The following is a 72089-nucleotide window of genomic DNA, read 5'->3' on the forward strand; positions in this document are numbered from 1 at the left end:
ACACAGAAGTTAAAACAAGAGGGAACTCAAAATGAAACACAGAAGTTAAAACAAGAGGGAACTCAATATGAAACACAGAAGTTAAAACAAGAGGGAACTCAAAATGAAACACAGAAGTTAAAACAAAAGAGAACTCAAAATGAAACACAGAAGTTAAAACAAAAGAGAACTCAAAATGAAACACAGAAGTTAAAACAAGAGGGAACTCAAAATGAAACACAGAAGTTAAAACAAGAGGGAACTCAAAATGAAACACAGAAGTTAAAACAAGAGGGAACTCAAAATGAAACACAGAAGTTAAAACAAGAGGGAACTCAAAATGAAACACAGGAGTTAAAACAAGAGGGAACTCAAAATGAAACAAAGAAATTAAAACAAGAGGGAACTCAAAATGAAACACAGAAGTTAAAACAAGAGGGAACTCAAAATGAAACACAGAAGTTAAAACAAGAGGGAACTCAAAATGAAACACAGAAGTTAAAACAAGAGGGAACTCAAAATGAAACGCAGAAGTTAAAACAAGAGGGAACTCAAAATGAAACACAGTAGTTAAAACAAGAGGGAACTCAAAATGAAACAAAGAAGTTAAAACAAGAGGGAACTCAAAATGAAACACGTAAGTTAAAACAAGAGGGAACTCAAAATGAAACGCAGAAGTTAAAACAAGAGGGAACTCAAAATGAAACACAGAAGTTAAAACAAGAGGGAACTCAAAATGAAACACAGTAGTTAAAACAAGAGGGAACTCAAAATGAAACACAGTAGTTAAAACAAGAGGGAACTCAAAATGAAACACAGTAGTTAAAACAAGAGGGAACTCAAAATGAAACACGTGAGTTAAAACAAGAGGGAACTCAAACTGAAACACAGAAGTTAAAACAAGAGGGAACTCAAAATGAAACACAGTAGTTAAAACAAGAGGGAACTCAAAATGAAACGCAGAAGTTAAAACAAGAGGGAACTCAAAATGAAACACAGTAGTTAAAACAAGAGGGAACTCAAAATGAAACACAGAAGTTAAAACAAGAGGGAACTCAAAATGAAACAAAGAAGTTAAAACAAGAGGGAACTCAAAATGAAACACGTGAGTTAAAACAAGAGGGAACTCAAACTGAAACACAGAAGTTAAAACGAGAGGGAACTCAGAATGAAACGCAAAAGTTAAAACAAGAGGGAACTCAAAATTAAACTCAGAAGTTAAAACAAGAGGGAACACAAAGTGAACGCAGAAGTTAAATAAACAGGTAACTTAAAATGAAACACAGAGTTAAAACAAAAGGGAACTCAAAATGAAACACAGAAGTTAAAACAAGAGGGAACTCAAAATGAAACAAAGAAGTTAAAACAAGAGGGAACTCAAAATGAAACACAGAAGTTAAAACAAAAGGGAACTCAAAATGAAACGCAGAAGTTAAAACAAACAGAGATAGAAGTTAAAACAAGAGGGAACTCAAAATGAAACACAGAAGTTAAAACAAGAGGGAACTCAAAATGAAACACAGAAGTTAAAACAAGAGAGAACTCAATATGAAACACAGAAGTTAAAACAAGAGGGAACTCAAAATGAAACACAGAAGTTAAAACAAAAGAGAACTCAAAATGAAACACAGAAGTTAAAACAAAAGAGAACTCAAAATGAAACACAGAAGTTAAAACAAGAGGGAACTCAAAATGAAACACAGAAGTTAAAACAAGAGGGAACTCAAAATGAAACACAGAAGTTAAAACAAGAGGGAACTCAAAATGAAACACAGAAGTTAAAACAAGAGGGAACTCAAAATGAAACACAGGAGTTAAAACAAGAGGGAACTCAAAATGAAACACAGAAGTTAAAACAAGAGGGAACTCAAAATGAAACACAGAAGTTAAAACAAGAGGGAACTCAAAATGAAACACAGAAGTTAAAACAAGAGGGAACTCAAAATGAAACACAGAAGTTAAAAGAAAAGGGAACTCAAAATGAAACGCAGAAGTTAAAACAAACAGAGATAGAAGTTAAAACAAGAGGGAACTCAAAATGAAACACAGAAGTTAAAACAAGAGGGAACTCAAAATGAAACACAGAAGTTAAAACAAGAGGGAACTCAATATGAAACACAGAAGTTAAAACAAGAGGGAACTCAAAATGAAAACCAGAAGTTAAAACAAAAGAGAACTCAAAATGAAACACAGAAGTTAAAACAAAAGAGAACTCAAAATGAAACACAGAAGTTAAAACAAGAGGGAACTCAAAATGAAACACAGAAGTTAAAACAAGAGGGAACTCAAAATGAAACACAGAAGTTAAAACAAGAGGGAACTCAAAATGAAACACAGAAGTTAAAACAAGAGGGAACTCAAAATGAAACACAGGAGTTAAAACAAGAGGGAACTCAAAATGAAACACAGAAGTTAAAACAAGAGGGAACTCAAAATGAAACACAGAAGTTAAAACAAGAGGGAACTCAAAATGAAACACAGAAGTTAAAACAAGAGGGAACTCAAAATGAAACACAGAAGTTAAAACAAGAGGGAACTCAAAATGAAACAAAGAAGTTAAAACAAGAGTGAACTCAAAATGAAACACAGAAGTTAAAACAAAAGGGAACTCAAAATGAAACGCAGAAGTTAAAACAAACAGAGATAGAAGTTAAAACAAGAGGGAACTCAAAATGAAACACAGAAGTTAAAACAAGAGGGAACTCAAAATGAAACACAGAAGTTAAAACAAGAGGGAACTCAATATGAAACACAGAAGTTAAAACAAGAGGGAACTCAAAATGAAACACAGAAGTTAAAACAAAAGAGAACTCAAAATGAAACACAGAAGTTAAAACAAAAGAGAACTCAAAATGAAACACAGAAGTTAAAACAAGAGGGAACTCAAAATGAAACACAGAAGTTAAAACAAGAGGGAACTCAAAATGAAACACAGAAGTTAAAACAAGAGGGAACTCAAAATGAGACACAGAAGTTAAAACAAGAGGGAACTCAAAATGAAACACAGGAGTTAAAACAAGAGGGAACTCAAAATGAAACACAGAAGTTAAAACAAGAGGGAACTCAAAATGAAACACAGAAGTTAAAACAAGAGGGAACTCAAAATGAAACACAGAAGTTAAAACAAGAGGGAACTCAAAATGAAACACAGAAGTTAAAACAAGAGGGAACTCAAAATGAAACACAGGAGTTAAAACAAGAGGGAACTAAAAATGAAACACAGAAGTTAAAACGAGAGGGAACTCAGAATGAAACGCAAAAGTTAAAACAAGAGGGAACTCAAAATTTAACTCAGAAGTTAAAACAAGAGGGAACACAAAATGAAACGCAGAAGTTAAATAAACAGGTAACTTAAAATGAAACACAGAAGTTAAAACAAGAGGGAACTCAAAATGAAACACAGAAGTTAAAACAAGAGGGAACTCAAAATGAAACACAGAAGTTAAAACAAGAGGGAACTCAAAATGAAACACAGAAGTTAAAACAAGAGGGAACTCAAAATGAAACACAGAAGTTAAAACGAGAGGGAACTCAGAATGAAACGCAAAAGTTAAAACAAGAGGGAACTCAAAATTTAACTCAGAAGTTAAAACAAGAGGGAACACAAAATGAAACGCAGAAGTTAAATAAACAGGTAACTTAAAATGAAACACAGAAGTTAAAACAAAAGGGAACTCAAAATGAAACGATACAGTTAAGACAAGAGGGAACTCAAGATGTCACCCAGGTTTTAGAACTTAGAGGGAACCGTGGTCAATACAAAACGCAGGTGTAAAATTTAGCGGGAACTCAAAATTAGACCCAGGAGATAAAACAAGCGGGAACTCAAAATAACCCCAGCACGTAAAATAAGCGGGAACTTAGTCTGTCATGTAGTTCGTGACAGATCACTGAAACGAAAATTGCGCTTATGGCTTTCTAAAGCACTAGAAAGACAAAAAAGTGACACTAGGTAAGGTTTTAAGTTTTATTATAGCTTTTCAATGTTAGTAAGAGATCTTTTTCTTAACTTTACTCCAAATCCAGACGAAAATTGCGCTTATGGCTTTCTAAAGCACTAGAAAGACAAAAAAGTGACACCAGGTAAGGTTTTAAGTTTTATTATAGCTTTTCAATGTTAGTAAGAGATATTTTTCTTAACTTTACTCCAAATCCAGACAAGTTCTAATAGTACATCCTTACAAACTCTTATAGTACGCTTTGGTTACCTGTGTATAAACGGGGGAATATCTATTTGCTTTCTATTCTACCTTTATCCAAGCAGCTTGCATTTGTTGCAGATTATAATTTAGCGTGTGCTCGCAACTACTGTACAATTCGTTGTTTTATAGCTAGCCATAAAGTTGTGAGACAAAATATTTTTTTTGTTGTGCGCAAGAAAAGATCATTCATCTCTGCAGTGAATTCGCCGATAAACCCATTTATACACCTGGGTGGAGAGAGGTACTACGAGAGTAAAGCTTCTTGCCCCAAAATACAACGTAGTGACCCGGCCAGCCCACTAACCATTATGCCACCGCGCCTCCCGCAGTAAATGAATAAGGTCCATAATTAATGAATTAATCAATTATAATTAGAGAATAAAATTTTTAATTACGATTGTTACAGTTATTTGGCGGCCAATGGCGCATAAGAAAATCGGCTATTTACGAGGAAAAATTTACAGTGAGCGAAGGAGGTTTATTATGTAACTCTTTATTCCAAAAATCCTGACTTTGAACTGAGTTGGGTGGGTCTCCAGGAGTAACTGTGGAATTTTCTAAGCGTTTCGCGCGTTATTCGTACTATAATGGATGCAGTTGGATAATAAAATCATTTACCTGATATCTTTATTTTACAAATCAAAGCCATTAATAAAGCCGAGCTTTAAAATAAGTTGACAAAGTAAACTCTTAAGTTTTGAAGCACTGAAACTCTGTTTTTCGGGCTACGTTTGTTTCGTGATCAATTTCGCTGATTTCAAGACGTAAAGATCTATAAAGCGTTAAAACAATAAATTTTTTGTAGCGCTATTTTGATGCCCCCCTAACAACAGAAAATGTTTCCATAAGACTAGAACTCATTTTTCGAAGAATAGACGTTTGGCTGACGTGACGTCATGTGTAAAAGCTCTTGATGTATGTGCTCCTTATCAGCGTTAATGTAAACAAAAAATAGTAAAGCTGAGTAGATGTTTTTGGTTTCCTAATTGTTACTTTGACAGTGTGGTTTGTGCTCCTTCCAGTGAAGTTTCTGGCATTTCTTACTGCAGTAGAACACTCTCTTACAGCCAGAGCATCTCTTTAGTGTTCCAGTCTTTGAATGGCAAAAGGCACATTCTGGTTCACTTAGAGGAGGTGCCCACTGAGGGGGATCAAAAACGGACGGATAATCCACTTCCGTGTCAAACGGATCCATTTGGAGTTGAAATAAGTCTGCCAAGAACTCAGAAAAGCCATCTGGAGGAAAGTCCTCTTCGGAGTCGCTAGTGTCTGGTGGAAAAAATGGGTTGAATGGAAAGCCTTTCGTTTTCCTGGCAAACCTCCCCGCTGCTCCTGAAACATAAGAGAGAAGGAAGATACGATTAGTATTTGGAATTTTTTAAGTGCGCGCCCGTCAAAACTGAAATGCAAATTTGTTTAGTTTAGCTATTACGTTTTACGGTAAGTTATAATTTGGTAAATAGGAACACGTTAATAATGTTCTTCGTGCGGCTGATATTTTTTTTTTTGGCCTAAAATACGAAGGGTGAATGGTTAAAACAAAGACTTCAATCTGGGGTGTTCTTATTAAATATTATTAACTGCAAGTATTAAGTGCAAGTAAATTTTACTAGATCAAGAAAACAATTTTTTGAAAAATATGAAGTACTTAACTTAGGAAGATATGCTGTTTTGAGAACCCTTGAATTGTCCGACTTATTTTAATAGGATTAATTTTTAAAAAATATATATAGATTTTTAGAAAAAAAAATAATAGAAAACAAACAAAAAATAGGACAAAAATATATAGATTTTTAGAACATTATACTTGTAATTTGAAATTTTTTACCTTTTTAACTTGATTTTTAACCTTGTAATTAGTTTTATTTGAGGACCTCCCTGAAAACCACGTCATGTGACGGGAGCCGCCTCTTGAAAGATTATTTTATTTTATTTTTATTTATTATAAGTCGAAAAATACATATGTATATCGTGCATTTTTAAAGGACCAAGCAAACATACAAAATAAAGGAATATTTCAGCTCTATGTTATAAAAACCCATAAATGACACAAGAAACAATTTAACTGCAGCGCTTATTTTACAAAGGCGGTGCAACATTTTAGTGTGAATACGTTTAAAACCGATAAATAAAAGGCTTGTTAATTGACGTGATAATTGCTCTTACGTTAATTCACTGTTAATTATAAAATAAGCAGTTAAAAATAAAATTGGTAGGTCGCTTACTTAGTTCAGGATTTTGCAGATTTTTATACTAAACAGAGCATTTCAAAAGCATGGTATGAGACTGAAGTCTGACTCCGGTAGCGCATTAATGTTGTTGTCATTGCCATTGTTTTTGTTTTTTGTATTGAAGTTAAATGAATAAATGAAAAAAACAGATAAATAACTTAAAAAGAAGAAGTTGCTTGCTTGATAAGTATACGACTCACCAATTGGGTTGAAGGGTTTTTCTCTTGGAAACAAGAGAGAAATAAATGAATTCTTCCAAACATCAGATTCACTATCTTGAGTAACTCGAGCTGCGTTTGTGTATAACATTTTACGAAACAACCTCTTCTCCTGTTGAAAGGAAGGCAAAGATGATATCATTTTTGCACCAAAAAAAGGAAAAAAAACGAAAAAGTCTTCCGGGAGCGAACACTCTTGGGACCAGAAAAAGTGTCCACTTAAGGTGGCCCGAACCTAGTTATTTACGTGATGGTTGCATTTTTGAATCGCGCTTTTTGGCAGGAAAGATTTCACCGATTTCTACGAATTTTTGCATCCTGAATGAAAAATGTTCGAATTTACGGAAAATGGCGTTCGATTTTCAGTCGGAATAAAAACTTTTGAGATTTGAACATATTTTGAAAATCTAGTTTTTACCAAAAATGTCCATAAATTTAAAACCCGACGACAGATTTCTTCTAAACTTTAGCAAATAAGCCTCAGAGCTCTCAAGTTTTGTATCGGGAAGTTTCTTGACAATCCTGACCATGCAATTTGCTGCACAAAATACTGGTAAACTTTTATCTAAAAATGCTACGCTAATGCATCCATGTCAACTGACGCACAAATAGCGAAACAGTGCAGCCAAACTATCGGTGATCTGCAAGGATAATGATCCCCAAAACCTTATCAAAAAGAAAGTGAGAAATCAGAAACGTACACCAAATACAGACAGCGCAACAAGAAGCACAATTTTATGACGCGTTCAAGGTAAAATTAAATATTTTACATTCATCTCAGCTATCACGTATTCGTTCATTTATTTTCGAAAAAAATCTTAGCAAAGCAAAAATGAACATCTAAGAAAACACCTTCCCAGTTTTCGTCACAGTAAGTTTGCATTCTGAGGAGAAATAAAACCGCCAAGTTGAGAACTTCCCACCATCCGCTTTTCGACTGCCATGAAAACCCTATGCCTGATAATATATTCAAGATAGCTGACTTTGTTTTCGCATTCCTTACGGCCAGTTTGCCACTTGGGGATAACAAGTCTAGGGAAACATTAAAACATCATTTTAGTAAGAAAACCATTTTCATATTTGAACACTCGCTATGCCCAAGTGGCAAACTGCCCGTGAGGAATTCGAAAACAAAGTCAGCTATCATGAATATATTATTGAGCAAAAGGTTCTCGATGCAGTCGAAAAGCGGATAGTTAGAAGTACTGAACTTGGCAGCTTTATTTCTCCCCAGAATAGGAACCCACTGTGATAAAAACTGGTAAGGGGTTTTCGTAGATGTTCTTTTTTGCCATGCTAAGATTTTTTCCGAAAATAAAGGAACGAACACAAGATAGGGGAGTTGAATATAAATTATCTGATTTTAGCTTGAAAGCGTCATAAAATTGTGCTTCTTGTTGCGATGCTTGTGTTTGCTGTAGGTTTCTGATTCCTCACTTTCTTTTTGATAAGGTTTTGGGGATCATTATCCTTGCAAATGACAGGTAGTCCGACTGCACTGTCCAGCTATTTGTGCGTCAGTTGACATGAATGCATAAGCGAAGCATTTTCAGATAAAATTTGACCAGCATTTTGTCCAGCGAGTTGCATGGTCAGGATTGTCATGACACTTCCTGATACAAAACTTGAGAGCTCTGAGGCTTATTTGCTAAAGTTTAGGAGGAATCTGTCGTCGGGTTTTAAATTTATGGACATTTTTGGTAAAAACTAGATTTTGAAAATATGTTCAAATCTCAAAAGATTTTATTCCGCCTGAAAAACGAATGTCATTTTCCGTAAATTCGAACATTTTTTATTCAGGAGGCAAAAATTCGAAGATATCGGTGAAATCTTTCCTGCCAAAAAGCGCGATTCATCTATGAAAAAATTCTAAAATATAAAAATTCGTACAATAACTTTTTCGATATGTTAAAGTAGAGACAACAGTTTTGTACGGTGCGATCCGATTTTATACCCTCCTGAAGAAAAAAATATTAATAATATATATATGTCTGAATTTATCAAAATAGGGTCAGAATTTGACATGGTTTTGTTGTGGTTTTTATGTTAATTTTATCTTTGGTTTAAATTTTTTCAAACCAGTTTGATTTTTAATTTTCATTGTCTTACATTCATTATCACAATGTGAAACAAAGGGAAATAGAAATCAAACTGGTTTGAAAAATATTAAGCCAAAGACAAAGTTAAACCACAACAGTTATATTTTGCTTTTCCTGAGTGGAAAGTTCTTTAATCTGCTATTTAGCAGGAGAGGGAAGAAATACGGTTAGGACTAGCTAACCATCCAAGTGACTACTTTGGTTATCTAAGCAGCCATCTTTTGTCAGTCACAGCTAACTACACCATGAAATTCTACACTGATTTGACGAATTTTGGACTCCGCGAGCCATGCTTGAAGGCCGACGACAGTCGGCCTTCAAGCCAGCCGCACGCGTAAAAATTGAGGGGGGGCTCCGTCACCGGAGCCTGTGCTGGGTAGCTTAGTCAATGACCTAACAGCCCAAGGGAGACCAGGGTCAGTCATTGATTTGTGGGCTTGCTGGGGGGGGGGGGGGGTGGTCCTAGTCAGGGTTTGGTCACTTTCCAAAAGTGGGATTTTGGGGCTGAGTTATCGTCTTTGAACTTTCAGGTGGCGGCTGCGTGCAGGGTTGAGAAGCTGCCATGAGGCTTTGACACACAAGCAAGGTTGGTGTGCATGCTAACAAGTGACAGTTTGTTTTTGATTGATTGATTGACAAGGACGGTGCTTTTGCTGGAAAAAGTGCAGACCAGGCTTTTTGGTCTTGACCCGGTTTTGATAAATCCAGACATATGATTCATAAACTCAGACATATGATGGGGAATAGCAACATTTCCAAGGTATTAGCATGCTCCCTGTGACATTTTCAGAGCAAGTTGGCCATCATATGTCTGAATTTATCAAAATAGGGTCAGAATTTGGCATGGTTTTGTTGTGGTTTTTATGTTAATTTTATCTTTGGTTTAAATTTTTTCAAACCAGTTTGATTTTTAATTTTCATTGTCTTACATTCATTATCACAATGTGAAACAAAGGGAAATAGAAATCAAACTGGTTTGAAAAATATTAAGCCAAAGACAAAGTTAAACCACAACAGTTATATTTTGCTTTTCCTGAGTGGAAAGTTCTTTAATCTGCTATTTAGCAGGAGAGGGAAGAAATACGGTTAGGACTAGCTAACCATCCAAGTGACTACTTTGGTTATCTAAGCAGCCATCTTTTGTCAGTCACAGCTAACTACACCATGAAATTCTACACTGATTTGACGAATTTTGGACTCCGCGAGCCATGCTTGAAGGCCGACGACAGTCGGCCTTCAAGCCAGCCGCACGCGTAAAAATTGAGGGGGGCTCCGTCACCGGAGCCTGTGCTGGGTAGCTTAGTCAATGACCTAACAGCCCAAGGGAGACCAGGGTCAGTCATTGATTTGTGGGCTTGCTGGGGGGGGGGGGGGTGGTCCTAGTCAGGGTTTGGTCACTTTCCAAAAGTGGGATTTTGGGGCAGAGTTATCGTCTTTGAACTTCCAGGTGGCGGCTGCGTGCAGAGTTGAGAAGCTGCCATGAGGCTTTGACACACAAGCAAGGTTGGTGTGCATGCTAACAAGTGACAGTTTGTTTTTGATTGATTGATTGACAAGGACGGTGCTTTTGCTGGAAAAAGTGCAGACCAGGCTTTTTGGTCTTGACCCGGTTTTGATAAATCCAGACATATGATTCATAAACTCAGACATATGATGGGGAATAGCAACATTTCCAAGGTATTAGCATGCTCCCTGTGACATTTTCAGAGCAAGTTGGCCATCATATGTCTGAATTTATCAAAATAGGGTCAGAATTTGGCATGGTTTTGTTGTGGTTTTTATGTTAATTTTATCTTTGGTTTAAATTTTTTCAAACCAGTTTGATTTTTAATTTTCATTGTCTTACATTCATTATCACAATGTGAAACAAAGGGAAATAGAAATCAAACTGGTTTGAAAAATATTAAGCCAAAGACAAAGTTAAACCACAACAGTTATATTTTGCTTTTCCTGAGTGGAAAGTTCTTTAATCTGCTATTTAGCAGGAGAGGGAAGAAATACGGTTAGGACTAGCTAACCATCCAAGTGACTACTTTGGTTATCTAAGCAGCCATCTTTTGTCAGTCACAGCTAACTACACCATGAAATTCTACACTGATTTGACGAATTTTGGACTCCGCGAGCCATGCTTGAAGGCCGACGACAGTCGGCCTTCAAGCCAGCCGCACGCGTAAAAATTGAGGGGGGCTCCGTCACCGGAGCCTGTGCTGGGTAGCTTAGTCAATGACCTAACAGCCCAAGGGAGACCAGGGTCAGTCATTGATTTGTGGGCTTGCTGGGGGGGGGGGTGGTCCTAGTCAGGGTTTGGTCACTTTCCAAAAGTGGGATTTTGGGGCAGAGTTATCGTCTTTGAACTTCCAGGTGGCGGCTGCGTGCAGGGTTGAGAAGCTGCCATGAGGCTTTGACACACAAGCAAGGTTGGTGTGCATGCTAACAAGTGACAGTTTGTTTTTGATTGATTGATTGACAAGGACGGTGCTTTTGCTGGAAAAAGTGCAGACCAGGCTTTTTGGTCTTGACCCGGTTTTGATAAATCCAGACATATGATTCATAAACTCAGACATATGATGGGGAATAGCAACATTTCCAAGGTATTAGCATGCTCCCTGTGACATTTTCAGAGCAAGTTGGCCATCATATGTCTGAATTTATCAAAATAGGGTCAGAATTTGGAATGGTTTTGTTGTGGTTTTTATGTTAATTTTATCTTTGGTTTAAATTTTTTCAAACCAGTTTGATTTTTAATTTTCATTGTCTTACATTCATTATCACAATGTGAAACAAAGGGAAATAGAAATCAAACTGGTTTGAAAAATATTAAGCCAAAGACAAAGTTAAACCACAACAGTTATATTTTGCTTTTCCTGAGTGGAAAGTTCTTTAATCTGCTATTTAGCAGGAGAGGGAAGAAATACGGTTAGGACTAGCTAACCATCCAAGTGACTACTTTGGTTATCTAAGCAGCCATCTTTTGTCAGTCACAGCTAACTACACCATGAAATTCTACACTGATTTGACGAATTTTGGACTCCGCGAGCCATGCTTGAAGGCCGACGACAGTCGGCCTTCAAGCCAGCCGCACGCGTAAAAATTGAGGGGGGCTCCGTCACCGGAGCCTGTGCTGGGTAGCTTAGTCAATGACCTAACAGCCCAAGGGAGACCAGGGTCAGTCATTGATTTGTGGGCTTGCTGGGGGGGGGGGGGGTGGTCCTAGTCAGGGTTTGGTCACTTTCCAAAAGTGGGATTTTGGGGCTGAGTTATCGTCTTTGAACTTTCAGGTGGCGGCTGCGTGCAGGGTTGAGAAGCTGCCATGAGGCTTTGACACACAAGCAAGGTTGGTGTGCATGCTAACAAGTGACAGTTTGTTTTTGATTGATTGATTGACAAGGACGGTGCTTTTGCTGGAAAAAGTGCAGACCAGGCTTTTTGGTCTTGACCCGGTTTTGATAAATCCAGACATATGATTCATAAACTCAGACATATGATGGGGAATAGCAACATTTCCAAGGTATTAGCATGCTCCCTGTGACATTTTCAGAGCAAGTTGGCCATCATATGTCTGAATTTATCAAAATAGGGTCAGAATTTGGCATGGTTTTGTTGTGGTTTTTATGTTAATTTTATCTTTGGTTTAAATTTTTTCAAACCAGTTTGATTTTTAATTTTCATTGTCTTACATTCATTATCACAATGTGAAACAAAGGGAAATAGAAATCAAACTGGTTTGAAAAATATTAAGCCAAAGACAAAGTTAAACCACAACAGTTATATTTTGCTTTTCCTGAGTGGAAAGTTCTTTAATCTGCTATTTAGCAGGAGAGGGAAGAAATACGGTTAGGACTAGCTAACCATCCAAGTGACTACTTTGGTTATCTAAGCAGCCATCTTTTGTCAGTCACAGCTAACTACACCATGAAATTCTACACTGATTTGACGAATTTTGGACTCCGCGAGCCATGCTTGAAGGCCGACGACAGTCGGCCTTCAAGCCAGCCGCACGCGTAAAAATTGAGGGGGGGCTCCGTCACCGGAGCCTGTGCTGGGTAGCTTAGTCAATGACCTAACAGCCCAAGGGAGACCAGGGTCAGTCATTGATTTGTGGGCTTGCTGGGGGGGGGGGGGGTGGTCCTAGTCAGGGTTTGGTCACTTTCCAAAAGTGGGATTTTGGGGCTGAGTTATCGTCTTTGAACTTCCAGGTGGCGGCTGCGTGCAGGGTTGAGAAGCTGCCATGAGGCTTTGACACACAAGCAAGGTTGGTGTGCATGCTAACAAGTGACAGTTTGTTTTTGATTGATTGATTGACAAGGACGGTGCTTTTGCTGGAAAAAGTGCAGACCAGGCTTTTTGGTCTTGACCCGGTTTTGATAAATCCAGACATATGATTCATAAACTCAGACATATGATGGGGAATAGCAACATTTCCAAGGTATTAGCATGCTCCCTGTGACATTTTCAGAGCAAGTTGGCCATCATATGTCTGAATTTATCAAAATAGGGTCAGAATTTGGCATGGTTTTGTTGTGGTTTTTATGTTAATTTTATCTTTGGTTTAAATTTTTTCAAACCAGTTTGATTTTTAATTTTCATTGTCTTACATTCATTATCACAATGTGAAACAAAGGGAAATAGAAATCAAACTGGTTTGAAAAATATTAAGCCAAAGACAAAGTTAAACCACAACAGTTATATTTTGCTTTTCCTGAGTGGAAAGTTCTTTAATCTGCTATTTAGCAGGAGAGGGAAGAAATACGGTTAGGACTAGCTAACCATCCAAGTGACTACTTTGGTTATCTAAGCAGCCATCTTTTGTCAGTCACAGCTAACTACACCATGAAATTCTACACTGATTTGACGAATTTTGGACTCCGCGAGCCATGCTTGAAGGCCGACGACAGTCGGCCTTCAAGCCAGCCGCACGCGTAAAAATTGAGGGGGGGCTCCGTCACCGGAGCCTGTGCTGGGTAGCTTAGTCAATGACCTAACAGCCCAAGGGAGACCAGGGTCAGTCATTGATTTGTGGGCTTGCTGGGGGGGGTGGTCCTAGTCAGGGTTTGGTCACTTTCCAAAAGTGGGATTTTGGGGCTGAGTTATCGTCTTTGAACTTCCAGGTGGCGGCTGCGTGCAGGGTTGAGAAGCTGCCATGAGGCTTTGACACACAAGCAAGGTTGGTGTGCATGCTAACAAGTGACAGTTTGTTTTTGATTGATTGATTGACAAGGACGGTGCTTTTGCTGGAAAAAGTGCAGACCAGGCTTTTTGGTCTTGACCCGGTTTTGATAAATCCAGACATATGATTCATAAACTCAGACATATGATGGGGAATAGCAACATTTCCAAGGTATTAGCATGCTCCCTGTGACATTTTCAGAGCAAGTTGGCCATCATATGTCTGAATTTATCAAAATAGGGTCAGAATTTGGCATGGTTTTGTTGTGGTTTTTATGTTAATTTTATCTTTGGTTTAAATTTTTTCAAACCAGTTTGATTTTTAATTTTCATTGTCTTACATTCATTATCACAATGTGAAACAAAGGGAAATAGAAATCAAACTGGTTTGAAAAATATTAAGCCAAAGACAAAGTTAAACCACTACAGTTATATTTTGCTTTTCCTGAGTGGAAAGTTCTTTAATCTGCTATTTAGCAGGAGAGGGAAGAAATACGGTTAGGACTAGCTAACCATCCAAGTGACTACTTTGGTTATCTAAGCAGCCATCTTTTGTCAGTCACAGCTAACTACACCATGAAATTCTACACTGATTTGACGAATTTTGGACTCCGCGAGCCATGCTTGAAGGCCGACGACAGTCGGCCTTCAAGCCAGCCGCACGCGTAAAAATTGAGGGGGGCTCCGTCACCGGAGCCTGTGCTGGGTAGCTTAGTCAATGACCTAACAGCCCAAGGGAGACCAGGGTCAGTCATTGATTTGTGGGCTTGCTGGGGGGGGGGGGGTGGTCCTAGTCAGGGTTTGGTCACTTTCCAAAAGTGGGATTTTGGGGCTGAGTTATCGTCTTTGAACTTTCAGGTGGCGGCTGCGTGCAGGGTTGAGAAGCTGCCATGAGGCTTTGACACACAAGCAAGGTTGGTGTGCATGCTAACAAGTGACAGTTTGTTTTTGATTGATTGATTGACAAGGACGGTGCTTTTGCTGGAAAAAGTGCAGACCAGGCTTTTTGGTCTTGACCCGGTTTTGATAAATCCAGACATATGATTCATAAACTCAGACATATGATGGGGAATAGCAACATTTCCAAGGTATTAGCATGCTCCCTGTGACATTTTCAGAGCAAGTTGGCCATCATATGTCTGAATTTATCAAAATAGGGTCAGAATTTGGCATGGTTTTGTTGTGGTTTTTATGTTAATTTTATCTTTGGTTTAAATTTTTTCAAACCAGTTTGATTTTTAATTTTCATTGTCTTACATTCATTATCACAATGTGAAACAAAGGGAAATAGAAATCAAACTGGTTTGAAAAATATTAAGCCAAAGACAAAGTTAAACCACAACAGTTATATTTTGCTTTTCCTGAGTGGAAAGTTCTTTAATCTGCTATTTAGCAGGAGAGGGAAGAAATACGGTTAGGACTAGCTAACCATCCAAGTGACTACTTTGGTTATCTAAGCAGCCATCTTTTGTCAGTCACAGCTAACTACACCATGAAATTCTACACTGATTTGACGAATTTTGGACTCCGCGAGCCATGCTTGAAGGCCGACGACAGTCGGCCTTCAAGCCAGCCGCACGCGTAAAAATTGAGGGGGGCTCCGTCACCGGAGCCTGTGCTGGGTAGCTTAGTCAATGACCTAACAGCCCAAGGGAGACCAGGGTCAGTCATTGATTTGTGGGCTTGCTGGGGGGGGGGGGGTGGTCCTAGTCAGGGTTTGGTCACTTTCCAAAAGTGGGATTTTGGGGCTGAGTTATCGTCTTTGAACTTTCAGGTGGCGGCTGCGTGCAGGGTTGAGAAGCTGCCATGAGGCTTTGACACACAAGCAAGGTTGGTGTGCATGCTAACAAGTGACAGTTTGTTTTTGATTGATTGATTGACAAGGACGGTGCTTTTGCTGGAAAAAGTGCAGACCAGGCTTTTTGGTCTTGACCCGGTTTTGATAAATCCAGACATATGATTCATAAACTCAGACATATGATGGGGAATAGCAACATTTCCAAGGTATTAGCATGCTCCCTGTGACATTTTCAGAGCAAGTTGGCCATCATATGTCTGAATTTATCAAAATAGGGTCAGAATTTGGCATGGTTTTGTTGTGGTTTTTATGTTAATTTTATCTTTGGTTTAAATTTTTTCAAACCAGTTTGATTTTTAATTTTCATTGTCTTACATTCATTATCACAATGTGAAACAAAGGGAAATAGAAATCAAACTGGTTTGAAAAATATTAAGCCAAAGACAAAGTTAAACCACAACAGTTATATTTTGCTTTTCCTGAGTGGAAAGTTCTTTAATCTGCTATTTAGCAGGAGAGGGAAGAAATACGGTTAGGACTAGCTAACCATCCAAGTGACTACTTTGGTTATCTAAGCAGCCATCTTTTGTCAGTCACAGCTAACTACACCATGAAATTCTACACTGATTTGACGAATTTTGGACTCCGCGAGCCATGCTTGAAGGCCGACGACAGTCGGCCTTCAAGCCAGCCGCACGCGTAAAAATTGAGGGGGGCTCCGTCACCGGAGCCTGTGCTGGGTAGCTTAGTCAATGACCTAACAGCCCAAGGGAGACCAGGGTCAGTCATTGATTTGTGGGCTTGCTGGGGGGGGGGGGGTGGTCCTAGTCAGGGTTTGGTCACTTTCCAAAAGTGGGATTTTGGGGCTGAGTTATCGTCTTTGAACTTCCAGGTGGCGGCTGCGTGCAGGGTTGAGAAGCTGCCATGAGGCTTTGACACACAAGCAAGGTTGGTGTGCATGCTAACAAGTGACAGTTTGTTTTTGATTGATTGATTGACAAGGACGGTGCTTTTGCTGGAAAAAGTGCAGACCAGGCTTTTTGGTCTTGACCCGGTTTTGATAAATCCAGACATATGATTCATAAACTCAGACATATGATGGGGAATAGCAACATTTCCAAGGTATTAGCATGCTCCCTGTGACATTTTCAGAGCAAGTTGGCCATCATATGTCTGAATTTATCAAAATAGGGTCAGAATTTGGCATGGTTTTGTTGTGGTTTTTATGTTAATTTTATCTTTGGTTTAAATTTTTTCAAACCAGTTTGATTTTTAATTTTCATTGTCTTACATTCATTATCACAATGTGAAACAAAGGGAAATAGAAATCAAACTGGTTTGAAAAATATTAAGCCAAAGACAAAGTTAAACCACAACAGTTATATTTTGCTTTTCCTGAGTGGAAAGTTCTTTAATCTGCTATTTAGCAGGAGAGGGAAGAAATACGGTTAGGACTAGCTAACCATCCAAGTGACTACTTTGGTTATCTAAGCAGCCATCTTTTGTCAGTCACAGCTAACTACACCATGAAATTCTACACTGATTTGACGAATTTTGGACTCCGCGAGCCATGCTTGAAGGCCGACGACAGTCGGCCTTCAAGCCAGCCGCACGCGTAAAAATTGAGGGGGGCTCCGTCACCGGAGCCTGTGCTGGGTAGCTTAGTCAATGACCTAACAGCCCAAGGGAGACCAGGGTCAGTCATTGATTTGTGGGCTTGCTGGGGGGGGTGGTCCTAGTCAGGGTTTGGTCACTTTCCAAAAGTGGGATTTTGGGGCTGAGTTATCGTCTTTGAACTTCCAGGTGGCGGCTGCGTGCAGGGTTGAGAAGCTGCCATGAGGCTTTGACACACAAGCAAGGTTGGTGTGCATGCTAACAAGTGACAGTTTGTTTTTGATTGATTGATTGACAAGGACGGTGCTTTTGCTGGAAAAAGTGCAGACCAGGCTTTTTGGTCTTGACCCGGTTTTGATAAATCCAGACATATGATTCATAAACTCAGACATATGATGGGGAATAGCAACATTTCCAAGGTATTAGCATGCTCCCTGTGACATTTTCAGAGCAAGTTGGCCATCATATGTCTGAATTTATCAAAATAGGGTCAGAATTTGGCATGGTTTTGTTGTGGTTTTTATGTTAATTTTATCTTTGGTTTAAATTTTTTCAAACCAGTTTGATTTTTAATTTTCATTGTCTTACATTCATTATCACAATGTGAAACAAAGGGAAATAGAAATCAAACTGGTTTGAAAAATATTAAGCCAAAGACAAAGTTAAACCACTACAGTTATATTTTGCTTTTCCTGAGTGGAAAGTTCTTTAATCTGCTATTTAGCAGGAGAGGGAAGAAATACGGTTAGGACTAGCTAACCATCCAAGTGACTACTTTGGTTATCTAAGCAGCCATCTTTTGTCAGTCACAGCTAACTACACCATGAAATTCTACACTGATTTGACGAATTTTGGACTCCGCGAGCCATGCTTGAAGGCCGACGACAGTCGGCCTTCAAGCCAGTCGCACGCGTAAAAATTGAGGGGGGCTCCGTCACCGGAGCCTGTGCTGGGTAGCTTAGTCAATGACCTAACAGCCCAAGGGAGACCAGGGTCAGTCATTGATTTGTGGGCTTGCTGGGGGGGGGGGGGGTGGTCCTAGTCAGGGTTTGGTCACTTTCCAAAAGTGGGATTTTGGGGCTGAGTTATCGTCTTTGAACTTTCAGGTGGCGGCTGCGTGCAGGGTTGAGAAGCTGCCATGAGGCTTTGACACACAAGCAAGGTTGGTGTGCATGCTAACAAGTGACAGTTTGTTTTTGATTGATTGATTGACAAGGACGGTGCTTTTGCTGGAAAAAGTGCAGACCAGGCTTTTTGGTCTTGACCCGGTTTTGATAAATCCAGACATATGATTCATAAACTCAGACATATGATGGGGAATAGCAACATTTCCAAGGTATTAGCATGCTCCCTGTGACATTTTCAGAGCAAGTTGGCCATCATATGTCTGAATTTATCAAAATAGGGTCAGAATTTGGCATGGTTTTGTTGTGGTTTTTATGTTAATTTTATCTTTGGTTTAAATTTTTTCAAACCAGTTTGATTTTTAATTTTCATTGTCTTACATTCATTATCACAATGTGAAACAAAGGGAAATAGAAATCAAACTGGTTTGAAAAATATTAAGCCAAAGACAAAGTTAAACCACAACAGTTATATTTTGCTTTTCCTGAGTGGAAAGTTCTTTAATCTGCTATTTAGCAGGAGAGGGAAGAAATACGGTTAGGACTAGCTAACCATCCAAGTGACTACTTTGGTTATCTAAGCAGCCATCTTTTGTCAGTCACAGCTAACTACACCATGAAATTCTACACTGATTTGACGAATTTTGGACTCCGCGAGCCATGCTTGAAGGCCGACGACAGTCGGCCTTCAAGCCAGCCGCACGCGTAAAAATTGAGGGGGGCTCCGTCACCGGAGCCTGTGCTGGGTAGCTTAGTCAATGACCTAACAGCCCAAGGGAGACCAGGGTCAGTCATTGATTTGTGGGCTTGCTGGGGGGGGGGGGGTGGTCCTAGTCAGGGTTTGGTCACTTTCCAAAAGTGGGATTTTGGGGCTGAGTTATCGTCTTTGAACTTCCAGGTGGCGGCTGCGTGCAGGGTTGAGAAGCTGCCATGAGGCTTTGACACACAAGCAAGGTTGGTGTGCATGCTAACAAGTGACAGTTTGTTTTTGATTGATTGATTGACAAGGACGGTGCTTTTGCTGGAAAAAGTGCAGACCAGGCTTTTTGGTCTTGACCCGGTTTTGATAAATCCAGACATATGATTCATAAACTCAGACATATGATGGGGAATAGCAACATTTCCAAGGTATTAGCATGCTCCCTGTGACATTTTCAGAGCAAGTTGGCCATCATATGTCTGAATTTATCAAAATAGGGTCAGAATTTGGCATGGTTTTGTTGTGGTTTTTATGTTAATTTTATCTTTGGTTTAAATTTTTTCAAACCAGTTTGATTTTTAATTTTCATTGTCTTACATTCATTATCACAATGTGAAACAAAGGGAAATAGAAATCAAACTGGTTTGAAAAATATTAAGCCAAAGACAAAGTTAAACCACAACAGTTATATTTTGCTTTTCCTGAGTGGAAAGTTCTTTAATCTGCTATTTAGCAGGAGAGGGAAGAAATACGGTTAGGACTAGCTAACCATCCAAGTGACTACTTTGGTTATCTAAGCAGCCATCTTTTGTCAGTCACAGCTAACTACACCATGAAATTCTACACTGATTTGACGAATTTTGGACTCCGCGAGCCATGCTTGAAGGCCGACGACAGTCGGCCTTCAAGCCAGCCGCACGCGTAAAAATTGAGGGGGGGCTCCGTCACCGGAGCCTGTGCTGGGTAGCTTAGTCAATGACCTAACAGCCCAAGGGAGACCAGGGTCAGTCATTGATTTGTGGGCTTGCTGGGGGGGGTGGTCCTAGTCAGGGTTTGGTCACTTTCCAAAAGTGGGATTTTGGGGCTGAGTTATCGTCTTTGAACTTCCAGGTGGCGGCTGCGTGCAGGGTTGAGAAGCTGCCATGAGGCTTTGACACACAAGCAAGGTTGGTGTGCATGCTAACAAGTGACAGTTTGTTTTTGATTGATTGATTGACAAGGACGGTGCTTTTGCTGGAAAAAGTGCAGACCAGGCTTTTTGGTCTTGACCCGGTTTTGATAAATCCAGACATATGATTCATAAACTCAGACATATGATGGGGAATAGCAACATTTCCAAGGTATTAGCATGCTCCCTGTGACATTTTCAGAGCAAGTTGGCCATCATATGTCTGAATTTATCAAAATAGGGTCAGAATTTGGCATGGTTTTGTTGTGGTTTTTATGTTAATTTTATCTTTGGTTTAAATTTTTTCAAACCAGTTTGATTTTTAATTTTCATTGTCTTACATTCATTATCACAATGTGAAACAAAGGGAAATAGAAATCAAACTGGTTTGAAAAATATTAAGCCAAAGACAAAGTTAAACCACTACAGTTATATTTTGCTTTTCCTGAGTGGAAAGTTCTTTAATCTGCTATTTAGCAGGAGAGGGAAGAAATACGGTTAGGACTAGCTAACCATCCAAGTGACTACTTTGGTTATCTAAGCAGCCATCTTTTGTCAGTCACAGCTAACTACACCATGAAATTCTACACTGATTTGACGAATTTTGGACTCCGCGAGCCATGCTTGAAGGCCGACTGTCGTCGGCCTTCAAGCCAGCCGCACGCGTAAAAATTGAGGGGGGCTCCGTCACCGGAGCCTGTGCTGGGTAGCTTAGTCAATGACCTAACAGCCCAAGGGAGACCAGGGTCAGTCATTGATTTGTGGGCTTGCTGGGGGGGGTGGTCCTAGTCAGGGTTTGGTCACTTTCCAAAAGTGGGATTTTGGGGCTGAGTTATCGTCTTTGAACTTCCAGGTGGCGGCTGCGTGCAGGGTTGAGAAGCTGCCATGAGGCTTTGACACACAAGCAAGGTTGGTGTGCATGCTAACAAGTGACAGTTTGTTTTTGATTGATTGATTGACAAGGACGGTGCTTTTGCTGGAAAAAGTGCAGACCAGGCTTTTTGGTCTTGACCCGGTTTTGATAAATCCAGACATATGATTCATAAACTCAGACATATGATGGGGAATAGCAACATTTCCAAGGTATTAGCATGCTCCCTGTGACATTTTCAGAGCAAGTTGGCCATCATATGTCTGAATTTATCAAAATAGGGTCAGAATTTGGCATGGTTTTGTTGTGGTTTTTATGTTAATTTTATCTTTGGTTTAAATTTTTTCAAACCAGTTTGATTTTTAATTTTCATTGTCTTACATTCATTATCACAATGTGAAACAAAGGGAAATAGAAATCAAACTGGTTTGAAAAATATTAAGCCAAAGACAAAGTTAAACCACAACAGTTATATTTTGCTTTTCCTGAGTGGAAAGTTCTTTAATCTGCTATTTAGCAGGAGAGGGAAGAAATACGGTTAGGACTAGCTAACCATCCAAGTGACTACTTTGGTTATCTAAGCAGCCATCTTTTGTCAGTCACAGCTAACTACACCATGAAATTCTACACTGATTTGACGAATTTTGGACTCCGCGAGCCATGCTTGAAGGCCGACGACAGTCAGCCTTCAAGCCAGCCGCACGCGTAAAAATTGAGGGGGGCTCCGTCACCGGAGCCTGTGCTGGGTAGCTTAGTCAATGACCTAACAGCCCAAGGGAGACCAGGGTCAGTCATTGATTTGTGGGCTTGCTGGGGGGGTGGTCCTAGTCAGGGTTTGGTCACTTTCCAAAAGTGGGATTTTGGGGCTGAGTTATCGTCTTTGAACTTCCAGGTGGCGGCTGCGTGCAGGGTTGAGAAGCTGCCATGAGGCTTTGACACACAAGCAAGGTTGGTGTGCATGCTAACAAGTGACAGTTTGTTTTTGATTGATTGATTGACAAGGACGGTGCTTTTGCTGGAAAAAGTGCAGACCAGGCTTTTTGGTCTTGACCCGGTTTTGATAAATCCAGACATATGATTCATAAACTCAGACATATGATGGGGAATAGCAACATTTCCAAGGTATTAGCATGCTCCCTGTGACATTTTCAGAGCAAGTTGGCCATCATATGTCTGAATTTATCAAAATAGGGTCAGAATTTGGCATGGTTTTGTTGTGGTTTTTATGTTAATTTTATCTTTGGTTTAAATTTTTTCAAACCAGTTTGATTTTTAATTTTCATTGTCTTACATTCATTATCACAATGTGAAACAAAGGGAAATAGAAATCAAACTGGTTTGAAAAATATTAAGCCAAAGACAAAGTTAAACCACAACAGTTATATTTTGCTTTTCCTGAGTGGAAAGTTCTTTAATCTGCTATTTAGCAGGAGAGGGAAGAAATACGGTTAGGACTAGCTAACCATCCAAGTGACTACTTTGGTTATCTAAGCAGCCATCTTTTGTCAGTCACAGCTAACTACACCATGAAATTCTACACTGATTTGACGAATTTTGGACTCCGCGAGCCATGCTTGAAGGCCGACGACAGTCGGCCTTCAAGCCAGCCGCACGCGTAAAAATTGAGGGGGGGCTCCGTCACCGGAGCCTGTGCTGGGTAGCTTAGTCAATGACCTAACAGCCCAAGGGAGACCAGGGTCAGTCATTGATTTGTGGGCTTGCTGGGGGGGGTGGTCCTAGTCAGGGTTTGGTCACTTTCCAAAAGTGGGATTTTGGGGCTGAGTTATCGTCTTTGAACTTCCAGGTGGCGGCTGCGTGCAGGGTTGAGAAGCTGCCATGAGGCTTTGACACACAAGCAAGGTTGGTGTGCATGCTAACAAGTGACAGTTTGTTTTTGATTGATTGATTGACAAGGACGGTGCTTTTGCTGGAAAAAGTGCAGACCAGGCTTTTTGGTCTTGACCCGGTTTTGATAAATCCAGACATATGATTCATAAACTCAGACATATGATGGGGAATAGCAACATTTCCAAGGTATTAGCATGCTCCCTGTGACATTTTCAGAGCAAGTTGGCCATCATATGTCTGAATTTATCAAAATAGGGTCAGAATTTGGCATGGTTTTGTTGTGGTTTTTATGTTAATTTTATCTTTGGTTTAAATTTTTTCAAACCAGTTTGATTTTTAATTTTCATTGTCTTACATTCATTATCACAATGTGAAACAAAGGGAAATAGAAATCAAACTGGTTTGAAAAATATTAAGCCAAAGACAAAGTTAAACCACAACAGTTATATTTTGCTTTTCCTGAGTGGAAAGTTCTTTAATCTGCTATTTAGCAGGAGAGGGAAGAAATACGGTTAGGACTAGCTAACCATCCAAGTGACTACTTTGGTTATCTAAGCAGCCATCTTTTGTCAGTCACAGCTAACTACACCATGAAATTCTACACTGATTTGACGAATTTTGGACTCCGCGAGCCATGCTTGAAGGCCGACGACAGTCGGCCTTCAAGCCAGCCGCACGCGTAAAAATTGAGGGGGGCTCCGTCACCGGAGCCTGTGCTGGGTAGCTTAGTCAATGACCTAACAGCCCAAGGGAGACCAGGGTCAGTCATTGATTTGTGGGCTTGCTGGGGGGGGTGGTCCTAGTCAGGGTTTGGTCACTTTCCAAAAGTGGGATTTTGGGGCTGAGTTATCGTCTTTGAACTTCCAGGTGGCGGCTGCGTGCAGGGTTGAGAAGCTGCCATGAGGCTTTGACACACAAGCAAGGTTGGTGTGCATGCTAACAAGTGACAGTTTGTTTTTGATTGATTGATTGACAAGGACGGTGCTTTTGCTGGAAAAAGTGCAGACCAGGCTTTTTGGTCTTGACCCGGTTTTGATAAATCCAGACATATGATTCATAAACTCAGACATATGATGGGGAATAGCAACATTTCCAAGGTATTAGCATGCTCCCTGTGACATTTTCAGAGCAAGTTGGCCATCATATGTCTGAATTTATCAAAATAGGGTCAGAATTTGGCATGGTTTTGTTGTGGTTTTTATGTTAATTTTATCTTTGGTTTAAATTTTTTCAAACCAGTTTGATTTTTAATTTTCATTGTCTTACATTCATTATCACAATGTGAAACAAAGGGAAATAGAAATCAAACTGGTTTGAAAAATATTAAGCCAAAGACAAAGTTAAACCACTACAGTTATATTTTGCTTTTCCTGAGTGGAAAGTTCTTTAATCTGCTATTTAGCAGGAGAGGGAAGAAATACGGTTAGGACTAGCTAACCATCCAAGTGACTACTTTGGTTATCTAAGCAGCCATCTTTTGTCAGTCACAGCTAACTACACCATGAAATTCTACACTGATTTGACGAATTTTGGACTCCGCGAGCCATGCTTGAAGGCCGACGACAGTCGGCCTTCAAGCCAGCCGCACGCGTAAAAATTGAGGGGGGCTCCGTCACCGGAGCCTGTGCTGGGTAGCTTAGTCAATGACCTAACAGCCCAAGGGAGACCAGGGTCAGTCATTGATTTGTGGGCTTGCTGGGGGGGGTGGTCCTAGTCAGGGTTTGGTCACTTTCCAAAAGTGGGATTTTGGGGCTGAGTTATCGTCTTTGAACTTCCAGGTGGCGGCTGCGTGCAGGGTTGAGAAGCTGCCATGAGGCTTTGACACACAAGCAAGGTTGGTGTGCATGCTAACAAGTGACAGTTTGTTTTTGATTGATTGATTGACAAGGACGGTGCTTTTGCTGGAAAAAGTGCAGACCAGGCTTTTTGGTCTTGACCCGGTTTTGATAAATCCAGACATATGATTCATAAACTCAGACATATGATGGGGAATAGCAACATTTCCAAGGTATTAGCATGCTCCCTGTGACATTTTCAGAGCAAGTTGGCCATCATATGTCTGAATTTATCAAAATAGGGTCAGAATTTGGCATGGTTTTGTTGTGGTTTTTATGTTAATTTTATCTTTGGTTTAAATTTTTTCAAACCAGTTTGATTTTTAATTTTCATTGTCTTACATTCATTATCACAATGTGAAACAAAGGGAAATAGAAATCAAACTGGTTTGAAAAATATTAAGCCAAAGACAAAGTTAAACCACAACAGTTATATTTTGCTTTTCCTGAGTGGAAAGTTCTTTAATCTGCTATTTAGCAGGAGAGGGAAGAAATACGGTTAGGACTAGCTAACCATCCAAGTGACTACTTTGGTTATCTAAGCAGCCATCTTTTGTCAGTCACAGCTAACTACACCATGAAATTCTACACTGATTTGACGAATTTTGGACTCCGCGAGCCATGCTTGAAGGCCGACGACAGTCGGCCTTCAAGCCAGCCGCACGCGTAAAAATTGAGGGGGGGCTCCGTCACCGGAGCCTGTGCTGGGTAGCTTAGTCAATGACCTAACAGCCCAAGGGAGACCAGGGTCAGTCATTGATTTGTGGGCTTGCTGGGGGGGGGGGGGGTGGTCCTAGTCAGGGTTTGGTCACTTTCCAAAAGTGGGATTTTGGGGCTGAGTTATCGTCTTTGAACTTTCAGGTGGCGGCTGCGTGCAGGGTTGAGAAGCTGCCATGAGGCTTTGACACACAAGCAAGGTTGGTGTGCATGCTAACAAGTGACAGTTTGTTTTTGATTGATTGATTGACAAGGACGGTGCTTTTGCTGGAAAAAGTGCAGACCAGGCTTTTTGGTCTTGACCCGGTTTTGATAAATCCAGACATATGATTCATAAACTCAGACATATGATGGGGAATAGCAACATTTCCAAGGTATTAGCATGCTCCCTGTGACATTTTCAGAGCAAGTTGGCCATCATATGTCTGAATTTATCAAAATAGGGTCAGAATTTGGCATGGTTTTGTTGTGGTTTTTATGTTAATTTTATCTTTGGTTTAAATTTTTTCAAACCAGTTTGATTTTTAATTTTCATTGTCTTACATTCATTATCACAATGTGAAACAAAGGGAAATAGAAATCAAACTGGTTTGAAAAATATTAAGCCAAAGACAAAGTTAAACCACAACAGTTATATTTTGCTTTTCCTGAGTGGAAAGTTCTTTAATCTGCTATTTAGCAGGAGAGGGAAGAAATACGGTTAGGACTAGCTAACCATCCAAGTGACTACTTTGGTTATCTAAGCAGCCATCTTTTGTCAGTCACAGCTAACTACACCATGAAATTCTACACTGATTTGACGAATTTTGGACTCCGCGAGCCATGCTTGAAGGCCGACGACAGTCGGCCTTCAAGCCAGCCGCACGCGTAAAAATTGAGGGGGGCTCCGTCACCGGAGCCTGTGCTGGGTAGCTTAGTCAATGACCTAACAGCCCAAGGGAGACCAGGGTCAGTCATTGATTTGTGGGCTTGCTGGGGGGGGGGGGGGGGGTGGTCCTAGTCAGGGTTTGGTCACTTTCCAAAAGTGGGATTTTGGGGCTGAGTTATCGTCTTTGAACTTTCAGGTGGCGGCTGCGTGCAGGGTTGAGAAGCTGCCATGAGGCTTTGACACACAAGCAAGGTTGGTGTGCATGCTAACAAGTGACAGTTTGTTTTTGATTGATTGATTGACAAGGGCGGTGCTTTTGCTGGAAAAAGTGCAGACCAGGCTTTTTGGTCTTGACCCGGTTTTGATAAATCCAGACATATGATTCATAAACTCAGACATATGATGGGGAATAGCAACATTTCCAAGGTATTAGCATGCTCCCTGTGACATTTTCAGAGCAAGTTGGCCATCATATGTCTGAATTTATCAAAATAGGGTCAGAATTTGGCATGGTTTTGTTGTGGTTTTTATGTTAATTTTATCTTTGGTTTAAATTTTTTCAAACCAGTTTGATTTTTAATTTTCATTGTCTTACATTCATTATCACAATGTGAAACAAAGGGAAATAGAAATCAAACTGGTTTGAAAAATATTAAGCCAAAGACAAAGTTAAACCACAACAGTTATATTTTGCTTTTCCTGAGTGGAAAGTTCTTTAATCTGCTATTTAGCAGGAGAGGGAAGAAATACGGTTAGGACTAGCTAACCATCCAAGTGACTACTTTGGTTATCTAAGCAGCCATCTTTTGTCAGTCACAGCTAACTACACCATGAAATTCTACACTGATTTGACGAATTTTGGACTCCGCGAGCCATGCTTGAAGGCCGACGACAGTCGGCCTTCAAGCCAGCCGCACGCGTAAAAATTGAGGGGGGGCTCCGTCACCGGAGCCTGTGCTGGGTAGCTTAGTCAATGACCTAACAGCCCAAGGGAGACCAGGGTCAGTCATTGATTTGTGGGCTTGCTGGGGGGGTGGTCCTAGTCAGGGTTTGGTCACTTTCCAAAAGTGGGATTTTGGGGCTGAGTTATCGTCTTTGAACTTCCAGGTGGCGGCTGCGTGCAGGGTTGAGAAGCTGCCATGAGGCTTTGACACACAAGCAAGGTTGGTGTGCATGCTAACAAGTGACAGTTTGTTTTTGATTGATTGATTGACAAGGACGGTGCTTTTGCTGGAAAAAGTGCAGACCAGGCTTTTTGGTCTTGACCCGGTTTTGATAAATCCAGACATATGATTCATAAACTCAGACATATGATGGGGAATAGCAACATTTCCAAGGTATTAGCATGCTCCCTGTGACATTTTCAGAGCAAGTTGGCCATCATATGTCTGAATTTATCAAAATAGGGTCAGAATTTGGCATGGTTTTGTTGTGGTTTTTATGTTAATTTTATCTTTGGTTTAAATTTTTTCAAACCAGTTTGATTTTTAATTTTCATTGTCTTACATTCATTATCACAATGTGAAACAAAGGGAAATAGAAATCAAACTGGTTTGAAAAATATTAAGCCAAAGACAAAGTTAAACCACAACAGTTATATTTTGCTTTTCCTGAGTGGAAAGTTCTTTAATCTGCTATTTAGCAGGAGAGGGAAGAAATACGGTTAGGACTAGCTAACCATCCAAGTGACTACTTTGGTTATCTAAGCAGCCATCTTTTGTCAGTCACAGCTAACTACACCATGAAATTCTACACTGATTTGACGAATTTTGGACTCCGCGAGCCATGCTTGAAGGCCGACGACAGTCGGCCTTCAAGCCAGCCGCACGCGTAAAAATTGAGGGGGCTCCGTCACCGGAGCCTGTGCTGGGTAGCTTAGTCAATGACCTAACAGCCCAAGGGAGACCAGGGTCAGTCATTGATTTGTGGGCTTGCTGGGGGGGGTGGTCCTAGTCAGGGTTTGGTCACTTTCCAAAAGTGGGATTTTGGGGCTGAGTTATCGTCTTTGAACTTCCAGGTGGCGGCTGCGTGCAGGGTTGAGAAGCTGCCATGAGGCTTTGACACACAAGCAAGGTTGGTGTGCATGCTAACAAGTGACAGTTTGTTTTTGATTGATTGATTGACAAGGACGGTGCTTTTGCTGGAAAAAGTGCAGACCAGGCTTTTTGGTCTTGACCCGGTTTTGATAAATCCAGACATATATATATATATCCCGTGAGAGGTTTCATTTCACATTTCTTTTAGTTGTACTTACAGCATGGAAAACAATAAAGAGAAAGAGCCCAAGAAAGACGTTAGGCCCACCTGTTCATCAGCCACAATTCTTTGGACTGAACGACGCCACGTTATGGAGAAGAAAGCTCCCATTAATTGTTTGACAGACGACCTATTGCGAAGCATGTCAGCAAACCGTTGACAATCGCAGAAGAGAACTTTAGCAACAGGTAAATTCTTCCATTTGTACAACTCCTGAACTATGATAACAAAGCCCTTTTTCCTTGCCAGGTAGTCCGGCGTCTGATATGGCTCTTCAATGATTCCTCTCTCGTCGACACAAAAAACCATGGGCACCTTTCGTGAAAAAAAAGACATCTCTTAAAGATGAGTTATGATTGACAAATTAAATCGCAAGAAACAAAAGTGCGTGGCTATTCACAAAAATGCTATTACGTAGTACCTTCGTGTGATGATTTTAATTTTGCTTTATAAGGTGGTCATCCACTTGAAAGATTTTGAGACGCACTTTTCATGTCAATATGAGCGGGAGTGTTAAACATATTGCAGTATCGCTTGCTGAATAAAAATAGTGTTAAGAATGCCGGTCGCTTAGAATCCAACATTTTGTGGCAAGAGGATGGAACTTCGATTTCTTTCATACTTTTATGTTAGATAGGCTAGGGAATAACTTAAATCACTGTATAGTTCTTTCGATGGAATATCCTTTTATTTTAAAGAAAAATGCAAATAACAAAAATCCGTTAAAATCGTCATTTGAGGCGCTAAATTATTCATGATTTTTGCACGACTTTGAGAGCCTCGCGTGCAAAAACAAATCACTCTACCGTCTTTTAAACACTCAAACCATATTTAGCAATCTTTAAACATCTACTGAAATGATTTTGGGAAATATTGCGTTGTTCTTTGTAGACAAAATAATTTTATTTCGAAGGCATACAATTCACTGCCGTAAAAGTACTTGGTAAATAAAATTAATTTTCACCATGTGCGAAACCTTCAAATCGTTTAAGAGGACATATGCACAAATTTCAAACAAAAATGAAAATTCTTGGCAAGAGCCCTGTTATGGATTTCGCTCATTCTCTTACCATGGGTAGGCCTTAATATGAAATAAATCACAGTATACTTTGTTTGGCTAAATATCGATTTGTTTTCGAGAAAATCGATAATTCTAAAATCCAGCAAAATTGACGCTTTCGGAGCTCAAAATTTATGCCGAGTTTGTTAGCTTCGCGTCGTAAAATAAAGCACTCTGGAAGAAAAATACCTATTTAATATCGAAGAATAACATCAAATTAGTACGTCGAAAGCAATTTCTGCTCTTGAAGTCCTTTTATCTACAAAATATAATTAAGTTTATTCGACACACTTTTGATTTAATTCAAAATAGGTCAAACTTATCGCTTTATTTAAGTATGAGCGAAGCGAAATAAATGGCCGAAAATTTGGTACTAGACAGATAAATGATTGTTCTTTTCGATACTAAAAGGATTTCCTAGGGAAATGATTTAGTGCGATGCTTTCAGATCTCAAAGTTGCTTAAAATTCGTTAATTTAACCGACCGTGACATTGTTGATCTTATCAACATTATGTAAACAATCCACGCAAAGGTTAATTTTCCCCATGTGAACTTCAACTGAGTAAAATAAAAACATAGACTTGCTTACCGTGGTGTTCGCTGATACATTGTAAATCCTGTTTTCCTCATTTACGACAAAACCTAAGCCCTCGGCGAAGCTGTTATCCTATTTTCTTGACGCGCCATTTGTAACTGATTTCCACGTCTTGAAGTGACAGTTCTTTTCCATGCATTCTTGAAAACAGTCCAGTCTTAACTGATCAGTGTAAACAGGAATACGAAGTACTTTGCTTTAAATCAACTTAAAGCTTAGCAGCAGTGGTAGATAAATCGATACGGCCGGGGAATCTTCGTTTCGAAAACCGCCATTTGAGATTTGTCGGCCAAATTGTCCTGCGGTATGCAGATAATTAATTCACACTTGAGTAACTTCCGGCACATGAAATCGACAACCACCGTGACCAGAAAGCACCCTGCTTTTTGGTGTATTGGTTGAAGCATTATTTTTATTATTTTAACATAAGCTCTCAATGAAAATTTTTTGGGCTGAACTTGTAATTAAGTTTCACTTCAGTAAGCCACCGTTCGAGAGAGTTGTTAAATGGTTGCATGAAAGCGTTTTTAACTTCCGGGTCGAAAGTTCTTCTGTTGCGTTGCTTCGCTTTGCTGCATATTTTTTATCCAGTTCTTACCCTTGTTCAAATTCTTGATTAGGCTAAGGCAAAACAGTTGTAGAGTCAACTCTCCCTTATTGAAGATCTCTATAAGACGGACACCTGGTGTTGGTCCTGTCCTTGCCGTTTTTTCAGTCATTTTTATACTCTAACCAGCTAGGCTACGTTTACACGGGACCGGACCGGAGCCGTTCCGAACTGGACCGGACCGGATCGGCCTCTGTTTACACGGAAGCGTTTGGCACCGATCCATGTGTTTACACAGGACGGTTCTGGAACCGGTCCGGAACGGTTCCATAACTTGACCTGCAAAATAGCAGGTCCAGTTTTGGTTCCGTCCCGCACCGGTTCCAGAACGGCCCCGTGTAAACAGAAGGCCTATCCTATCCGTGTAAACAGAAGACATATCCTATCCGAAAATCGGACCGAAACGTTCCGGACAGCAGCAGTGGTTGATAAATCGATTCGGCCGGCAAATCTTCTTTTCGAAAACTGCTATTTGAGATTTGTCGGCCCTGCGGTGTGCAGATAATGTATTTCACATTTGCGTAACTTCCGGCACATGAAATCGACAACCGCCGTGACCAGATAGCACCCTGCGTTTTGGTATAGTATTGGTTGAGGCACCATACTATTGCTATATTAATATAAGCTCTAAATGAAAAACCTTTGGGCTGAACATGTAATTAAGTTTCACTTCAGGTAGCCACCGTTTGTGAAAGTTGCTAAATAGTTGCATGACAGCGCTTTTAACTCCCGGGTCTAAGGTTCTTCTGTTGCGTTGCTTCGCTTTATAGTTTTTTTTGTTCTTGCCTTTGTCCAAGTTCTTGATTAGGTCAAGGCAAAACAGGTGAAAGCAAAATCTAAGATGTTATCGTTGGATCCGTCTTCCGTGAATGTTAAAAAATATGACCATATATTTATTCTGCTGGGGTCCGGCGTAAACAAGGGAAGGTGCCCCCCGCCAGAGCTTGCGGGGAGAGACAAGCGCCTCGCCGTCAGGGGACCCAAATGTATTAAAAATATCATAGTCATTATATAAATATTTTGTTTTTAAACCTGTTTTCCGGTGTGTTTTGAGTTGATTTGGAAGCTATTAGGGGAAAAACGGTTTAAGTTTCAAATATTATCCGCAGTCTATTCCTTCGTAAATAAGACGTTTGTAATTATAATACGACTCAAGTTTCCAAACAACAAGAGATATAAAGTAATAACTTTATAATCACCTTAATTCTCAATTCAATAGGCGAACTTTATTAGGAAGGAGTTGTCGAAGCTGGGGTATTTCCCCAAAACGGCTCTGTGCCGTCCAATGAGGTCGTGGTTTTGGGTTCCCGATCTAGAACGGGATTTTCAATATCAGACGATATCTAGAACGAGATATGGTATTTTGAACACACAAAAGTTCCAAAATATCAGCAGCCAAAACGGGGTGACTTGTTTCTAGAACGCGGTATCTTTTGAATGCAAGTTCTTTCTAACTGAATACCAGAGGCCCTTCCAATTACGCTGGTAAAAAGGGAATGTTATGCTTCTAACAATGCTTGTTTTTTGTCCGATATAATGCTCAACTGTAATTATGCTCATTTTTTTTTTTTTAAATAATGCTACTTTGGTATAAATGCTTTGTTGTACTTTGCAGTAATAAATACAAAATATGGCATCACGTCAGAAGTCCATAACAAACTTCTGATTACGTGTACTTTTCTTCACCTAGCTTTAATCTAATGAAGTGAAAAGCACCCTTTCCTTTATTTTTACACCAATATACACCTTGGTGTAAACAGTCATAAATGTTCAGTGTTTTATTATAAATTGTTTACCGTGACTGGTATTACAACTGCATATACATGATATATGGTCCCTTTTTCCCCCACCCCTTCCCCACCTTTCCGGCCTTCCCGCTTTTATTTCGCCCAATCCTCCACAGGAGAAAGAAGGAGAGCTTGTTTACAGGCTAGACTACACAGAATATATATTTTTAACTGACATTCACGGAAGACGGATCCAACGACGCCATCTAAGGTTTTGTGTACAGCCAACTCTCTCTGAAACGGGTACCTTCGGGACCGGCTCCAACTAGATTTAGATTTTTTAGATTAGATTTTTTATTATTTCACACTATTTACAACTCAGTTCGGATTTTAACGTCGTTTCAAATTTTCCACTGAAGAAGGGACAAGAATTTGAACAAGGGTAAGAACTGGATAAAAAATATGAAACAAAGCGAAGCAACGCAACAGAAGAACTTTCCACCCGGATTTCATGCAACCATTTAACAACTCTCTCGAACGGTGGCTAACTGAAGTGAAACTTTATTACAAGTTCAGCTTAAAAGTTTTTCATTGAGAGCTTATGTTAAAATGATAAAAATAGTGCCTCGACCAATATTTCGAAAAGGAGGGTGCTATCTAACCTGCGATCAGGCGTTATTTTTCTCGCGGTGGAGGGGTAAGCCTGATCGCAGGGTCGATCGCAGGTTAGGTGCTATCTGGTCACGGTGATTGTCGATTTCATGTGCCGGAAGTTACTCAAGTGTGAATTAATTATCTGCATACCGCAGGACAATTGGGCCGACAAATCTCAAATGGCGGTTTTCGAAACGAAGATTCGCCGGTCGTATCGATTTAATTATCTACCACTGCTGCTAAGCTTTAAGTTGATTTAAAGCAAAGTACTTCGTATTCCTGTTTACACTGATCAGTTAAGACTGGACTGTTTTCAAGAATGCATGGAAAAGAACTGTCACTTCAAGACGTGGAAATCAGTTACAAATGGCGCGTCAAGAAAATAGGATAACAGCTTCGCCGAGGGCTTAGGTTTTGTCGTAAATGAGGAAAACAGGATTTACAATGTATCAGCGAACACCACGGTAAGCAAGTCTATGTTTTTATTTTACTCAGTTGAAGTTCACATGGGGAAAATTAACCTTTGCGTGGATTGTTTACATAATGTTGATAAGATCAACAATGTCACGGTCGGTTAAATTAACGAATTTTAAGCAACTTTGAGATCTGAAAGCATCGCACTAAATCATTTCCCTAGGAAATCCTTTTAGTATCGAAAAGAACAATCATTTATCTGTCTAGTACCAAATTTTCGGCCATTTATTTCGCTTCGCTCATACTTAAATAAAGCGATAAGTTTGACCTATTTTGAATTAAATCAAAAGTGTGTCGAATAAACTTAATTATATTTTGTAGATAAAAGGACTTCAAGAGCAGAAATTGCTTTCGACGTACTAATTTGATGTTATTCTTCGATATTAAATAGGTATTTTTCTTCCAGAGTGCTTTATTTTACGACGCGAAGCTAACAAACTCGGCATAAATTTTGAGCTCCGAAAGCGTCAATTTTGCTGGATTTTAGAATTATCGATTTTCTCGAAAACAAATCGATATTTAGCCAAACAAAGTATACTGTGATTTATTTCATATTGAGACCTACCCATGGCAAGAGTATGAGCGAATTCCATTTAAGGACTCTTACCGACATATGTTTGACCGTAGGAAACCTGTGCTCTTAAGCTTCTGGTGGTTGAATGTTAGAAGAATGGTGTATAAATCCCTGTAAAAATTTCTCCGGGCAAATGATTAAAAGCGACGTGAGATCTTTTCGAATTCGGTTAAATATGCAAATATTTGACCTTCCGCGGTCAACTTTGAAGTTACGGGTCAGACATGAATGACATGAATATTTCAATCCGTGCACAAGTCTTAACCCATTTTGGGTCAAAATAATCACACACAAAAACATTATGAAATATTCTAACCTTAATCTGCTGTAAAAAGCAGGTCCGAAGGCCTTTTAAGCACGATTCCGGCTCTAAGCATCCGTAGTAATTTGAGCTTCGTTTGTGTAAGTATGTCATATTTAGTGGTCGAAATCCAATCTGTGATCAACTTTCGGCGCTTCTCGTCACCACTGCATCTTCTTCGACGGCATACGCCGATTGTTATTATTGCCTCGTTAATAGTACACAAAAAAATAACATCTGATCGCTAAACGGCATGATGTCGGCGCTTACAGTAGCTTACAGTCCCATCTTGCAATGGGCCGTCTGTTCGTCACGCAATACTGTGTCATGGACATTTTTTAGGGGGTGATAGGCGAGTGTGGGAAAGGTTGAATATGCGGAAATGCTTGATTTAATACTTTATGACAAGTACGTACTCGAGCCAGCAACAACAACAACAACAACAACAACAACAACAACAAGTACAGTGATATCTTTTGGCAGACAAGATAAAGCACACGTACTGTCAGTTGCTAAGCGTTTGGTACAGTGTAATGCAACTGTTCGCGAATTCGGTTGCTCGCGCGGGGTTGGTTGTAATACCGGGGGTGGAAGGAGGATATAAATCTTTACTAAACAAGTAGAGTTTTTAAGTAGTTATTCCCTTTTTAACTGTAGAACCGAAAACGAAGAGAAAAACTCGCGTCTATGTTTTTTGGGGGGTGAGGGGGTGGGGGCCGGGGGGTTCTTGGTTGGTTGGTTAGCAAAGTTTTATTTTTTTTTTCACAAAGATACCTAACCAAATATCGCATGTCCTGTATAATTTTTTTTTTTTTTTTTTTTTTTTTTTTTAATGAATTTGCCAACCCTACTTACAACACTGAGGCTAAATACAGTTCATTACAACACACTACTTATAATACAAATGTTATACAACACAGCTACTTGCACTACAATACAGTCACCTTACTTAAATTACAATACTAAAATCGCTACTTACATCATTTACAACACGACTACAATTACATCTACAATCACTTCTACTTCTATACGATTTCGTTTTGTGCTGCTGATAATAATACAATTAACACAGGATTACATAACTTACAATAACCATTACTTACAATTTATATGGCTTAATTTATATACTAAATTAAAGAATACTATTTGGCTACAAAGGAGTTACCCACTAAGAAATCTATAAACTCTCGGTATATTTTTTCCATTTAAGATTAACATTTTGGCTGTCTTCCTGAATTTGTGATTTCATTGCATATAATTCCAGTTGGTATGTATAGTTAACAATTTTAATGAATACTCGAAGAGATGGACGGTTGTTGTTCTTCCGGCATTCATAAATGTGATATTTAGCTAGAATTAAAAGATGATTAAGTAGTAAGAAATCTTCTTTTCTTTTCCAAACTCCAAAGAGCTTATCTATATCAGAAAGTTCCTCCAAAACAATGTTTGTATTTCTGCACCAGTCAATGAAGTCTAGCCAAAAATCACCGGTAAATGAACATGTGATAAGTAAATGCTCGAGGGACTCGCTCTCTAATCCACAAAAAGTACATAATGGTGAGGCAATCAAACCAATTTTGTGAACAAATGAGTTGGTTGTTAAGTATCTGTTTAAGATTTTATACTGAAATTCTCTCGACTTTGTGTCTATGAGTACCTTAGAGGATAGACTGTAAATTTCTCGCCATTCTAAGCACGCACTAGAATACTGCTCCGAATATTTCATTTGCGCAGTTGGAGGGGTTTCATACTTGGATCGAACTTCACGATAAACGTTTTTTGAAACAGCCTTGTTAATCAACACTTCTTGATTATTCAAACGCAATTTAATGTGATCATTTAGAACAAATGCTTTATTGCACTTGTGCCCACAGGCGGTTAAGGAATTTCGCCATTGTATTGGCAGCGCATCAATGACTTGCATCAGAGAAAACACTTCTACCGGTGTAAAAATTGAGCTACGAGGATTCTTAATGATTAAATCATTGTTGTCATTTATAAGATTTTCAAGCGTAATTATTCCTTTCTCAAACAATGTGTGACGGAAAATTGATTTATCATCGACACAAATATGTTTATTGTTCCATATGATTATATCCGCCCTAGAAATGTTATTCAAGCATTGAACGTTTACTGCAGTCGCTACAGAATGCTCAGAAAAAATTTGAAAACATTCCTCATAAAATTTTGGCAATTTTATCGGAAGTTTCTTTATATCAAATCCACATCCTAAAACAAGTTTACCCCCAACTGGTTTTAAATAGTGTAAGAGCAATATTTTCCAACTACTTTGTTGCGAATCAACAAATTTCTTGCAACACATGATTCGCTGTGTCTTTATGGCTGATTCTAAGTGCGGTGCCCTCAGGCCTCCATTTTCGACGTCACTTACAAGAGAAGATCGTTTTACTTTATCCTTTCCTTTCCAAATAAAATTAAATAAAATCTTGTTTGTTTCTTTGATGATGTCCTTATGCATGCATACTAAGCCAGCTCTGTACATAAAGATTGGAACCACAAAAGTTTTGACAATTTGAATTCGCCCTAAAATCGTTAAGTTCCTCCAATTCCAAAAGTGAAGCTTCTCGCTAATAGATTTTAAAACCTCATCGAAGTTTAACTTTTTCCAAAGGATTTGATTATAGGTAAAGTGAATCCTAAAATTTTAACCACCTTCTTGACTGTTATATTTCTATCGGAGCAGCTTGCTAGCGTAGGCGGGTTTGGGTTGTGATTCCCCAACCACATTGCTTCAGTCTTTTCGTAATTGACCTTCAGGCCAGAACATGACGAAAAACAGTCGATGGTTTCAAATAGAGCGTTAAGTGAAGTACGGTCTCTTAGGAAAGATGTTAAGTCGTCTGCAAAAATCTCTAGTTTTATCTCTTCTTTATCTACTATAATGCCTTTGATGTTTTCATTTAGGCGTACATTAATAGCTAAAATTTCCAAGCAAATGATAAATAAATATGGCGATAATGGATCACCTTGTCTTACCCCTCTAAGAACTTGAAAGGGAGTGGTTGTGTAACCATTGTTCATAACTGTACTTGAGATGTTTTTATAAAATGTTTGTACCCAATGAATAAGAGAAGGACCAAAATTAAAGGCAGAAAGTGCCTCAACCATGAAATTCCGATTTACCGAATCAAACGCCTTTTGGAAGTCTATTCCTACTAACAATCCATTAATCTTTTTCCTTTCTGTGTACTCTAAGATGTCATCTATGGTTCTCACGGCGTCTAGTATAGTTCTGCCTTTTACGTAGGCATTTTGGTTAAAATGAATTATCTCAGCTAGAACTTTTTGAAGTCTTAGAGCAATGGCTTTTGAACCGATTTTTGCGTCGACATTAATCAAGGAGATAGGTCTCCAGTTGCCTATATTTCGTTTGTCTTTACCTTTCTTTTCTATTAATGTGATAATAGCTTGCTTTTGAGTATTAGATAATTCACCACATTCGTAAGAAGAATTAAGACAATCGACTACTAAATTTCCAATAGAATTCCAAAATGTTTTGTAAAATTCCACCGTGAGGCCATCGTTTCCAGGTGACTTGTTATTTTGGAATGACTGAAGGCAATCGAAGCACTCCTTGAGCGACAACCTTCCTTCACAAATTCTTCTCATTTCATCGGACAGTTTTGGAATTTCTGCTCTTTGCAGGAATGGATGATTTCTATTCACTGATTCATCATTTGATGCATACAAATCAGAGTAAAACTTTTCAATTTCCTTCATAATTTTCGTAGGGTTTGTGGTAAGTCTGCCGTCGCTACTAAAGAGTCTTCTAATACAGCTCTTGGTTCCCCTATGGGATTCTAATCCTAAAAAATATTTATTGCTTTTCTCGCCTTTTTCATACCAAGTTGCTCTTGAGCGGATTATTGCACCTTTGGCTAAATAATCAAAAAGCGAGTCGTATTTCATTTTAAGGTCTGCCAACTTCTCATGATTTGTTTCTGATGGATCAGTTGCTAGCATCTCCTCCGCTTGTTTTAAGGATGCTTCAACCTGTAATAGTTCTTGCCTTCTTTTTCTTGCTTTTTCTTTTGTATATTTAATTGTAAATTGTCGCACGCGATACTTAATTAAGTCCCACAGTACTCTTTTGTCCAGCACTTCATTAAACTCCTCTAGCCATTCAGGTATTTTCTCATTAATCATTTGGACATAGTAGTTGTCGTCAACTAGACTTGAATTAAATTTCCAGTATGAAGGGCCTCGTGCCTGTTCATCTAAGCTATTGAAAGAAATAGTTATTGCCGAATGGTCTGTTCTAATTGCCGTCTTAATGTTAGTTTCCTCCACCTCATCTTGACAAATATCGCTTATCAACCAAAAGTCCAGTCTTCTTTGGACGAGTGGCTTTTTTTGCTTCCAGGTAAAGAGCTTGCAATCTGGGTTCCGTGTTCTCCAAATGTCAATTAAATCATAATTTGAACAAATACTATGAAGAATTTTAGTCGATTCTTTCTCTTTAGGCGTACCTCCGCAGCAGTCAAGGTCCAGATCATTGACAACATTAAAATCTCCCCCAATTATAATTTTGTAATTTTCATCATCAACAATTAAACTGTCTAATTTTTCCTGTAGTTTTTCGAAAAAAGAACACTGTTCACGTACCTTATTCGGCGCGTAAATATTACCCATAATATAATTACAGCCTTGCACCGTGGCATTCAGCAAAATATATCGTCCACTTTCATCAGCTATTTTCCTTTTTAAATCAAATTCCAAACTTTCTTTCACAAGTATTAACACCCCACAACTACGATTGGAGCCGTGTGCGAAAAAAATGGGTCCTTTCCATTGACATTTCCATGCGTTTTCTATGTCTTTCGTACTATACGTCTCTTGGAGAAAGATAATATCTGCATTTTGCTTTTGAAGCCAAATAAACAATGCTTTTCTTTTCTCTAGAGAGCGAATACCTCGGACATTTAAAGAGAGCATTTTGAAATTAACACTTACAACATCCTCGAATTTCTATAGCTTGGTTGAGTCTATTGTCTCCTGTAATAGCGCACATAATTAAATGCCATGAAAAATTTAAAGTAATGAAACTAAAAAATAGGAAATATTTTACAGATACCCTTAATAATAATCTACCACTGCTAACATAGCACTTTAGAACTAGCATACAAACACATAAACATAAAAGTTTTAAGAGGCCGCTAGAATATTTCCTAAATACGGCCATAGTCCCTCGGGGCCTAGGGACTACTGTTTTGAAAACAGAATACGATATGCAAACTATGGCAAGTAAATTATGCGTAAATTTTAACTTTTAGCGGAGTTGTTTTAAAGAAGCATGACGAAGCTAACCGGGAGACAAAAAAAAAAAAATCATATTTCTAATCATTACGCGAAATCCTAAAGAGTAAGAGATACCATTAATTAGTTCAAAGAGTAATAAGTTTTGAGGTAAGTCTGCATGTTGGCTAATATTTTTTCTTAGGTAGGAGATACTCCGGTAGGTTGTCCGCTGAATAAACAGAACTATTGACTGTCAGATTTTTACCTTTTATAAATACTCTTCCGACGTTTAATTCCTTAGCTTTCTTGTAAGCGGCGCGGAGCTTTCCACGTTCTTTTGCTGATTCAGGGGAAAGATCTTTGTCAATAAATACCGAAGAGAAGGAAGAACTGTTCATTAGTTTCTTCCTGCTTTGCCAAATCCAATCGCAATCCATTCTTGAGACGAAGCGGACTAAAATTGGTCGTGGGCGCAGAGGACGTGAAGCGTCTTCCCTTGACTCCGTCGAATCTTCGTTGTTCGCAGCTCTGTTCGAAGAAGCTGTGGTGTTTGGATTCCCTGTTCGATGTATTGCATGAAACGTTATGTTATCTGGTTCGGCACCGAGTTCTTTTAGAACGTCCATTACTTTACGCGAACACTCCGCATTGCTCTCTCCAGGATTTTCGGGAATGTTGTAGAAACGAAGATTCTCGCGCCTAGAGTAATCTTCCAGCTTAATTAGACGATTTTTAAGAGTGCTGATCTCCTGGTTTAATTTGCTGTTCTCTCTCTCGGCGCTGTCACACTGATCTTGTAAATTTTTGTTTCTCTTTTTAAGAGACTGCACCTCCTCCCACACGGCGGTTAACGATTTCGTTACCTCGCTCAGCTCTGATTTCACTGCCCTAATTTCACCTTTAAGTTCCTCCTTAAGTGCTTTTATGTCCTCGTGGATACTGGACAGTTTTTCTAGGATCATTGCGTCCGATACGTCTTCTTCCTCGCCAGTCGAACTGGTCGAACTTGACTCCCGTGCACGTTTCTTTTCTTTTGTTTTTGACATTCGGTGGTCTGAAACTTAAATCATTGTCTTTCGGGTTTAACAAGTCAACAAGATATAACTAACACTCCACATTCACGAAATTGCCATAGTTTGTCGGACCGTTAAATACACCAACCGGCCGCCATGACAGCTCGCCCCAGTCTGTCCTGTATAAATGGTTAATGATAGAAGTAACGATAAGTTTTGATTTTTTCTTCGTGATCGAGTGGCAACTTAATAAAAACATTGCATCGCAATTTCTTTTCGCCCTACGGTAAATCTGGGTGACCTGTGGCTTCGGGTGGTCATTCGTCAACCTGTAACAAAGTACTTTCTTGGGGTGCCGTTTTGAACATACTGTCGAATTCATGATTTCTAAATTCAACAATAATTAATTTGAAGTTAAAACGAAATTAAAACATGTTAAAAAAACTCAGTGCTAAAACTCTTTGCTAAAAAGAAGGATCAGCAAATTGCTATGGCAATTCGGCGTGTGAAAAAATCGCCAAATTTAATTTAGTGGCTTCCTAAGTAAACAAAACCTTGGTCGTGCTAGTTATTGGCACCGTCTGTTTGCTTAAAGGCAGCGCGTGAATAATTTTTTCAAAGTTCAGTTTATTTCACTGGAAATGGAACGTTGTTGTTCTTTTAAGGCCCTTGTTCGTGGAGTTTGCGGTTTTGATTCTAAAGATCGAAAGCGTCACACTGAAATCGCTCCTCTACTGTCGTGTGAGAAGGACATCAGCAGTCACAAGTCCCAGTATTAATTTAGTTAACTCTAACATGACTCTTTCCCGTGAAAAACCAAACTTCATGATCAGAAGCTAGCTATTTGTTTGGTGTTTTCAAGGCAGCTCTTGAAAACTTCGTTAAGGCCCAAAACCGAAAAATAACAATCTATTCAAGGGGAGGAAAAGCGTTCCTTGCCGACACAAATAACGGCTAATCGCACACGGCAAAACACAAATCTTTATAAAATCGCTTTACTAATACTTGAACAAAAAGTTCAGTTTTAAGATACCTTTTTTTCGTTTAGCTGGGCGTTTATTTTAGCTGATATAATTTAGGTACCCTATCTAAGGATCACACACGGAACACATTGCCAAAATGATACCCTACTTATGGATCGAGAACCTCAAGAAATATTCCCTATCCCGGAGTTTTCATAACCTGCGACCAGGAGTTATTTTTCTCGCGGTGGAGAAAGCCTGATCGCAGGTTCGAGTTTTCAGAGCAACTCTCACCCGGACGATCACACTTTTCGACCTGATACTGGGTTCAAACCATTAACTTCTTTACTATATTAAGACTGTAAAACGAAGTTTTCAAGAGCTGCCTTATAAACTTATGAAGTTTGGTTTTTCACGGGAAAGAGTCATGTTAGAGTTAACTAAATTAATACTGGGACTTGTGACTGCTGATGTCCTTCTCACACGACAGTAGAGGAGCGATTTCAGTGTGACGCTTTCGATCTTTAGAATCAAAACCGCAAACTCCACGAAAAAGGGCCTTAAAAGAACAACAACCTTCCATTTCCAGTGAAATAAACTGAACTTTGAAAAAATTGTTCACGCGCTGCCTTTAAGCAAACAGACGGTGCCAATAACTAGCACGACCAAGGTTTTGTTTACTTAGGAAGCCACTAAATTAAATTTGGCGATTTTTTCACACGCCGAATTGCCATAGCAATTTGCTTATATCCTTTTTAGCAAAGAGTTTTAGCACTAAGTTTTTTTAACATGTTTGAATTTCGTTTAAACTTCAAATTAGTTATTGTTGAATTTAGAAATCATGAATTCGACAGTATGTTCAAAACGGCACCCCAAGAAAGTACTTTGTTACAGGTTGACGAATGACCACACGAAGCCACAGGTCACCCAGATTTACCGTAGGGCGAAAAAAGATTGCGATGCAATGTTTTTATTAAGGTGCCACTCGATCACGAAAAAAAAATCAAAACTTATCGTTACTTCTATCATTAACCATTTATACAGGACATGCGATATTTGGTTAGGTATCTTTGTGAAAAAAAAAAAATAAAACTTTGCTAACCAACCAACCAACCAAGAACCCCCCGGCCCCCACCCCCTCACCCCCCCCCCCCCCAAAAAAAAAAAAAACATAGACGCGAGTTTTTCTCTTTGTTTTCGGTTCTACAGTAAAAAAGGGAATAACTACTTAAAAACTCTACTTGTTTAGTAAAGATTTATATCCTCCTTCCACCCCCGGTATTACAACCAACCCCGCGCGAGCAACCGAATTCGCGAACAGTTGCATTGCATTACTCTGTACCAAACGCTTATCAACTGACAGTAAGTGTGCTTTATCTTGTCTGCCAAAAGATATCACTGTACTTGTTGTTGTTGTTGTTGTTGTTGTTGCTGGCTCGAGTACGTACTTGTCATAAAGTATTAAATCAAGCATTTCCGCATATTCAACCTTTCCCACACCCGCCTATCACCCCCTAAAAATGTCCATGACACAGTATTGCGTGACGAACAGACGGCCCATTGCAAGATGGGACTGTAAGCTACTGTAAGCGCCGACATCATGCCGTTTAGCGATCAGATGTTATTTTTTTGTGTACTATTAACGAGGCAATAATAACAATCGGCGTATGCCGTCGAAGAAGATGCAGTGGTGACGAGAAGCGCCGAAAGTTGATCACAGATTGGATTTCGACCACTAAATATGACATACTTACACAAACGAAGCTCAAATTACTACGGATGCTTAGAGCCGGAATCGCGCTTGAAAGGCCTTCGGACCTGCTTTTTACAGCAGATTAAGGTTAGAATATTTCATAATGTTTTTGTGTGTGATTATTTTGACCCAGGATGGTTAAGACTTGTGCACGGATTGAAATATTCATGTCATTCATGTCTGACCCGTAACTTCAAAGTTGACCGCGGAAGGAAAACGAAGCTCAGATGCGACGAATGATAAGAGCCGTAATCATGCTAAAATGGCCTTCGAACCTACCTTTTACAGCAGATAAAGGTTAGAAAATTACATATTTTTTTTCATATGCTTGATTTGGTCTTTAATGGGTTAGGACTTGGAACACGGAACAAAAATTATTTCTGACCCGTAACTTCAAAGTTGACCGCGGAAGGTCAAATATTTGCATATTTAACCGAATTCGAAAAGATCTCACGTCGCTTTTAATCATTTGCCCGGAGAAATTTTTACAGGGATTTATACACCATTCTTCTAACATTCAACCACCAGAAGCTTAAACGATTTGAAGGTTTCGCACATGGTGAAAATTAATTTTATTTACCAAGTACTTTTACGGCAGTGAATTGTATGCCTTCGAAATAAAATTATTTTGTCTACAAAGAACAACGCAATATTTCCCAAAATCATTTCAGTAGATGTTTAAAGATTGCTAAATATGGTTTGAGTGTTTAAAAGACGGTAGAGTGATTTGTTTTTGCACGCGAGGCTCTCAAACTCGTGCAAAAATCATGAATAATTTAGCGCCTCAAATGACGATTTTAACGGATTTTTGTTATTTGCATTTTTCTTTAAAATAAAAGGATATTCAATCGAAAGAACTATACAGTGATTTAAGTTATACCCTAGCCTATCTAACATCATCCTCGGAGACCCAGGGGCAGTTAGTTGGGGCGACGGGCAGCTTATCGGGACAACGGGATTTTCGGGCGATAGTTTACAACATAGAACGTAACAGCCCCTGGGCACTTTGTCTTACCGAACCAGTTCCAGAAGCGTTTGAACTCTGACCTCCTGATTGGCCACAAAAATGTTTTTGTGGCCAATCAGCGACGAGGACCGGCCAGGAGACTCTGATGTCTTCTTACACGAAGTTGTTTTCCTCATAGACTCGTCGTCGTTGTTAATCCCGTCCATCTCAGATAAAAAGCAAAACAAAAACAAAACAACGAGGCCTGGGAATATGTTAAATGTAGCTTAGCGCAAGGAAACCAAAAGTTTTTAAAGCTATACGCGAGCACCTCTTGTTTATAAGTTTTGTTTTTGTTATTTAAATATCCAACAAATTAAACAAAAACCCTTTGTTTTAACTGTCAAGCTGGCAACAAAATAACAATAGGTGACGACAGCGATATCTTCGCTAACGCGTGGCCCGTGCAGCGAAGTACCCAGACCGTGGCAAGTTCCAGAAGTCGGGCAACGACCGAGAAAAATAATAAGAATTGTTGTTTACTCGAGTAACTATTAAAAAGCGCGCAACTAACAGTGTAGAACTGGCAGTCGTCTAAGGCTTATTTTTTTCTGAGACTCTCCATGTAATAGCATCGGATTGATGGGCAGAGCATCCACGACGAGTCTATGAGGAAAACAACTTCGTGTAAGGAGACATCAGAGTCTCCTGGCCGGTCCTCGTCGCTGATTGGTCACAAAAATATTTTTGTGGCCAATCAGGAGGAAAGAGTTCAAACGCTTCTGGAACTGGTTCGGTAAGACAAAGTGCCCAGGGGCTGTTACGCTCTATGTTGTAAACTTTCGCCCGAAAATCCCGTTGTCCCGATAAGCTGCTCGTCGCCCCCACTAACTGCCCCTGGGTCTCCGAGGATGATCTAACATAAAAGTATGAAAGAAATCGAAGTTCCATCCTCTTGCCGCAAAATCGAGAAATTGTCTGATTCTTAGAGACCGGCATTCTTAAGGTATCACGGAAGAAAATTAACAAATTGATATCGTTCTTTTATGCGTCTGTCCTGTTATTGAGGACAAATTGCGTCAGGACATTGTCAAAGTGTTGTAGATCCACGAGCCGCTATGCTAGTGGATTTACAACAAACTTCGACAATGAAAAAAATCTCGCCTTTCAAGAATGCAGCGCTAAATCAGTGTTGAAAAGTTTGACAAAACCGTCGCTGATTGCGTCAGCAACGAGTTACATGCTTCCACACTCTTATTGACAATAAAAATTAGCCAATCAGCGCGCGAGAATTTGCTCAGTTATCTTTAAATTGCGTTTGCGCTCCAAGTAAAACTGTGTGCAAACCATCAATGGTAACCCCAATAAAGTATATATTTCCTGAAAACTTGTTGAATAAAGATTGTAATTGTTGGAGTTTGTTGTGATCATATATACCATAATAAGCAATGTCAGCATTTTGTTTGCAATTATGAATTATATCACTTTTATGTGGAATTGGATCTTCATATATTGGTCTAAAAACAGTGTCTCAGAATTCTCCTTTCTTGCTCCATTATTTTTTTTGTAAATTTTTGGACTTGAAGAAACATTCCAAACGCCATTTTTAAGTTTGAAAAATTATAAAAAAATTAATGGAGCAAGAAAAGAAAAATCCGAGACACCGTTTTCAGACCAATACATGTAGATCAAGTTCTGCATAAAAGTTAAGGCGCTCTTGCAAACGTGTTCTTAAATAAAACTTATTGCAAACAAAATGCTGACGTTGCTTATAATGGTCTCTATGATAAAAAAAAATCCAAAACTTGAATCTACATTATATATATTTTCAGAAATATGCAAACGTCAATTTTCCTTCCGTGGTACCTTAATGCTTAGTCGGAAAATACTTAAACTACTGAACTTTATAATTATAGAATATTTCGCTCGCTAACCTTATTGTTAAAGAATATTTAAAACTTTAGGCATACCTCGGATTCGTCCACGTGCTTGCTTAAGATAATAAAAATGGAATCTCTAAGGTTAAAAAACGGTGAACCACTTGCGTTTTGTTCTTTCAGATCAAGATCAAGCTCGGTGCGAAACATTCTTTTGCAGATTCTGAAAAAAAAAAACAGACGGATACCGAGACGGCAGATAACTACATAAACTACTACTTTTACTTAAGTCTAATTATCAGGAGGTTTCATTGCTACGTTTTAAAAAACCTCGCGGATTAACAGAGGCGGAGCCTGGCTTGTTCTAATATTCAATTTTCTTGAAAGCCGCGAAGAGTTTGGCATGCATGTTGAGTGTTAAAGAAAACTCTCGTGCAACTCTCATCCTTCAACTCTCGCCGATTCTTGTTCGTTGTTTGAACCGATCACTTATTCGGTTATTTGTACCGTGCTAATCACGTTATTTCTTCATTCTTTCGCTTTTCTCCCGACTTCCCTGAAATTTCCTCAAATGAGGCAAAATTGCTGCGAAACATTGTTGCAAAAATATATATTTTTTTAGTTTCCCAGGTTTGCTCCGGCCCTCATGCAATATCTGTTGCAGAAGCAATTTTGCCTCCGAAAAACAAAAATAAATGTTTTGGATTTTTTTTTAAGCATTTTGCTGCAGTTCGTTCGAAGTGTTTCCGTTTATTATTACCCTATTAAAAATAGCGCCAAAAATAAACTGCTCTGAAAGTTTAAACTTTCGCAGCATGTTGCTATGCTGCAAGCAAAGGTAAATTTCTTTTTGTTTTTCTATTGTTTGCATTACACATACTTTATATCATGTAGTTTAGCATCCCATAGTGTCAAGGCATGGTAGGGGAATGGTGCCGGGTTCTCAAGCACACGCTCTCCTACTGTTCCATCCTCTCTCTTGGGAATGTGGCAAAGTATTATTCCACGCTTGAGTGAAATCTGGAACTTAGACGTCTTCTCATCGGCAGGACATGAAAAATACATGTTGAGCGAGTCCCTGCCAGAATAAAACATAAATCAATAAACCAGCTAACCAGTCAGTCAGTCAGTCAGTCAGTCAGTCAGTCAGTCAGTCAGTCAGTCAGTCAGTCAGTCAGTCAGTCAGTCAGTCAGTCAGTCAGTCAGTCAGTCAGTCAGTCAGTCAGTCAGTCAAAGACTTAATAAGTTTTGCTGTATAGTTATAATTATGATTTAGTACTAATTTTTAACACCAACCTATATTCTAGACTGTTACCTTTTATCAGGTCGAAGGAAAGGGATTTTTTTCATAGAGAAACACTAATAAACTCCGGATGTCCGGAAACCTAAGATCTAAGATCTAAGACCGCGCGCGTTCGATGACCTAATCTAAATATGCTTTGTCTGTTATTTTCGACAAGAATTTAAACGTAAATGCATGCGGCCAAGAGAAAATTCAAATCGAGACTTTTTTATCTTTAATTTAGTGTACAATTTGAATCGCATTTAACTGAGAGCCGTATAAACAAGCTTTCTTGAAATGGCCGCCATATTAAAATAAACGGCATGCAGTGCATGCAGAGGCGATGACGTTTTCCAATGGGGTCTTAGCTAATGTTCAGGAAAATTAACGTATACTAAATAAAAGTAGCTGACAATTTCTGTGTTGAATGATTGTTCAACAAAAAGTTGCGTTATTTTGTAGTGTGACATTTGATATACGATATTCAATACTTCTCGCGAGCGACACGCAAGGTCAAGCGTTTCCATTGTATTAATAAATGTAGAGATGTGATCAAGTCTGTTCACTGAATTCAATAAAAGCTCGCAAATACATAATTTGTCTCTTTCGTTCATACTTTGTATCAGTCCTTTCTAATTTTCCAGGAGTATTTTGCTTCGTGTTTTGCAGCGATTTCTTGTTAACTCATTCGGTTCTATTGATCGGTCGATCGCAACAGAATCGAAACAGAAAGTGGTACAAATTCCGCCCACTGCCTCTGGCATAAGGCTTGACTGACGTCATCGCCTAATGAGAACTGTTGCCATGATAACATGTCACATGAGCTCAAACTTGGGGGTTGATTGGCTAATGGTTTGTTTTGGCCGTGGTTATCAAATCTGATAACTGTGCCGGGCTGATTAAGGTTTTTCAGAACTAAAAAGAGTTGCTTTTGCTAGACTGTCATTTTAAACTTTTGCCAAACAGCAGAATCTAAAAGAGCCCAAATTTATATATACCTACCCTATAGCCCCATCAAAGTGAATATGGACTTGGGTCGGGGATTTAATTGGCTGAAAAGTAATTTTCATCGCCTTCGGTTTGCAGCTGGCTGAGTTGAGTATTTCAAGCTCTGCAGAGTATGAGTATGTGTTCTCTTCGACTTTCACCACCTGGATAAAATAAACAAAATTATCGAGGTAATTATGTCATCTTCGTGCATAACTAGCTGTTGTCATGGAAGTGGGAATAACTAACTGATATAAAATGTAATAATATTAGCATTTGAGTCATAACTATTTGTTTCCTCTGTTTCAGTGGCATGCCTGCAAACTAGCTATCTCGAAGCTAAGTACATGGCCACTATAAACAACATTTACATTTTATTTACATTACATTTACATTACATTTACATTTTTAGACGAAAGAAGGTGCATTGTCTTTAAGTGTGGTTATTGTTTATTGTGGTTCGAAACAAGTACTGTGACAAATGTTTCTTTTCTTCAGAGATAACTGATGGGTTCGCCGTGTGGTGTTTGGCCTTATCGTACACAGCTAATTCGAGAAAAGGTTGTCGGAAAAAGGCACAAAAGTGCACGCGACAAGACCGAAAGGTGGTCTGGGTATTCACTTGAATTTTGCCTATTGGCCTAGAGGAAATGTACAAGTTCGTATTTTTGCACGTGAAGATTTTGTTTTTTTTTTCAGGAGGCTTTTTACTGTAGCTAAACTTTTACCGTCGCATGTCTTTGAGATTTGAAAGTCCTCTAAAATTCAGCGTGGCTAAAAGTAGCTTGTTTCCATGTGTCTGAAGAGAACGAAAACATGCAAATTCGTGTTTGTCATGTCGCCATCTTTTTAGTATTCAGCACGTGCAGTAGCTTTCTACTTCTTCCCATACTACCTTTTCGGTCTAGTCGCGTGCACTTTTGTGCTTTTTTTCCGACAACCTTTCTCGAAATAGCTGTATAGACATTTAGCAATACATTATCGTCTTATAGAAAACTACTGCAATGGGTTTCATTTGCGGGTAAAACAACGAATTTTATTATCAATTATGGATTTACCTTAAGTATTTGGCAGTTTTCGTTGAATTCAGACACGGTGAAGGTCTGTACTGAGAAAAGACCAAATGTATCAACCGGATCAACGCGAGCAACACTTTTAACAGTGTCATCTCCAAGGCGCACTTCTTCTCGATTTATTACTTGAATTAAGTCAGTTGACGAAGTCCACATCCAGGAATTCGATTTCAGCTCATTCCAGTCCTTTTCACGAAGGTGGAATGTTACTGTGTGGGTGTGATCGTCATACCGTAAGCTGTTGTAAAGTGCTGAAAACGGCGGTTCAACTGATTGGGCCAGACCAAGAAGCCACTTGCAGTTACAAAAAAAAAAATCATAAAAAAATAAAAAAAAAATATTTATCTACAAAACAATGAGATTCACTTAAATCGCCATCAAGAAGGTCCAGGCAGAATAGAACAAGGTTAAGGGTGAAACAAAAAAACCCGAATTCAATAAAAAATTGGTAAAAAAGCAAAAACAAAAAGAAAACAAAGAACAATGAGAGGATTTGGAATTCACTTAACTCACCAGTAACTTAGCATGTTTCAAATTGTTTTCTTCCGCAATGCAAATCATCGGTACAGGCGTTCCCTTGTACCATGAGGCGATTGATATGTTAATACTTGCTTTGATTTCAACTATGGGCTCTAGAAACACGCACAATAAAATAAAAAAAAACTTATCTGACCACGTCTAAAAGTTGATAACCGTTGAAAATAGACAAAATGTCTCTGTATCGATGATAACGTTTTACAAAATTGACATCATTTTCAATCCAAAACCTCAGTTTCATCAGCCAATATATTTAAGGGTTGCATGCGCAGATTGAATGCGTCCGTGTATAATCCTACTGGAATTACTGGAATCTCAGTTATCAGTTTTGTAATTTTCTTTTCATTTTTGAGCTATCAGTACATTTCGCATATCTTTGCTAACAGTTTAAAGTACGTCATCTCCCAGCCGACGGTTAAACCCTATCCGGACCCTTCATAAACGTTGATTTACTTGAGATGTATCAAAACTCGGGACCTGCAAAAGTGACATCTTATAAAAATCCTGAGTAACGTAAGGGCATTTAGTATTTTTTCTCAAATTGTTTCAAATATAAAATATAACTCTGAGTGGTATGCTAGGGTTTCTCAATTATCACGCCTTACCTCGTTCGCTCCCAACGGATGCTTTTAACAAATTCCAAGAGAGACCAAACTTTCTGTTGAAATCAGCAGGTAGCGCACTTTCAAGAAGTTCAAATATCTGAGTAGCTAAATGATAAATCAATAACGTAAATTTCTAATAGGTATAATACCAAAATTATCCGACCCCTAAAGAATATTGAGCTACATACGTCAATATACTACGGTGGCCCACAACTGTCACATCAAAAATAAAAAGCTCACATCAAAATAAATTGCTCACATCAAAACTATATTGCTAACATAATAAAAAAACAATTCCTCGCATCAAAAACAAAACCAAATCACTTGCTGGTCAGCGAGTGATTTGGTTTTGCTTTCTTAAGTGTAACCGATGCGTAACGAAAATTTGCTTAGGTAAATGTATCTGAATAAAAGACTCATAATTTTCCAGGGTAAAACCCTAAAGGCCATGTTATACGAAGCAACGCAACGATGACGACTAAAAAACATAGCACGTTGCAGAGGGGGTGCCTCACTATCGCAATTGTTGTTCGCAACTTACAATGCATCAGCTGGAAATGTCGTCTTGAAATCTTCCGGAAGCCAAGTACGCGCTCTGATTGGCTCATTTTAATAAAATTGCTTTGCAAGGTGCGCTTGACATGTTGTTCGTAACAACTTGCCTTGCATTGTTGCGAAAAGTTAAGGACAGTTATTACACGTAAAATCGATCTTTTTGGCAACTGGCAATGCCAATGCTACGTTTGTTGCGTTGCAAGTTGCAAGAAAAATTGCCTTGTGTAGCATGGCATTAGTGTATCAATTGTTTGCTCAGTAACCCAAGGCAATCCTACCAATAAGAAGTCGAGTTTTGGACAGTACACGTGCAGTAGTGATCAGGTAATTAACCCTGTTTCAGGTGCATCGTGTGCTGGGAGTTGAAATCGATTAAGATGGCTTTAGAACATGGTTGTGAGTATTTAACTAGATCTTAAACTCGAACAGTGTGCTTGGGTTTCTTGATGTGTGTCGAAAATTGTAATTTTAATGAATGGTTGTTCCTGCAACCTATAGAATTTCTGAGCCATGTTTAACAATTATTCTCCCGTGAGTAAATAAACGGAAAAATTACACCTTTGATTTCCATAGGTAAAATCTAGCTTATTTAATTTGCTAAGGGGAAATTATACTGGGGAAATCACATTTACCTTGAGTGGTGTAACCTAGCCTATCAAGTTTCATCCCTGCTTATTTTAACTAATTAAGAAAAATCAACATAACCTCCTCCTTTGAAAAGTGGTTGTATCTGATGAATAATTCGTAGGAAGGTGAGTGGCGAGGATAACGTGACACCCAACACCTGATCTGCTTCCTGGTTGAGTAAATCAAAGCACCGCTCAGCAAGTCGTACTAAGGCTTGTACAGCCTCGCTGGTTTTATCTGTAATTATAAATTTGTAAATTTCAGAACATCTAGCTAATTACTACTCCTCAAAAAGTCAAATACGACTTGAAAAATATTTGTGATATCAAGAACAACCAAATATATAGTCGGCATCACATCTACTGTATAGTTTAACTACCCACTGTTATAAAGGAATTATTCATTAACATGCGTCTAGTAGTGTGTAAAACAACTTTATTTCATCTTCTGCAAGGTTCGAATTAGTATTTCTGCAATTACTACAAAGGTTAATCTGTTGTTAAAATCAATTCTCCCGGGCATTGATTCATAGAATATACCGTATTCTATCAGTTCATGTGCAAAAGGCATAAGTTAATTGCACAATAACAGAACATATTGCAAACTAGTCAAAGGGGCCTAAGGAAATCACTGAATGACAAGTTCGCCATTGCGGATATTGAGGGGGCCGGGGGGGGGGGGAGGGGGGAAGTTTGAGAAAAAACCTTCGGCTTTAATTTGGAATGAGTATGAGCTATAATTGCTTTATGGTTTCCAAAGGCAATCACCGTCCGATGACATTTCAAACGATCACCAAGCAACTCTGAAAAGAAAGCTGGGGACATTCCTGGAACGGCAAAACTCATATCACCATGCAAAATGAAGTTATATATGACATAAGTGGTAGTAGGATATTACCAGTTTTACAAACATTTACAAAATAAGGTATGTTTATGTATAATGCCCTCACTTTTTAAATGAAAATTCGTCATAAACTTAAAGGAGAAAGTTCAAGTCTTATTTCATATTAACCAACCGACTGTCAACATAGTCCTTTTATCGTCCGCTTTGACCCAGCATAGGATCTCCTCTGTTCTTTCAATTCTGTCTGGCAGTTTCCTGTAACAAAAGAAAAAAGTCAACCTTAGGTAGCTAAATTGTTGGTGAGTGCAGAGGAGTAAGGTTCACGAGGGAAATCCAAAAAATTACGATGATCTTAAACTAATTTCATTTTCCGGAAGTCACTTTTGGTTTCCTTTGAGCGTTGTATAGCGTTTTAGCCCGAAGGGGCAAAATATTTAATGGCTCCTAACGCGGCCAGAAAATGATTTTGAATCAAACCAAATCTGTTTTAGTTCTAGCCTCGGTGAAGTCTTTCAGTTGCCAAAGTTTCAGGCAAAATTATTTTTAATGCAAATTTGAGTGGGTGTTTTTCAAAAAGACGGCTTCTTAAGTGTTATGCCTAAAAACACAACAAAGTTACCGAGGTAGTCTTCAAACAACACACGTGACATAAACAATCGAACAGCCTTTTCCATACATAGTAAGCAAAGAGTTCCACTAAATGCCTTAAGAATTACAATAGCATACTTGCTTCCTAAATCAAGATCAACAGCTAGCTTCAAACCAAGAACTGTTGGGAGAAGTTGTAAAGGAACACCGATGCTTTTGTAGTAATACTCCCCTATATTCTGACAACCTTGACTCCATAACATGCTTGATGTATATAGGAGCGAAGTGTTTGGCCTAAATACAAAAGGCAAAAGCACAACTTCTTTAACAGCATACAATATTTGGTTTCTGGTGCGGAAAAGCGTGCATCGTATGATATGAGGTCTAAAAAAGCCAACAGTCATAGTTTTAATGGTTAGAGACCGGTTTTTACTTGAGTGTAGACGGTAATTATTCGCATTTGCTTTGGTTTTTCATTACTAAGCTTAGTGATTGGTTTTAAACATACGCCACCACTTTCTCATCCGATCAAAATTAAAATCAAAACCAAAACCAATAATGACTCGCTCGCACACGTTAATTTCCCGACGCTTCGTGCCGGCTTTGCTTCAAGTTTTGATTGGTTTACTAGATTTAACTTTACGGTATTTCACAGTGAGGTCGGGATACTCGCAGTCTCAGGAAGGAGAAAATGTGCCAAAATTGGCACTTGTTTCTCAGATTTACTAGAACAAAAGCTGAGTAAATTGCAACAAATAGAAACACAGGAATTGTCAAACGTACACTTTCAGTCTTGGGGCACAGCAGATAAGAACATTCAGCAAGCCAATGTGGTCACTGACGTTACTTGTGTCGATGACGTCAAATAGCAGTTCTGGAGGAAAGCCACTTGTACACAGGCCAAGTGCATCGCCAGTCCACATGGTAACCTAGCAACAGAGATACAATCATGACTAACACAGTAAATGACTTGAACCCTGAATATCTGTAAGACCAGCAATGTGGTCGTCCGGCGGAAAGAAGGCTGACTTACAATACGTGTGGTGTTTTTCGCAAGAAGACATGTATATGGTGGTAATTTTATAGTTACTGCTTTGATATGTATTTAAAAACTGGGCTTCATGGGGCAACGTCACAGACAACGCATCTTGAAAAAAACAGGCAAGTTTTTTCAAGTTTGTTGTTCGTAATCCGTCTTAATTTTCGTCAGTTGAAACCATCCTTGGTTATGTTCTCGTTTTCCGAGTTATTCCTTTGTTGTTTTTTTACATTAATAACGAAGTTAGACGAAACTTTAAAAGAACTGTGTCACGGATTTTAGCTGAATTTAGGCATAGGAAATGACGATCAAATTCGTTGAAATATACAAATAACCTTTTAAAATGTAAAATAGCGAAGGAACATTTCAATAACACACCAAATACAAAAGAAGGAACGGATTGCCAAAAGCGACGAAAATTGAAACTGATTGTGATATGGGTTTTTGAAATATTGTTGGGCTGAATAGTTTTCAAAGTTAATCTCAATTGTTTGCTTTTAACTTTAAATTATAACGTACAGGAGACACATTTGGTTGCAATGAAGCTATGGTTTTGTCAATTGGATCCATAGAAGTAAGAAGTCCTACTCAATACGCTTACAGAAATCATTCTTACGCTTACAAAAATTATCTATTCGATTGATTTCTCAAATCGTGAGTTTAGGACGCCTGTGTGTATAGCTGCAAAAGAACACTTAGGAATGGCATGTCTAAACCAAATATGTTATGAACGGGGTCGGTTTGAGAGATGGTTATGATTTTATTTGGAAATGAGTGGAGAAAAATGATACATACCGATTTCTATTGGCACAGTTTAAACACGATGAAAATCCCGTAAATATATTCAAACTTTTGTTGACAAACACTCAAATGAAACAAATTGGCCAATCACAGTAACAAGCAACTCAAAATCTGAAGTTTTAGCAAGTTTAAAGGTGCTATTTCTTAACTCGTGCTTCTGATTTCTTCAAAATTAAAGGAAACCTCAAAACAATAGTTTTTTAATATCGTTATGAAATAGTTCACTTACCTTCAAAGTTGCTGGGTAGTTCTTCTTTTGCTGCTGAAAACGTTTCACCGCCAATGTCAACTTTTCCTTACAAGCGGCTGTCAGCGTTTTGCATCGCTTGAGTTCTTGCCTTTAAATAATAATAAAAATAAATGTATACATATTTTTCACGCATTTTGGAAGCTGATAATGCCAAACGTTAATGAAATGACCTATCATTATAAAAAATTAATATTTCATTAAAACAATGTACTCCTGAGTCTTCGATTCCATTTTTGTTTTCATGCGAAGCATAAGGAATGTTATTAAGAGAAAAAAAATCCCAAATTTCTGGTATGCTTACTGAAATAGTCTGTATTTTAGCGTTGGATGAAACGCTGCGTCCAAAAACAAACCTGGAAATTTTAAGTGGAACTCAGTAAAGCCATTTTTTTTTCTCTGTGGCCATGGGAACGAACCTTTGAGCAGCTGCGCGAGCTTATCAGCCCATCACGACTCTGTGAATCTGTGAATATTTCTCGCATGGTTTCCACTTAGTCAAGCGGGCAAGTGAAAAAAAAATATAAAGTAAAAAAATATCATTTTCAAGATTAGAACAGCTACAAACCAGAAATCTTTTAGAGGGCGATGAAGTGCCTCTACGAAAATGTACGTAAACCTTTATAAATTGTGTTCCAAAAACACCCCATCACCCACCCCCACTCAAAACTGGACAAGTTCTTTTGTGAAGCCCAAGGGAAGTCGGAATCCGTTGTTTTACTACGGCTCACCTTTCAGTTGGTAGATAACCTTCAAACGCACAAGAAGCATAGTGCTGCTTCCACTTGTGCACAAATGGACGAATTAAGGTTGGATTTGTTTTATCAGACTCGTCACTCGTGGATCCCTTGTTGAACCAGTGCTTTATTTCCGTGTAAAATGGATTCGCTGGCGTTGTTAACAAAATATCCTCGTCTTCTGCATTTGACGCCATCATCATTTGCGTTAGTACTGAAAAGCACTGTATATCAAGATCGAATTTCGACTCTCGTCTCTTTTCATCGATAAGTCTGTTTCTGTCCTCTTTAACACTGTTTACCTCAAGATCGAGATCCAGCCAGTCTCTCCAAATATCGCGACATTCTCGAAGAACGGCGTTGTTTTGAAACTTCAGAACACTTTCGTCGCTTTCAAAATTCTTCTCAAGCAATCCTGAAAGGATTTTCCGCAGTCGGTCAAAGTGAGATTTGGACAGCGCCAGGTTATACCAAATATTCCACAAGAAGTCTATATCAGTTTGGATATCCGGATTTGTAACACTGGCTACTTCGAGAATTACAGCATTGCGAGCGACGACTGACGGATCATAGTCGTTTAAATGAAAATTTAAACTCTTAGGACGCTCGTGGGGCTTTCTCAGAGATAGTTCGTACACAGTGCACAAGACATTCCTCACATCTCCACAAGCTAACAACAACAAATCCAGATCTTGTTCTTTCGAGGTTCCTAACAACTCTGTCATATCTCGAGCTCTCGTGTTCCCCATAGCATAAGTGTAAAGACCTTTAGGATAAAGAATCATCCCCGCTGGATTATGAAAACTCAAAACAGGAACGCCTTGGCTGTCGTATTTTGCCATGTTAAAATATATTCGATGCAGTTAGATCTAAAAGAAACAAAAGTTTTTCAAAACAAAATTCCTAATTTCCGATTCTGAGAAGCACGAAATCCAATTCCAAGAATTGTGTCCGTGAGAGATCTGGGTTCTTCGAACACTTCCGGTTCGCGTCGATGCCTTCAGACAATGAATGAATAATTTCATTTATGGAAATTTTAATTTCATTGTTTATTTAAAACTTGCATTGTAAAAAAAAATTACCTAAAATAAACCTTCCACGAGTACATCGATTACGTCTGAAGCTTTTGTCGATTGTGCTCTAAAATGAAGCATATACATGAAGCTTTTACCTTATTGTTACTTATTAAAAAATTAAAGACCCGCGAAAATTAATTTTAAATGATTTCTGTTGTATTTTTTATGTTAATAACGTATTTTTGGCCAAATCGCGAAAATTAAGTCTCGCGAAAAATTCCCGTTCCATTCTCGCGAAATTAAGTTCCCGCGAAAATAAGTAACAATAAGGTACAGTCAATCCAGGTTTCTCGAACCTCCAGGGGAAAAAAATTCGATCCTCGAGAAATCGGCGGGAATATTGCAGTGTCTGACCTAATAAAGCAAATCCAAGGAAAGCGATTTTGGCTCGAGTCATCAAGAGGTGCGAGAAATTTTCGATGACAACACAATGTCTGGCTCTGCTCCCAAATGAGCAGACAGCAGAAAGAAATTTGTTCGTCTAAACATTTTAATTCGGGAGGCTTTGCATTTGGGTGGCCTTATATTGAAGAAGCTAGAATGCGCTAATTATCAGCATTTTACAACAGTGATTTAAAAAAAGACCTTAAAGAATTTTGGTAATAAAACGTTAAATTTGTAAAAAAAAAAGGAATGATCTAGGCGGTACTCCCTCCTGTAGAAACCCAGTACGTGCCGAGCGAAAGAGCTACCGTAAATGAAAGTCCACACAAGATGGCGTTGCCTTTTGGTCTGAAATAGACCGTACGATATAAGCCTGGTTTTCACTGGCGACACAAGCACAAGGGCAAGCATAAGTCGTTTATGCCAAGTGGTAAACGAACGTCGGCATAAGCATACACACAAGCATAATAACACGATTTTTTTCTAGATAGAAGCGTCGTTCTTAACTCCGTTCTCTCGGCCAAAAAGGCGGCAGAAACTCTCACGCGAGGTGATTCCACCAGAAAAGACTTGCAAGTTCGTACGTACATTCTTTAACCATAATTATCAATTGAAAAACTTGCATAAAATCCAATGTTGGGTGGTTGATTCTGGATTAGACGTGCATCGAAATGCAGGATTTGTGTACTCATCTCGACCAAAATTCTGTTCAATATTGACAGATCCTTCCTTCCCGTCAAATTATGTTCAAATTCACAGCCCGCTGATTGACCACTACTATCGCTGTTGATATGCCACATGCTGTCCGAGTTTTGCCATGTACCTGCAGTACAGTCGGGGCACTCAATTCCTCGGATGTTGACCAACTCGTACATGCGGCACTCTTCTGCCCACGCGTCAAACAAATCATGCCCTTCCAACTTTGCGCGTGCATTATCGGTATACACAAGACCATCATCAGGGAAGTTGCACGTGGCTCTTAAATGGGTTGATACGCCAACAATAGACTAGCACGCCCGTCAACATACATCGGTCATCATAGTTATTTAAACAACATGCTTCCAATCCAAAATTGAGTGGTCGATTCTGGATTAGATGTGCATCGAAATGCGGGAGTTTTGTACTCATATCGACCAATATTCTGTTCAGAAGTGACAGATTCTCCCGTGCCGTCAAACTCACAGCCAATTGATGCACTTTCGTAGCTGTCAATATGCCACATGCTGTCCGAGTTTTGCCATGTACCTGCAGTACAGTCGTAGCACTCAATTCCTCGGATGTTGACAAACTCGTACGTGCGGCATTTACTTTTCCATGCGCCAAAGAGGACATGTCCTTCCAACTTTGCGCGTACGTAATCAGTGTACACAAGACCATCATCAGGGAAGTTGCACGTGGCTCTTAAATGGTTTGATACGCGAGCAATGGACTGCATCCGGGACAGAGATAATCGATAGATTTCCCAATTAATACCTCCTTCATCTTCATTGACAGGAAAGTCGACACCAAACCTCCTTAAACGAAGTACAAAGTCGAACTCAGAATCAAAATCGCAGTAGACTTGAAAAGGGTTCTTTTCAGAATCGTACCCTTTGTACATTCCAGATAATTTGCCACCATTAGTTACCAGGTCTTTGCAGCTTCGAGGGTGTTTTATTTTCTCACACCGCTGACCAGTGTAATCATCACGGCAAGTGCAGTTGGACTTCACAGTGGTTGGGTCACAAATATAATTAATCTCCTCACATGTCCCCCATTAAAACACGGATCGGGGCGACAACATCTATTGACACAGCGATCTCCTCCGTGAGCAAAGCTTTTTCCGTGCTATAAAAATGTAAAACTAAGTAAATTTAAAAGTTTATTTATAATATTAGCAATCATATTCTCGTGATTTTTAGGTAATGTATTGTTATAAAAGTACTTAGAGTGTTTATTTGATTTTGAAAGATTCCGTGGGTTGGTGTCCGAATGTGTACATGGTGGGAGAAGCGTATTCATTGCTACCCGAGTGGAATGAAGGAACTCTTCTATCTGCGTACCATACGAGGCTTTAAAGGAAGGCTGGGATATAATACAACCCGAGCCTCATTAGGTACCAAAGACAATGTGATACTTTAGGTCCTTCATGTATCGGTATTTCCAATGCGATGGGTGTTTTTAGGGATGTCCAATACTCTTGATTTGAGTAAGGCCGTCTAGCATCCAAGACGACCCCTCCTCCTGGAAGCCAGATAGTGAGCGACGGATCGGGTCGACCCGTCGTAAAAGTAGTCGACACGACTTTCTCGTGGTCAGGTTATGAAAGACTTAGAAAAGATCACGATGTGATGGTTAAAGAGGGGAGTGCAAAAATAATGACGAAAAGTGACGATCACTACCTGATTTACAAAAAAAAAAAAAATAGGACCAACATTACCTTATCGGGTCCTTTCGTCACGATCCCTCAACATATTTCATTCCTCTTTCCGCTTTGTCTAAGCCTATCACGAACTGAATTTTCTGTGACTGTTTTCCACTTTTGCTATGACGGGTCGTCACGTTTTGGTCAGATCGTGGCCATCCCTCAACATGTTCGACACCGCCCTTTTGCAAACCTTGTGTCTTATTATTATTATTATTATTTTTATTTGTTTTTTTTTTTTTTAACCGGCTTTTCACTAGGACCCATCGATCGTCACGTCTTGGTCGGATCGTCACGATTTGTCAACACATTCGGACGCCCACCCTTATATCGTGTATTTTCTGAGGGAACTTACCATTAGACAGAACTGGCCGAACTGGAAAGCGTCCTTACGAACTTACTTTTCAGGAGGACGGATCGACTATTACAATAGACTTACAATGACGGGCTGTCACGACCTAGTCGGACCGTCATGATTCGTCAATATATTATTTTACTCCCTATTTTGGACCTTATTTATGACTGAAATCCGGTAATGTAAGTCCCGTTCCCTTCCGTTCCGAACATGACGACCTAAAGGACCTAAAAACAGTGTTACGATTTGAAGTAAGTGTTAGCATTCAATATGTAAATATACATTATTACTCTTCAATTTCCGAAAACCGACGCCCTTATTCTTCCCCTAACTCAACAGGTTTTATTGTTAACCTCATAGCCATTGTTTACAGAATGTAACTTAATATTTGTTTTTTAGTACATATAAAGTACAAAAGACACCTCCCTTTTAATGACAAATGATAGTGTTTTGCAGTTTGCAAAAATGAGGTAAGAAGTATGATTTTTGAACATTAGAGGTCTCGTTGGGACGTGCGAGCAGCTGTCTCCTCTTTTGTGAGGACCTCTGTGAAAGCAACATCACCCGGCACTTGATCTTTCAGCAATCTAACAGGACCTAAATGGGGAGATTTCTTCGAAATGTCTTTCTAGACACTAACCTTGGATAGTTCCTTATCCTACCTGCTGACTCATTAGCATTAAGGAGTGGGGAGACTCGTGTCGAGCAGAAATTACAGGAAGCACCATAGTGAATGAGCCAGCAAGAGGTGTGGGATTGAGGGCTGACCAGTTCCTAGATCAGTGTCTTCGCGAAATGACACACTTTGCATAAATTATCATGTCTTAATAATGCCACCGAGTCGTCTGATTCTCGAAGAACTCAACCCTGGGGCTGATTCTCGAAGAACTCAACCCTGAGGCTTGTTTCTTGTCCAGAAAGAAAATAAGGAAAACTTGCTTCTTTCTGGGAAACAAGACAATTTTATGAGCAAATAAAAACCACAATGCTCTGTGAAAAGTTCAATAATTACGTTATAAATGATTGCTGATTGAGCCAAAACACCCACCCCAAGTTTTTATGCCATGCACATCGCATGACAGCGACATGAAGAAATGAAGCGTCCAACACGTATGCTCCCTGTCTCTTGGAAGAAAGATTGAAAGCTCCTTAGTCGAGAATGCAAAATCACTGTTCCTGTTTTGAAAATTCATGTATTAACATTTCGTAACCCTGCGATGAACTAGCATGCCATCCCGGGAGGATTAGAAATACTCAAATCGCTTAATGCTATGGAATCCGGGATAAGCCCTGGCCTGAATGGACCACTGGGCTCTTATGCAGACTTTTTACCTAATCATGGCTAAATTGCGGACTAAAAAATGAAAATGCTTTGATCGAGTCACGGAACTTAATTAAAGGAAGAAAACACTAGGTTACACCTTACTGTGGTAAGCAATCACACGCGACCTTCAGAAAAAGGCCTTACGTTTTTGTCGAGTTGTTTATTAGTCTGAGAGAAATTATATTTCGTGGGAATTCAGCGCAGTTTTTTTTGCAGTTTTTTGTCGACCTGTACAAAGGCCTTCAGCAGGGGATTAAAGCCCTTCCGAACCTTTCCTAAAACTAATTTAAAAAATAGGTATAGTCCCCCGTAAACTCCTCGTAAAATAAAGTTTTCGTTTATTTGTATACGTCACGTAATAAACGACTTAAAGCAATCAGGATAGTAAAATGTTTTCGAAACCATGTAGAGGGTAAACACATAAATCTCGCTTGCAATCTGCCTGTTAAAACATGCAATTAAATTAAACCAAACGACCGGACTCAACAAGGACGTTAGGAAACTGTTTGCTGTAGCATTTCTTCAGGAAGAAACCAGTGCAATCGTGTAACAGTTAGTCAAAACTCCTGTTTTAATGTTTTCTGCGCCTTTTGGTTTTAAAGATCACGTTGCAAGTCGTGGTCCGGAGGTATATAAAAGAGTGTACTATTGTATTATAACATGTGCATGCTGTATCTAGACAAAGTAGACATTTTTATTGTCGTGAAAAGTATTTTAAAACCGTGATGGCTTCGAGTAATGTTTTAGTTTCAAAAACTAGAACTACAACTGCTAGGTTAATTACGATACATCTTCGTGTAAGAATAAGCATCATTTTATTTGTTTGTTTGTTTTTTCTTCACGTCTTCAGGACTAATTCAAAGCTGTGCTTACTTTTTTTATCAACTTAAGTTTGCGGAGTTTGTGGAGTAGAGAAAATTTCTCGTCGAGCTCTTGAAGGCAATAAATACATTCAATTAACAACGCCTGTTCTTGGTCAAAACTAAGAACGTCACTAGCAGTAACCTGCACAGGAGCAGGTGGAACTTTGTTTGTTTGTTTGTTTTTTTTGTTTGTAAGAATTGATATTATTCTGTTACAACGTGAATAGATCGATTTTAAGAGGACTGAAAATAAATATATACATAAATTGAACACTAGATAGCTACAGCTTTGTAACGTCAGTTGCTATCAGTAAAGTGTGAGTATCAATAATATTAATTTAGCCCTTTTTACCTCGAAATCCTTATTCTTGGAGAGCTACTCTTAAGACGTTCATAAAAAAGAAGCGTCTATCGTGCACGGTTCCAATCCCTGTCTTTTACCTAATCACGGATTATTTGCGGGCTAAAAAAATTAAAATCTACAGATCGGGTCACTGAACCTAATTAAAGGAAAAAACACTAGGTGACACCTTACTGCGGTTATCAATTACACGCGACCTTCAGAAAAAGGCCTTACGTTTTATGTACTATACAAACAGAAATGATCACGTGGTTGAGTTGTTTATTGCAGTCTGAGAGAAATGATATTTTCGTGGGAATTTAGTGCAGTTTTTTGCGAATCAGTGTAGAAGTGTTGAGGGGTGCAAAGCAACAAAATACATTTTGTCGACCTGTACAAAGGCCTTCAGCAGGGGATTAAAACCGTTTGAACTTTCCGAAAAACTAATTGAAAAAACTGCGTATAGTCCCCCGGTAAACTTCTCGTAAAAATTGTTTATCTGCATACGTCACGTAATTAGCTACTTAACCTATCAGGATAGTATTTTTTTTTTAAACCATCTAGGGGGTAAACATATAAATCTCGCTTGCATTCTACCTGTTAAAACGTGCAATTAAACCAATAATAACAATTCAAAGGTATTACGAACATATTCACAATAGCATCTATTCACTAAGAAACCACTGCAATTGTGTATAAGTTAGTCAAAACTCTTGTCTTTATCTTTTCTGCACCTTTTGGTTTGAAAGATCTCGTTGCAAGTCGTGGTCCGGAGGTATATAAAAGAGTGCATTTTTTCTTATTTGTATTATAGTATGTGCATGCTGTATCTAGACAGTAGACATTTTTGTTAACGTGAAAAGTACTTTAAAGCCGTATGGCTCCTGGTTGCAGTTAGTCAAAAATCATTTCTTTTTTTTGGTTTGAATGATCACGTTGTAAGTCGTAGCCTGGAGGTACATAAAAATATATTTTTCTTTTTTGTTTTATAACATGTGCATGCTGTATCTAAACATAGTGTGATGGTTCCGGTTAATTTAAATTTTCAAAAACTAGAACGTTAGCTGCAAGGTTAATTACGACACATCATTGTGTAAGAATAAGCATCATTTGATTCTTTTTGTTTCCTTCACCTCTTCAGAACTAATTGTTAATTAAAAAAGATATTTGCTTCCATCAGTTCATTTAACTGAAAATTGAAAACATGGTAAAAAAGAAAAGCTCGTCCAGCGGTGATACAGGTAGGTTTTGGCCAAATCTAAGAAGGCCACTAAATGCAGCGGGACAGGTGGAACTAAAGCTTGTTTGTGTAACAATCGAGGTTCTTCTATTACAAATAGAATAGACCAATTTTAAGCAGTCGGAAAATACTATACATAAACACGAAGATTGTTAAAACTTTGTAACATTAATTGCTATCATGTAGTGCAATATGAGTATCAATGGCTTTCCATTTCTTCTTCAAAATTCTTATTCTTTGAAAACAACCACCAAAATGTTCGTCTAATGAAAGGGTTTTTTTTTGGTTATTTCTATTTTTCTTACATATTATCTGCTATTTCGCAATTATATATCCAAGGCCTCAAATCGAATTTCATAGCAAAGTCTACACATAAAAATAGTCAAAATATTCAGGTAATATGATGATGTGTTCTGAGTTTTGAAATATTTTTTGGGAAAATGGATTTCTAAAGCGAATGAACTGATAAAACGAATTTAAAACCCCGCAAAGAGATAATGGAAACATCAATTTTACCTATTTGTAGCACTCCGGGGAATACAAAATATGCATGGACGCAAGTTGATGTTGAATTATGTGGAATAGTGTCTAAATTCCAAATTTTACAAGTTCAAGAGAGAAATGGCATTTGATAGTAACAAAAAAGGAGAAGATTTTCGCTTTTAAGATTTCCCGTGCGCAGCCACTTTGGATTTTATGAGGTGTAATGGTTGCAGCTATTGTTTGGAAGCAGAGGATCTTTTGTGCGAAACAACTAAACAGCCATTTTCACGTCATAAAATTCAAAACGTAAGCGCGCATGAAATTTAGAAGCCATAATTTTTAACATTTTGTCATTGAGGTTAAATGTTATTTTAACCTTGTCCTGTAAAATTGCAATTTAGTCATTATTTCAAACAGTTCAACGTTAACTTGTCATAAGAGTGGACGTCACCAGTCTTCTTAAGCTATTTTTAGTAGGAATAAGCATAAGCAAAACAAATCAAAATTGTTTTATCATGCATGTAGGCTTCTGCTTCCGCTTATGTTTGTGCTTCTTTCACTGAAGACAGCATAAGAAAAAGGGGGGGTATAAGTTTTTCGTATGCGCTTATGCTAATATTTGTGCTTATCCCAGTGAAACCCAACCTTTAAAAAAAGAAACATTAAAACATATTTACATTCAAGTTATTTAGCACTTCATTTTCTGAAACATTTCACGATTTCCACAGAAAGCCACGCGTAAAATGAGGTCAAGAAACGCCATGGTCAATCTCGCCTGCCTTGTTGCATCAGCTGTCTAGTTGGAACAGCATTTCCTCATCGCTCATGGAATCTGTCAAAAGTTTGCCTTTTTTATAGACAAAGACGTTGTTCCCGACCACGCCCTCGAAGGTCACGTCTTCAAAAGGGCAACAGCGGACAGAGCTACCCAGTGTCACGTGATGTGTAAAGATGATTGTCGCTGTATATCAATGAACTTCATACACAACAATGATCAAGACAACTGCGAACTGAACAGCATTAATCATGAGCTATAGGATAAGTGGAGTTTTTTCTAAATTAAAAGCCAATATCTTACCACTTAAGTCTTTTTACTACTCTGTTTACTACTTTGGTTGTTCGATCGCAACACATGGGTAACCAGATTAAAAATATAACACAAACAGCGGTAATAAACATTATGAAACATCGCATTTTTATAAACCAGGCTTTTATTCAACCGAGAAGACCTGGATGCTAAACTAATTTGCATTTGGTGTTACGGCGAATAATAAAAACACTGGGTAGGAAAAACTTTCACTGTTGCTAGGAGATTTTGGTGTTTGGCCAATCACTAAACCGAACAAACAATGGGTATTGTTTTTTAATTTCGTGTTGAGCTCGTAAGATCTACGAGCACTCTCAATCCCCTAGTGAGGTATGAAAAAGGCGACAAACTTGAGCCTTTCCCCACATGGACGAAGAAAGGTTGGCAACCGGAAATGAATTTTGGTTTATTTTTGAGATGTTCGCAACTCAACGGTGGAAAAAAAATGCAAATTTCAGATAGTTTTGTGGTCGTTGTCGTTATTTTTGAAGGCTTTCGCTATGGAGTAAGCTGGAGTTGTCTTAAGTTGCCTAAACAAGCAACAAGTGACTTTTTACCGGTGCAGCATGAGCGGGAAAACACAGGCGTTGAACTCTATGCGTGTGTTTGTGTGGTCACAACTTACAAATATAAAAAATTCAAATCTATTCACTAATTGTTGTTGTGAACATTTAAGCTTTAAAAAAATCGGCTTTTACGACTGAGGTTTTGAAATAAAATAAATAAGAACAATTTCCGCATAGGGTGAGTTAGTTTTTATGCAGGTTTTTTGACGAATTTAAGCTTGTAAGAGCGCTTCTTTGTTTAATGTTTTCGACTCGTATATATAATACAATTATTTACATGCGGCGTGCAATTTATTGTCGTCGGAGAATCCACTACTGTTTCTGGAATGTAGCCGATAAAACTTTATTTCCTCCACTCACTACTTCTCTAAACATTTCAATTTACTTCAAAGGTGATGTAAATAGTTCTTAACTCCAATTCATAGTCGCAAAATTCAACCATTTAATTAAGCAAGACTCCAACGACTTCGGGTAAACCCATGTTCACCTCATCCCACTCCCTGTGTGAATGAATGGTTTCCTTTGTATAACCCCCAGGTGGGCCACCTTTACATTCCTTATAAGGAAAATGGCCACCTTTGGATCTTACGAGCTTCACACGAAAGAAGGGATTATCTTCCTACCCATGGTATTATACACATAGTCCCAAATGCAAATTAGCTTAGTGGTCCACATGTAGGAATACCTACCCCCAAAGGCATGAAAATGGTGGTTTTCTTCGGGGAGTGGCCAGGGGCACTCCGAATGCAAATTAGTTTAGCATCCAGGTCTTGTCGGTTGAATAAAAGCCTGGTTACCCATGTATTGTGATCGAACAACGACAGAAGTAAACAGAGTAGTAAAGAACAGACTTTAGTGGTAAGATATTAGCTTTTAACTTAGAAAAACTCCACTTATCCTATAGCTCATGCATTAATAAAGAGATGAAACCAGCAGCACTTAAATATAGACCAGGAGCAAGCTACTATGATTTAGTCAGGGAATACACAACTAATGTAAGTGCTGTTCCTAAATTTTGCCATTTAAAAAAAAAACAAGTAATAATAAGGCCTATTGCGAAATTTAGCTTTAATTCGCAGAAAAAAGTCTTGTGCGAGCTTGCAGTTCATAAAATCCTTCTAGGCATCCATGTTCCATTTTGGCTTTCTATTTTTCTTTTCTTGGTGTTTTCAACCTTGTGAAACAAACCATTACTTAAGGTTTTATTTCGATTAGAAAGTTGTAGTGCTGTGTACATTACAAAAAAGTCCTGATATAAGTGCCGCTTAATAAATTATCAGTTTTATCAACTCGCTAAGCCTTTTCTAAAATATGCCAACTCACTTAAGTAGCTCGAAGGGAAATAAATTAATACAGATTTGTCATTCGGCCCGAATGGAATAAAATACTTAAATAAACAACAAACAGACAAACAAAGACATAAAAAAAATATATATTAATAACTCTCGGACGTCAAAGGAGTGGGGGGGGGGGGGGGGGGTTGGTGGATGCCACCACCCCCAATAAATTTTTTTCCAAATTTTGAAAGCAAGGATTTACTATACAATACTGAACCTTTCAATAGCTGTTCATCCATACTTTGCGGAAATTTTGATATGTCAACCATTTGTCTATAATATTTGATGTTGCCATGGCAACGTCAGAAATACAAGCAGGCCTTGCCAAAAATCGTCATTTTAACATTTTTCTTTATTTTTCCAGGTTTTGGAAACAATTGCATGATTTGTTTATTTTTTAAAAGTCCCCGACTTTCTAAGAAAATGTTGAAATCCAAGTTGGCGAATCCAAGATGGCGGCTCTAATGACGTCACGTGACGTCATATGACGTCACAGCCAATTAAAATTATTTTATCTCGTAGAGTAAGCTACGGGCTTTCTTCTCAGTACAAAATTATTTCGCTACGCCATAATATAACGAAAACTCCGGGCGGGGAGGGGTTCAGTCCATCCCCCCCCCCTTGTACCATGGTTGGGGTATAATTTGCTTGTACGTCCGAGGGTTAAAAAATCTTAATTGACCACTTTTAAACGGGGCTTTTAGGGACAATGTAAACAAACTCTGAAAAAAATGTAAAAATGAACATAGGGTGCATAAAAATGCCAACTGGCAGGAGGCAGACCAGTTGGCTATTTACAAGTCTGGCCGAAGAATTGGACTTGAGACTACCAAGCACAACACCAGCTACTGGTCAGAACGGGATTTGAGTTCGCGGCCTCAGGATTTCAAATCCAGCGCCCTACCCACTCGGCCACGCTGCTCCCAGCCTTGAAATGCGGTAGTCCCCAACCGTTTAACAGTGCGGGAACTTTTTGTTGAACGTTCCGGCTTTGTAAAAAAAACTCACAGAAAATCAGGGCGATCGCGTGGGGGCTAAGGATTCAGCAACCTATCCTTCAAACTGATTCAAGCTTTCACTGCCAATTAAACTATTTTCAAAGAAACGGCGTATTTGCTAAAAATATAAACAAATTTGTACAATTAATTGGTTTTTACATTTTTAAAGCATGGAAGGAGCTTCGTTCAAGGACAAGATCGCTGTGTCAATAGATGTTGTCGCCCCGATCCGTGTTTCAATGGGGGGACCTGTGAGGAGATTTGTGACCCCACCACTGTGAGGTTCAACTGCACTTGCCCTGATGATTACACTGGTCAGCGGTGCGAGAGAATAAAACACCCTCGAAGCTGTACAGACCTGGTAACTAATGGTGTCAAAATATCTGGAATGTACAACGTGTACGACTCTCAGAATAACCCTTTTCAAGTCTTTTGCGATTTTGATTCTGAGGTCGATTTTGTTTGGACACTTGTTCAGTCTTTCTCTCTTGGAAACAACAACCAGTTTACTGAAAAGAGGTTTGGTGTCGACTTTCCTGTCAATGAAGATGATGGAGCTATTAATTGGGAAATCTATAGATTATCTCTGTCCCGTATGCAGTCCATTGCTGGTGTATCAACCCATTTAAGAGCCACGTGCAACTTCCCTGAGGATGGTCTTGTGTATACTGATTACGCACGCGCACAGTTGGAAGGGCATGACCTGTTTGGCGTGTGGACGACGGCTGAGTGCCGCATGTACGAGTTGGTCAACATCCGAGGAATTGAGTGCCGTAACTGCACTGCAGGTACACATCAAAAAACGGACCGCATGTGGCATATTAGCAGCTATAGAAGTGCATCAGTGGGCTGTGAGTTTGACGGCACGATAGGATGTGTCACTGGTGAACAAAATTTTGGTCGCTATATGGCCACAAATCCTGCATTTCGATGCACGTCTAATCCAGACTCAACCACCCAACATTGGATTGGAAGCAAGTTGTCCAATTAACTATGATTGTCAGAGGAGGCCCTGATGATGGTTAATCCTATTCAGACCGGCTTTTTTGGAACTTTTCAGACCGAAGGGAGGTGGGGCGGTTTTCGCCCCCCTCCGTAACTTCTAGATTATTTAAGCAATCACAATCAAACTTAGATTATACATAGTATGTTCAAAAATCTATCTTTTGACATATGTCACGTTGGATTATGACGTCACATCACGTGACAATTACATCATGATGTCGAAACAGCCGCCATGTTAGATTTCAATTTTTTCCAAACGTCAGGAAACCGCCCAAAATTACTGAAAAGTATTCAAAATCCATAACGCAGTGCAATAAAACTCTAAACAGGTCAAAATAATTGCATTAAGGTAAAATAGAAATTTTTGGAAAACAAGCCTGTCAAAATTCCGTTGCCATGGTTACATCAAGTTCCCGACACAACAACCTATCCTACCAAATTATTCCCAGATAAATTTTAGATTAACCTGTAAAAGTTTGGCTGAAAGTTATAATGGTTCAAAGTTAGCGCGGGCACTCGGTCTGGATTTGTTTAAAGAATGTATGTTAACGAACTTGTATGTTTTTTTGATAAACTGACGACGTCTAGACTAATGTGTGCACTTATAATTAACAACTGTTCACCGAAGTGGAGGTGGCTAGTGGTGGAATATCCACCTCTGGCTACCGACGCTGAGGTGAATAGTTTTTTTAGTATAGGTAATCGCATGGGGCCGAGTAAAATTAAGGATTAATATCACGCGTGTTTTCAGAAGTTGTAGAAATTGCCAGAGTCGCGAAGCGACGAGGGCAATTTCTACAACTTCTGAAAACACGCGTGATATTAATCCTTAATTTTACGAGGACACATGTGATTACTTGTTTATGACATAGAGGGCAAAATTTTCTGAAAATTGTCGATGCTTATATATAATATAAACTTATCGGTACAGCGCGAAGCTTAATAATTTGGCTTGCAAAACGAAAACGTTCCTCATAATCGAGCAAATCTTGGCGTTCGAAGAGAATAACGCTGACAGTTGTATGCAATGAAATGTATGAAAGTCGTGAAAATAATAAAAAGCTATTAACAACTGAACAAGCGAACACTCAATATAAACGTAAGCTTAATTTTATTCACCTGTTTGCACGTTTTGAAGATTTCCGTCTACGAGCGGCTTCACATGTCAGTCCTCGACATAGATAACAGCAAACGACGACCCCAAACAAACTTGTAGAAGTAATTTGTCCGGTACATGTGACCTTCTTTCACAGAAAAAACTATGTATGTCCTCATTTATATCCTGGGTTGCTGGTGATGAGTCTTAGAGATGACAGAAGTGAAACGGAGATGTCAGTTGCCGGCCGCTATGAATGAGTTTGAATCGTCGCACACTCGCAAGTGTCTGATCCAATTTTTGTACCGTTTTCAACTGTAATAATCTTCTGTTTCAGCTTTCGGATCTTCGTTTCAAGCTATCACTCCGTTTCCATTCCATTTTCATCACATATCTGCGGAAACTGAAGTCAAATTTGGAAAAGATCGATGTCCAAGCGAGCGCTGTGTTTGAAAATGCTGCTCAAAATCCCGCCGTCTTGAAGCCAACGAAGTGCAGCGCGATCAGCCAATCAGAAACGAGCAATTTTCCTGTTTGTCCAATCAGGATCTAGTAATTTTGCCCGGGGCAATTACCAAAATTAAGGAAAAATGCCCTCTGTCTCAGCCAATCAGCATTCAGTAATTTTGCCCTCTATGTTATAAAGGTATATACTAAAGCAACGAGCTTAAATAACCCCAAATGATCATTTTTAACTCATTTATTCCTGTCAACGATTACAATTTTCACGCGCAACATCTAAGTCTCTGACATCTAAGTCTCTGACATGAAAAGTCTCTGAGCGGGCAACATTGCAAAATCTATGACGTCAGAGTAACAGTGCTCTGTTACTCTGACGGAAAACAAAAACAAAACTTTAAAAAAATGTCCGTTGCAATTGGGACCAGTCATTGAGTGTATAATATAACAAATTTAATACACGTACTTATAGGGGAGCCCCCAGCGGCCCGCAGGGCCGCAGAGCAGAGCCCCATAAACATAGAAAATTAACAGACCCGTGCTTTTGGTTTTTAATGGCCATCATGGCTAGCGGCATGGTTCGCGGGCGCGTGCGCCTAGCGACGTCGCCCCAACATGGCGGCCATAGTGCCATACTCCAGAAATAGGTTTAAG

At 39.0% G+C, this 72089-nt stretch overlaps 3 protein-coding genes across 3 annotated transcripts; 1 reads left to right on the forward strand and 2 right to left on the reverse strand.

Annotated features, from left to right (window-relative positions):
- Positions 1 to 4654: 4654 nt before the first annotated feature.
- On the reverse strand, positions 4655 to 57327 carry LOC144638687 (uncharacterized). The gene is made up of 15 exons (XM_078497913.1): positions 56413 to 57327; positions 55664 to 55772; positions 54378 to 54523; positions 53733 to 53888; positions 53179 to 53261; positions 52242 to 52400; positions 50982 to 51086; positions 50353 to 50471; positions 49825 to 50133; positions 48782 to 48930; positions 47378 to 47575; positions 46591 to 46720; positions 28743 to 29009; positions 6613 to 6742; positions 4655 to 5513 (listed from the first exon to the last, which is right to left on the reverse strand). The coding sequence occupies exons 1-15, from the start codon at positions 57258 to 57260 to the stop codon at positions 5164 to 5166; spliced, it is 3258 nt and encodes a 1085-aa protein (XP_078354039.1). The 5' UTR covers positions 57261 to 57327; the 3' UTR covers positions 4655 to 5163.
- A 1593-nt stretch (positions 57328 to 58920) lies between these two features.
- On the reverse strand, positions 58921 to 59478 carry LOC144639000 (uncharacterized). Its single transcript, XM_078498268.1, has one exon. It carries the CDS (start codon positions 59476 to 59478, stop codon positions 58921 to 58923), a length of 558 nt encoding a protein of 185 aa, XP_078354394.1.
- Positions 59479 to 64368: 4890 nt separating this feature from the next.
- LOC144639001 (uncharacterized) lies at positions 64369 to 69866 on the forward strand. The gene is made up of 5 exons (XM_078498269.1): positions 64369 to 64405; positions 64744 to 64799; positions 65688 to 65904; positions 67450 to 67535; positions 69045 to 69866. Exons 1-5 carry the CDS (start codon positions 64369 to 64371, stop codon positions 69864 to 69866), a joined length of 1218 nt encoding a protein of 405 aa, XP_078354395.1.
- Positions 69867 to 72089: the final 2223 nt, after the last annotated feature.

This window comes from Oculina patagonica, chromosome 14 (assembly GCF_052425735.1).
Source record: "Oculina patagonica isolate OP01 chromosome 14, crgOcupat, whole genome shotgun sequence".
NCBI lineage: Eukaryota > Metazoa > Cnidaria > Anthozoa > Scleractinia > Oculinidae > Oculina > Oculina patagonica.

What these genes read in the sequence shown, in the direction of transcription:
- LOC144638687 (XM_078497913.1), bottom strand. Translation starts at nt 57,260, where the DNA reads ATGGCAAAATACGACAGCCAAGGCGTTCCTGTTTTGAGTTTTCATAAT. An exon ending in TGAAACATGCTAAGTTACTG is followed by an intron (nt 50,134 to 50,352) that starts GTGAGTTAAGTG and finishes TGTAACTGCAAG; the next exon opens with TGGCTTCTTGGTCTGGCCCA. An exon ending in CACTTTGATGGGGCTATAGG is followed by an intron (nt 47,576 to 48,781) that starts GTAGGTATATAT and finishes TTATTCTGGCAG; the next exon opens with GGACTCGCTCAACATGTATT.
- LOC144639000 (XM_078498268.1), bottom strand. Translation starts at nt 59,478, where the DNA reads ATGTACAAAGGGTACGATTCTGAAAAGAACCCTTTTCAAGTCTACTGC.
- LOC144639001 (XM_078498269.1), top strand. Translation starts at nt 64,369, where the DNA reads ATGGTAAAAAAGAAAAGCTCGTCCAGCGGTGATACAG. An exon ending in AAAATAGTCAAAATATTCAG is followed by an intron (nt 64,800 to 65,687) that starts GTAATATGATGA and finishes TCAGCTGTCTAG; the next exon opens with TTGGAACAGCATTTCCTCAT. An exon ending in AGACAACTGCGAACTGAACA is followed by an intron (nt 65,905 to 67,449) that starts GCATTAATCATG and finishes CCTATAGCTCAT; the next exon opens with GCATTAATAAAGAGATGAAA.